The 70,225-nt window shown below is 52.2% G+C and overlaps 1 protein-coding gene and 1 long non-coding RNA gene across 3 annotated transcripts in view; one reads left to right on the top strand and one right to left on the bottom strand.

Moving 5' to 3' along the window:
- The window catches only part of LOC123480784 (uncharacterized), a 12,672-nt gene extending 250 nt beyond the window's left edge, over window positions 1-12,422 (top strand). The window contains exons 1-3 of the long non-coding RNA XR_006656899.2: window positions 1-59; window positions 7,305-7,396; window positions 8,256-12,422. The exon at window positions 1-59 is cut by the window's left edge and continues 250 nt beyond it. This is a non-coding gene — a long non-coding RNA (uncharacterized lncRNA). The remainder of the gene's footprint in view (window positions 60-7,304; window positions 7,397-8,255) is intronic.
- A 28,346-nt stretch (window positions 12,423-40,768) lies between these two features.
- ATP1A1 (ATPase Na+/K+ transporting subunit alpha 1) lies at window positions 40,769-68,090 on the bottom strand. Of its 2 annotated transcripts, none has more exons than XM_053914544.1 (23): window positions 67,810-68,090; window positions 58,114-58,218; window positions 57,457-57,516; window positions 55,574-55,777; window positions 54,722-54,835; window positions 54,155-54,289; window positions 53,927-54,044; window positions 53,234-53,502; window positions 52,541-52,739; window positions 52,180-52,289; window positions 50,505-50,639; window positions 49,855-50,047; window positions 48,418-48,593; window positions 47,382-47,518; window positions 46,450-46,600; window positions 45,766-45,934; window positions 45,486-45,640; window positions 45,059-45,182; window positions 43,678-43,823; window positions 43,437-43,567; window positions 43,187-43,288; window positions 41,481-41,572; window positions 40,769-41,123 (listed from the first exon to the last, which is right to left on the bottom strand). In XM_053914544.1, the coding sequence occupies exons 1-23, from the start codon at window positions 67,819-67,821 to the stop codon at window positions 41,095-41,097; spliced, it is 3,066 nt and encodes a 1,021-aa protein (XP_053770519.1). In that variant the 5' UTR covers window positions 67,822-68,090; the 3' UTR covers window positions 40,769-41,094. The 2 variants fall into 2 exon arrangements, with proteins under 2 accessions (XP_053770519.1, XP_024426171.1); XM_024570403.3 differs by lacking the exon at window positions 67,810-68,090 and adding an exon at window positions 67,082-67,457.
- Between the last annotated feature and the right edge of the window lie 2,135 nt (window positions 68,091-70,225).

Here is a 70,225-nt window from a genome sequence, read left to right as displayed (position 1 = left end):
GAAACCTCAATTAGTTGCCTCCTTCAAGTGCCCGACTGGCGATTGGACCTGCAACCCAGGTAGGTGTCCTGACTTGGAATCGAACCAGCAACATTTTGGTGTATAGGATGACGCTCCTACCCACTGAGCAACCCAGCCAACGCTGGCCTATCCATTCTCATGCCCAGCCTGGGCCTCAGAGACACAGGGCAGGGCCCAGACTCGGGCCCTGTGTGGCCAGGCAAAGCAGATGGGCGACATTTGGCTTGCTTTTGCTGCCTGACCACCCTTTCCCCCCTACCCCTTCTGAAGCCATCTCCCTCCCTATGTCTTCTCCCTCCTCCCCTTTCTGTCCCATCCCCAGCCTCAGTATCGCTACCTTGTTCGCCCACACCAGGGCCGAGCGGAGCGAGCAGCCGACCTAAGTGAGTGCAGTGGCCAGGCCGGGACAGGGCTCCGTCAGCGAGTGGTAAGGGGTGCCCTGAGCAGTCTGGCCTCAGAGGTAGAACGGGGGCCTCACAGCAAAGCCCCACGTGGAATCTCAGGAACCTGCTGCCAAGCGAGTTGAGTCTGTCTGACGGAAAAGATGCTTCTCTGGCCTGGAAGCAGGTTGTGGGGCCTTGATGTCTACCGGACTGCACTTCATTCCTCCCCAGTCCCGGGTGGGAGGACCACTCCTCTCCTGCTCCATCCCTCTCCCGCCCCCACCCCGTCACACCAGGGGCAGGGATCTGCATTCAGCTCCTCTCAAAGCAATTTGAAAAGACAAATGCAAGTCCCAAGCCCTGTGCAGGCTGTTTTGGTGAGCTTCCAGAAATAGCTCCTTCTGAGCTTATTAGCGTCAGTGCTGGGTGGGCCACACAGGCAGCACCTCACATAATTCATGGGCTCAAGCCTCAAGTGGAAACAGCAGAAACAAGAAGGGTCATGTCGCTTTGCAGGGTGAGACCTGGGGAGTGACACGTCTGTCCCCAGGGATCTTCTGCCCACTGGTACAGTGGGGGTGGGGTGAGCTTTACAGCGGGACGGACAGGGTGTCCGAGACCAGGGTTAAGTACTGAGCCCGCAACGCACGTGTGGCTGCCGCGGCAATAACCCCAACCATCGCCCGCTGCCTGGGTGGCACTGGGCTGTGGCACCGGTGAAGCTTTGGTTTTTTCCACTGCCCCTTTGGCAAAGGGCTCTAGGAAGATGGGGAGGGAGGGCGGGACTGCAGGACTCTGTCGCACGTGTCTTCGCAGGTCAGCCTCAGCCGCCCGCCCGCCTTGTTTTCAGAACCAGCACTCGCCCTGGGGAATACGAAGCCCTGGGTCCCAACCCTGCCTCTGCTCCTACGTGACGCTGGGCAAGTTGCTTCCCTCTCTGACTCTTTCCTCCTTTGTCTGTGAAATGCCTGCCTCATAGGAATGCCATGAGGCAACATGAGGTAATCTGCCGAGCAGTTAGCAGGCAGCCAGGCTGGCACAGTCCGTGCTCTATAAGTAGTTATTAGAATTCATTGTCATTTTAGGGAGCTAGAAGTCCTAAGAGATGAAAAATATTCAACTTTCAAAAAGAAAAGGAGCGAGAGCCCTCACCGGCGTGTCTCAGTCGGGCATAGTCCAGCAAAGTGGAAGGTTGCCGGTTCGATTCCTGGTCAGGGCACATGCCTGGGTTGCAGGCTCAGTGCCCCATGGGGGCGTGCGAGAGGCAACTGATTGATGTTCCGCTCACATCGATGTTTCTTCCCTCGCTTTCTCCCTCCCTTCCCTTCTCTCTAGAAATAAATAAAATCTTTTTATTTTTAAAGGAGAGAGAAGAGAAAAGCAGGGCTTTCCCTGTGTGCTAACCCTATTCTAGATGCGTGGTCTCTGGCCTATAAGTTCACAGTGTCTAGACCCTCCTCGCACTGACTGATGTTTTCTGGGAAAGAATTTCACTCAGGTTTAGGTCTGACCCACTTGTCGGAGCAGATACTGATTTCCAGGCATAACCATCCCCCATTTGAAAGTTCACAACTGAGACACCAGCTGGAGTGGTCTAAGGTGATGTGGATAGCCAGGCCCCCTGTGCAGGTCTTTACTGCAAACTGCAAACCCCAGTCCTCCCTCTGCCACCGACGGTGCCACATAGCTGCTCCACCCACTGTCCCCCGGGCCGCCCCTGGGCTCCCCCGACCCGGGCCGGTCCCCAGGCTCATGACATCACCCCTTCCAAGGCTCCACGGTGGTTCCATTTTGCCGTCTGATTCACACTTGGGAATCTCAAAAGTGACAAGTTGCAGACACTATGGTTATGAGAAAAATGAGAGGGATTTGAGTGTATTCAGTCACCAAGCCCTTCTGTTTGTACAACTGTGCAACCGGGAACTGCAGGGCGCCGCGGCGTCTCTTGCAAAATTCCTGATGTACTTAGTCTACTCCTTCACCTTTTGCCCTCTGCTCTCTCTATTTCATAGACAGAGCGAAAGAAACTCCCAAATCGACAAGATCTCCACCTAACATCTAATAAGTGGACAAGATTCCCCGCAACAGGCACAGAAGGGAACGATTTTCTCGCAGGCTGAGGCTCCTGCCTGAGGTCCACTGGGGGCTGTAGCTGAGCTTGTAAGGTGCTGACTTTGCACAGTGGTGTGATGTGTTGGCGATGCAGGAAAATCAATGCTTGGCCTGAGTTCAGTGGAGAGAGGCAGGCTGAGGATGCTGGAAGAGGCCCAGCCTGGCCGAGGGCCGAGCCTCAGGTGAGGGTCTGGGGTGGGCAGAGGACGTGCGGACGGGGAGCGGGTCAAGAGGAGGCCGCTTTGCAGACTGTGTCCGGCCCCGCATTTCATCTTTCGTCTATGCCCACCACTCCCTCGGGCTTTATGTGGCCACATCCGATAGAGTGTGTCCTGTACCGGGCAGCCATGGGGGTCCCCAAAGGCCTCATCTAGAACACCTGTTTCACTCCTCCTGGTGCGACAGTCAGCTTTCTCATAATTTCCCACTGGGTTTTAAGTTTCTTGAGGTCAGGGACTGTGCCTTAATCATCTGGCCTTTGAGCCTTGCAGGAATAAAGTGCCTAGTAGGCACTTGCTGAATAAATGAATTACTGAGTCAATGAACAAGTCAAGTGCTCAGTTAATATTTATGGACTGTGCTATAGCAGGGTTTCGGCAGGATAACCCCTCTTCTGGGCTGGAAGCTCCTTAGCAGAGTCCACCTGATAAAGAGACCGTCTTTCTTTGTTACCTGACTGTCCCCTAACATAGGTGAAACTTGTAAGCATAGTATGAAACGGGCTGATGAAAAGCAATGGAAATGTTGTAGGGGGAATGAGGTACCTATGCTGTTGTTAAAATATAAGAGCCTAATTTTCTTTGGCTACATGTTTTTGAAAGTCTGGGGAGTTGTTTGCACTGTCCCTGACTGACTGGCCATTCTCATTAAGAATCAAGGTGACGCCCAGCTGGCCCCACGAGAGACGGCCAATGTGACTGTTTCTTGGGACAGGCTGAAGCGTTAGACGCCTCCCTACCCACTGTGGCTGCCTAGGCTGGATTCATCTTTACAAGTTCTGTTCTTCCCACACTTGGAAGGACCTGGTTTTCTTGGAAGAGATTCATAGGCGATCATTTTCTCACCTTTTTCTCGAACCACACCTGATGGAGTGATAAGAAATCATATTCCTTCATTTACCTTTGGTCTGTGTATCCCCCCCCTCTTTTCTCATGGATTCTGGGAGGGCCAAGATGAAGTTGAACCGTGCCTGTGTTTTACCAATGTCTGGGTCTTCGTGTAAAGGGCCAGTTGCAAGAAAATTTGTTCTAAAGCAAGAGTTTCACAATGATTAGCATTTACTTGAGTTTCTCTCTGCCAGCCACCGGGAACACTTTGCTGCGCCATCTTCCTCCGATTCGCGAAGCGCCGCTATGAGGGAGGCATCTGAACTCCTGGGTCACAGAGGAGGAAGCTGAGTTGGCGGTGCCTGACTCGTTACTTTTCCTGGAGTCCCACAGAACCAGGGCTCTATCCCAAGCCTGTCAAACAGCAGGCCTCTCGTGGCAGCCACGGTGCCCCTGGCCACCCTGTCAGCGGCTGTGAATACCCGAAGACGGACATTTCTGCCTCCCCTGCTGCACAACGGAGAGACAGGGCAACTCCACTGGCACGCACCTCGGTCCTCATCACTGTCACTTATCCTTATTCGATTGCTCGACAAGTCTGCCTGGGATTCCCGGGGCACACCCTATCTGTACCCCGTAATGGTTAACCCAGAAGGAAGCTCAGCGCGTCCTGTACTGAGACTGCTTAGAAGGCAGTGCCAGGGTTGGTTGGTTGGTTTTCTCTTTGAGGAGATGAAGGCCCTTAGCTATGAATGGCCTCTGAAAACTCATTTTTTGCCATTCACACCCAAGGACAGGACATGCTGACAGGTGTAAGGGTTTTCCTGCCCATCCAGCTTTGCCTGAGCACCTGTCACGTAGATGTTCTCAGGGAATTGTACCAGTCTCCCCCAAGGGACAGCACTGATGACCACTAGATGAGACTGGAGCCGCAGCTAAGCTCTGGGGCCTGGCCCTTCCTACAGAGGGAAGGGGCCCTGCGACCTCAGAGAGGGGCATGTTGAAGCCAGTGAGATGGGAGGCTCGGACATGGAAATACAGCCCCCGAAGGCAGTGAGAGACTCTCCATGTCCCACTGGCTCCTCCTGTCCCGGAGCGCTCTTGCCAGAAAGCGCCTGGACGCACATCCCAGCCCCAGCCTGGTCAGTGATGTTTAAAATCCCTTCAATATTGAAGGTTTCAAATGCAACTGCTCCTTGACCAGGTGGCCTACCATCCACACTACGAGGAATACCGCTCACAGAGGTGCGGCACTCCACTGTGTAGGAGTCATCGGCTACCGCATCTCATTGTGCATGCTTGCGCCAATCCGTGGGGCTCGCCCTGTGCGTGCCTCGGTTTACAGAGAAGGAGACCGAGGACAAGAGAGTTGGAGTGCCTTGTTCCAGGACAGTAAATGCTGGAGATAGAACTGAGGCCCAGATTTTGTAGTTGTGAGTCCAGAGCTCTTTTTGCTGTACCCATACACAGGCACTGAGCTATAAGTAGCCACTGTTCCCGAAGCTCGTCTTGCTAGGAGAAGGAGAGGTTCATGGCCTTAGAAACTGGGTACCTGTGGGTGTCCTGGGGAAATGAAGGGGGTGAGGTGAAGGCAGAGAGGGTGCAGGAGGGGTGGGGGCATCCTAAGAGAAGTCTGCCAATTTGATGCCCCTGCCAAGGGGGTGAGTCTGCTTTTGCTTAGAAGTGGCCACTAGAATCCTTCCTAGTCCAAAAAGACTTAAAAATAATTGTCGTTGTTGTTTTATGACTTGCCTGGAGTAGCCAAGTGTTTTCTCCAGCTAAGCAGTAATGGAAGGCAGTGAGCAGATGCCAACGTGGCGACCCCACGGGAACCCCCTGGGCTGTGCCGTTCATACGGGATGAGAGCAGAAGGGCAGCCAGGGGCTTGGGTGCACCGAGCCTGCTGGGTGCACCGCACGGTCTGTGGAGACTGGAGCCCCGGTGTCCGGGACCCAGTCAGTCCTCAGACACGAGAGGCCTGGTCAGAGATTGGTGAGAGATCATTTCCATTTCCTGCCCTGGTTGGTTAAAGGCAGATTAGTAGCAGAGCATGATGTATTCTCAGCGGGAAGAGAGGTGGAGGGGGTGAGCGCCATTGCACTGAGCTCGTTTTATCACATGTTCATTCATTCAGTCCATAGACATTTGTGGAGCCCCAGGTAGGGCCTCTGGGAGGTGCTGGCGATTCTCAGATCGTGTCTTCAAGTTGTTCCCAGCGTAGGTGGGAGACAGCTATGCCAATAAAAGTATGATAATTCAGAGTGGTAAACACAAAAGAGCGGGTTGAACTAAGCAGAATGTCGACAGGAAAGGTGCAGGATTAACTCTAAGGGAGGGTATCCCCCGAGGCTTCCTGGAGGAAGTGTCATGTGGGCTGAGCTGGTGCAACATACAAACAGCTGCCCAAGTCCTTAGTGTGCAGTCTGGCGAGTTTTCACAAACTGGAATAATATCAGCACCCAGCTCAAGAAATGACCAGCACCCGGAAGCCCCACTCCTGTCCCCTGCCAGTTGCTAGATGCCCACCACCCCAGTCCCCAAGGGATAACCACTCTCCTGAAGCTTGGGTTAGTTTGACCTGCTCTGAAGGTCCTGTAAATGGAAGCGTTCTACATAAACTCCTTGGTGGTTGGGATGAAGCCGAAAAGGTAAGCAGGAACCATGGGGGTGGGAGCAGGTTGGGGAGAAAGGCATTGTGAGAAAGGGTTGTGTGCTTGAAGCAGAGACAGAACAATGTCATGCATGTAAAAACCATCAGCTTTCAACATTGCTAGAGCATACAACTCAAGAGGGCAAAGAGGCATAAAATGGTTGTGGAGAGGAGGGCGGGGCAGATAGATCGTGGAGAACCTCCTGTACCATGAGGAGAAGTTGGTGGGACTTTAGCCTGGAAACCCAAGATTCCCAAATCTGGCCAACCGTTGGGGTCACCTGGGCAGCTTTGAAGGCATTCAGTTCCCAGGACCCCCCTTTAGAGATTTCAGTGTTTTAAAGTTCCTCCCAGATGGTTCTAACATTAGGTAAGTTTGGAAAACACTTTCTAGATGTGCAAGGGAGTCACTGAGGCGTACCCTGAAGCAAGGGGGTGGCAGGGGCTGACTCGGCCCTGAAGGATGACGTCGGGAGTGTCATTAGGAGGCCATGGCAGTAGGCAAGGGGTGCTCCAGCCCCATCTGGGATACAGCAAAGGGTTTAGAGTGGAAAGGACACTCTTAAGAGAGCGTTAGACAACGATATCAGCCAGGGCATGACCAGTTGGAGAGGGAACGTGTCGGAGTGAAAGGACCCGGGAAAGACACCCAAGTTTCTGATTTGCGCAGGCTCCGTGGACATGAGCAAAGTTTGGGGACAAAAACAGAAACATTATATTTTGTTTGATTCACTCATCGATAATAACTTCATTCCAGTTTCCCTACAAATCTTTGTTCAACCATTTTTTCGCTCAGCAAATGCTTTTTAAGCGCCAGATACATCCGCCGCTGTTCCGAGCCCTGAGTCATATATGAGACAGAATTGAAAAGCTAGAAAATATTAAGAGTTCACTCTTAGTGTTTTGGAAAAATAGATTGGCTCTTTCTTTTTTTCCAATTTGCTAAATGTACACCAGGAAACCACATACATCAAGTTAGAGCCCACGGGAGTATGTATGAGCTAGTGACGTGGTGGGAAAAGGGGGAAAGAAGCAGCGAGTGATGGGTGACGATGACTATGGTAAGTCCGCAATATGCCCTACTCCTCACAGCAGCTCTGTATTTACTGCATGTACTATCCGCGTCGGGACCGATGAGGAAACGGATGCGCACAGACAACGAGGAACCCTTAGACACACAGCAGGTAAGTAACATGCTCAGCTTCACACTGGCTCAGGAGCCTGCCTGTCTGCCTGCAAACCGAACTTTAGGGAGACGGCTTCCCTCCTTTCCATACGGAGACACTCGGGCTGTGAGTGGTTTGTTTTCTGGGCCAGGGTTGCATAGCAAGTAAGTGGCAAATCCCAGCTGAGTAGAAACCGGCCTTTTTCTGCAGCCCTGGCCTGTGACCACATGCAGCCTCTGAAAGAAGCTCAGCTGGTCCTGAGCATGACTCAGGGTTTCGTAAACTGCCTCCGAGCATTTTCTTCTACTTGGACTTGGGCTGGAGGTCAGGTTTAGGCTCTGGCTGAGCTTGGGGTGTTGCTTGGCTGGAGAGTCCTTTACAGCCCCAGGACAGGCCTCCACGGGGCCAGAAAGTTCTGCTTATGCTTTCTAGAACTTTTGCCCAGATATACCCCAGGCTGCTTGGGGCCTCAGATGCTGGGTGACCCTCTCATACAGAGAGTTAGGCAGGGGCAAATCTGCAAATGGAGTTGGAAATCACCACAGATTGCTTTAGCTATGAGCAATCTGCAAAGGGAGAGCGATCTGCTTTGAGATGCGAGGAAGGGGAAATCGAAGGCAATCCTGAGACCCCCTCACACTCAGGAGTGTCTGGCCTGGCCCTCCCTCGCTCTGTCCTTTCCGGCAGCCCTCAGAGCCGCTCCGCTCAGAGAAGTGCTGACATCTAGGACACGGAGCATCCCGAAGGAACTGGCCGCAGGCGTTGTTGGAACGTGTACTGAAGGAGGGGATGAGAGACTAGATTATCTACAGCTGAGGGGTTGAGGTCAGGCAGGATGGCAATTTTTTCTTAGCTTTTCTTTTTTTTTCTTTTCAAGTAACCATCAATGCTGGCATCCTGCTTTCAAAATGCCCAGGACTTGTCTGAACTTCTAGGCTGGGGCCACTTCGCGGAGGAGCAGGAAGGCACGATGGCCCCACATGCCCCCTCCTGGGTGTCCTTCTCGCCTCTGCCCACTTCCGGGCAAGGTCTCCTGCTGGTCAGCGTCACAGCAGGCCACTGAGGACACTCACCCCCGCCTGCTCCCCACTCCCAACTGGCTCCTGGAAAAGTGGTTTCTCTCAGTGCCTTCTGAACAGTTAGGACACTTAAAGGGGACTTTGCCTGAAGAAAAGCCTGACAGTGACCAGAAGGCAAAAGGACAGCAGCACGAATGTCTGCAATGTCTGAACTGGACGAGTGGGCCAGCAAGCCATGGGGTGGGGCTGCCGGCATTTGCACCTCGGAACAGTCGTCGCTAGGAGTGAGTCAGGAGAGCAACGGAGAGGGAAGGGAGACGCAGAGAACTGACTGCGTCCTCAAGTTCACCTTTATTCATCCTCCCCTTCTTCTCTTTCTCTTCCACCTCCTCCTCTTTCTCCTTCCCCTTCATCACTATTATCATCACCATTAACAAAAGCATCTTTTTATATCTGTCTGGTCATTGGATAAAAAGGATATGTGAATGAAGCCCTGGTGGGGATGTATAGTCTGAGACGCATGGTAGTAAACAAGAAAGATACAAGGAAGAGAGAGAACAACACAGGCATCAAGTTCTACATGCACATCATAAAGAAAAAGAATTCACTGACGTCGTACACAGATTGGAACACGCCAGCTCAACTATCACCACGGAAGAGCCTCTTTGACCCCCTGAACTAGGGTAGGCATCCTTGTAACAGCGTCCCATAGCACTTTGAACTACTTCAGTAAGGTCTGTTATCCTTTAGGGTAATTCCCTAGTCGGTTGTGTTTCTCGTTTGCTAGGCTCTAAGTGAGCTCTTGGGGACCAGGGACAATGTTGACCTCACTCTCTGTTGTTGCCCAGGCACCTACAAAGTACCTGGCGCTCACTGGGAGCGCGACAAATACATGTTGAATGCATGGGTGAGCAGCAGATATTAACATGGGCTTCCCCCATAAAAGTGGATCAAGTTCAACCTGACTGGAGAACTCTGTGGGCTCATCAGGGGAGATGTGCCTTGAGAGCAGCAAGTTCGGTGGTGTGGTGCCACGGTGGGGGGGGAGGGTAACTGCTTCATTTAACCAACACGTGATGGGAATTCTGATGATCGTCTTCCTTACTGTTCTCTGGTCAGAAAATTGAATGGAAGTGCCTAGCACTCTGCAGACAGCTGGGATGAATTAATTAAACAATTCGCTCACTTAACATTTGTTTGGTGCAAGGGGGAAAACAGAGATGAGGAGGAGATGCCCAGACCACCTAGTTTGCAGCCTTGTTGGAACGAACCTGTCAAATGATAAGCGGAATGTGTAATGGAGGAAGCTGACAGGTCTGTGCGACATCATGCAGGACACTGCAGAATTCAGAAAGAAGAAAGAGAAAGGACGAGAGGACAAGTCAATGAAATAATGGCTGGGAATTTTTCAGTACCGATAAAAAAATAAATGAAATGATTGAGGCAATGCGTGTTTGGACTGGAGATAAAGAATGTAAGGCACGATCATGAGGGCTAGGTGGCCCCGGGGCCAGCTTGCCTGAAGGATGGGAATGGGGTCATGTGCCTGCTGTGGTAAGTGACCCTGAAGTGTGGTTGGTGACAAGACATCCAGTTCCAGGAGTCTCATGAACAAGACTTCAGTTGGAACAGAAGTGCAAAAGTAAAGCTCTTCAGGGACAGGAAAATTACGGATGTCATTGAACACAGTCAAGCCTGTGACACGGGTGGCATGGCCTGTGTCTTTGGGGGTCCAGTGGCAGTCTGGGGAGCCCCTGGGCTTGCCCCAGACCTAGCAGGAGATATTTAACTGAGGAGGAGGATGGAAACGCCACAGATCTCCCAGAAGCCAGGAGCAGATGGGGGTGGTGCCGAAGGGTCATTGGCATGTGTGGGAAATTCCTGGAGGCCCCTTCTCATTCCTCAGCTGTTCTCTCTCGGCACCTGTCTCCTAGCTTCGCCACACATCTGACCTGACCAAATTCACGTTGGACTTCATTTTCCTTCACCACCCATTAGGGCTGTAAATTGATCTGATATACAAACACCTGCAGGAGTTAACTGATCATTGTCATTGACATATTGCAGGAGATAAAATTAGATGAAACAGGTTCTAAATTGAGTTTCACTGCCTACATCTATGTGGTCTTCGGGAAAGTCTCAACTCTTTTGATGTTCGGATTCTCAGTCAATGTGTATTGAATCCTCTTAGCTGGAAAGCAGTTACATCTCCCCAGGTCATTTTTTTGTGAAGCCTGAGCAGCTTTATCAACAAAAGAAATGAATCAGTAATGAGATATTTCAGCCATGAGTAGGGAATAGTTTAAGTTATATACCATACCTCTTCACAAGATCAGCTTTATGGGCATGAATATTACTAATTTCATCAGCTTTTCCCTGTATGTATAATTAGGTCAAGGCCAGGCATTTAGCTCCAGGAAACAAACTACTAAACCTTTACAGAAGCAACGTAGGAGGTGGTGCAGCTCGCAGGTTCGGGTGGGTCTCTGGCAAACTTGATCACACTGTGTAAATTTACCGTTGGAGGGTAATTTGCAGACATTATGCTCTTTTATTCATAAGTATTTTCTTGTGTATTTCCTAAGAGCAAGGACTTCCTATTACGTGACATGTAATGTATTAATTTGTATGTAATAATAATGTACTACAATACGTTTATCAAAACCTCTAGCCCATTCAGTCTTTATCATTATTCTAATGATGTCCTTTTGAAACAATGTTTGGGGGTCTAGATGTCCACCCAGGACCCCACATTGTGCTTAGTTATTATGTCTCTTTCGTCTCCGTGACTTTTGGGCAGTTTCCCCGGCGTCTGTCTCAGTGCCTCACTTTTGAACACACACGGGAAGGCGGAGAGGACTAGACGTTTGAGTACATCTTAAAACATGAATGAAAAAGACTAAAAGAAATAAGAAAACAAGAGGGTCTTGGACGAAATGGATACAATATGGACACCAAAATAGAATGTTTAAAACAGTGAACTAAACGTCTAAGGGGAATCAGAGGTTTTACAACCAAGAGACAAGAGCAAGATAACAGGGCCGGGAACCCTTACAGATGAAACATATGACATTAAAAAAAAAACGTTTGAAAGGCTAGGAAAAAATCAAGGAATCTTACAGAAATTCAAATAGACAACAGGAGAAAGAAGTTAAAAATAGGCAGAAAATATAAGAAATTTAGAGAACCAGCCCCAAGGCCCAACCCCGGGGTCATGGGAGTCTCTGACGGGGAGAAGGATGAAAGCCAGGGGGTGGGGGTGAGACAACAGAGCCGGCACAGGAGCAGGGCTTGCGGATGTAGGCAGGGAGGTGACCAGCAAACAACGAGCAAGCTCACACACACGCATTTGACAAGTTAAACAGCAAAAACCAATTCATCAAAAAACACAAACTGTTTGGCTCACCCCATGTGAAATAGATCAGTTAAGTGGCCTGATAACTAATAAGTCAATTGAATTGGTAGTGAAAAAAAAATTAAAAAAAAGAAGTTTCCAGGCCCAGATGGTATCTTTGGAGAACTTCACCAATGTTTAAAGAAGAATTAACACCAATTCTATAAAATTTTTTCCAGAAAATAGAATAGGAGGAGATACTTTCCAATTTACCCTGTGAAGCTAGTATTATTCTGATACAAAAAGCCAGCCAAATGCAATGCCATAAAAGGAAATTATGGACTAATATCTCTTATGACTATGGATGCAAAAATTCCTAAGAAAATGTTAGGAAACAGAATTCAGTGATATAGAGAAAGAATTGTACGCCATGACCCCCTGGAGCTCATCCCAGGGGGAAGAGGTGCGTGGGAGACCCGCAGTGCAGTGCGGCGGGAAGGACACGACATTCGGAGCCAGACAGTTGGAACTGCAGCTGGTTCCACCACGCGCTGGGTGTGTGGTCTTGCTGATCCTCACCGTTTCCATCTGACAAAGGGGAATACTACCTATGTCACAGGATTACTCTGAGGCCTAATTTGAATAAAAGAACCTACAGTTACTGTAGGAGGCCTGTGAGTCCATAAGGATGCCAAGCAGTTTTTGTAGAAAATAAATCACATGCTTTGAACATAGTGGTACGACTATTTTCCGATGTATTTAAACACCATTTAAATGGTGTTTAACAAAATAAAAATATGCAATTTAAAATTAGCTTTCTGCTTTTCTGTGTTTTCAAGTATAAAGGACCCATATAGTTGAAAATATTAGAAGTCAGTGAGATAATCTCCAGCACATCAGCTAGCTGCGCAGTGCTTGGCAGCTGTAGTCGGTGGTAGTGGTAGTAATAGCAGCCATGGCGGTGACGGTGGAAGTAATAGTAGTCGTAGTAGTAGTAATGGTATTAGTGGTAACAATAGTCAAGTGGCAACAGTAAAATTGGCAGAAATAATAGCAGCAGCAGCAGCAGTGATATCGGGAGTAATAGCAGTCATAGTGGGGGCGGCAGTGATAGCAGCAGTAACAGCAGCAGTAACAGCAGCAGTATTAGCAGCAGTATTAGCAGCAGCAGCAGCAGCAGCAGTGATATCGGGAGTAATAGCAGTCATAGTGGGGGTGGCAGTGATAGCAGCAGTATTAGCAGCAGCAGCAGCAGCAGCAGCAGCAGCAGCGATAGCGGCAGTGGTCGTGTTAGAGCAGTCTTTCACACGTGTGGCGTTATTTGATCCTCGCTTGCAGTGGTCTGTGAGGGGCCAAGGGCAGAGAGCATAAGCCCATTTTATGGTGGGGACCTGAATGGTTCGATAGAGTGCCTCCTCCTCCACGACCTCGCAGTCTGAAGTTGCGGTGCCTGGGAGTAGAGCCCAGGTCTTCCAGCTCTGAAAGTGGGGCCCGCAGAAGCCAGGGAGGGCAGCCGTCTTAGTTACCATGAAATGACTAGACCGGGAGTCTCACACAGCACACTTTGATTCCTCTCGGTGTCTGCAGAGCTCTCTCCTGGCTTGCAGATGGCCACCGTCTCACTGTGTCCTCTGTGGCAGAGGGGCATCTCTGGTCTCCACCCCCTCGTATGAGGGCACTAATCCCATCATGGAGGCCCACCCTCATGTCCTCATCTGAATCGCATCCCCTCCCAACGGCCGCATCTCCATGTCATGTTGGGGGTTAGGGCTTCAACATATGAATGTGGGGTGTGGGGGGCCGGACACCCATATTCAGTTCATAGCAGCAGCCACGCTAGCATTTGAGGGTGTATTTTATACCCAGAGAGACTGGCTCTGCACAGGTGCCCGATCCCTCAGTGGTCCCACGGTGTGGCTCACAGAACAAGGGGCATCCTGGGGTGCCTCCTGTCTCCTGCAGTTGGCTTGGCCAAGTGAACTTCCTTGCTTTGGAAACCAGTCCGGCAAGACTGGACATCAACCTTGTGAGAGTTAAGTCTGTCTTCACGAAGAACCCCTCTCCTTCAGATGTTTATGGGAGGTGGTCCAGGCTCTGAAGTAGGGCTTCTGGAAGAGCCAGATACCTCGGGCAGCTCGGCTCTCATTAGAGAAGGGTCCCTGCTCTGGTGGCAGGGTCCCTAAGTCCAGGTGATGGCTCCATCGCTGACTGCGCCCCCCCCCCCCCCGCAGTAACTCATGGGGGCTGGACACTCTTGAACCCGTCCAGCTCCGTGTTCTGAGAGTCCCACACTGGTCGCCACGAGGCCTGCAGCTGCGTGGGGACCACCGTAAGCAGCCCAAGGGCAGCACTGGGGTCGGCCACCAGCTCTGTGCCCAAGCCAACAAAGGGCAGGCATAGCCAGGGCAAAGAAGGGGTAGCAGAGGGAATGCCATGTCATCTGATCCATAGCTAATTAATCCTTTGAAAATGCGCTCTGGGGACATGTCCGTGAAGGACGTCGCTGAGGTGGGGGAAGAATGCAGCCTGTTGTCTGGGCCCAGGACACAAAGGCCTATCTGTGTGCACGTGGGCACCCCCGGTCCAGGCCAGATCAGCTGCTCTTGTTTCCTCCTTCGCCATCACAATACCGCTACAGAGCTGCAGGCTGCCCTTCTCCCCCACCCCCGGGAGAGCTGGGCCTTGGGGTTGGTGCCCACTGGGTGCCCGCTGAGCACAGCCAGTAATGCCAGCCTCCCGGCCCACTTGGCTCCTGGAGAATCTCGAATTTCAACAGCCTGCTTCTCCCTGCCCTCATTTACTGCCCTCTCTCTCGTCTTCCCTTTCTCTCACCCTCCCCGGCACGCGTGTGAGTGGCAGATCCAGGGCGATCTGGACCCAGCAGATCACCAGGGTGCCAAGCCTGGACGCTTGAGAGATGACCAGCTGGGCGGTGTCCAGCCGTGGTGCAGGGTCACTCTAGAAAACACTTTCTTCAGGCGGTGCAGCAGCAGCTGCCCTGGCCCACCACCCCGATCCCTAGGAAACCGGGCAAGGGACATTCTCTCCCAGACGGAGCTCCTGCCAGAGCTCAGCAGGGAGCCAGCATGGCGTCAGGGTCAGGAAACCCGGGACAGGAACTTGGCCCCTGGCATTCTGGTGGCAGCAGCGTAGCCAAGGCTCTTATCCTCTGTGGTTCAGTGTCTTCATGTGCGTGAAGTGACAATCGTGGTTCTTACCACATGGGGCTGTGGAGGGCTTTCCATGGGCCCTGGTAGAATGTAGCTTGTCCCGGGGGAGACAGACAAGACACACTATAAGGAATACACGAGGAGAGTCTATCCTGTGTTAGAAGGTGCTAAGGCTACGGGGAAAGGGCCGAGCAGGGTAAGAGGAATCAGAAGGTGCAAGTCGGGGAGAAGGTTTGAATTTTTAACAAGGCTGTGAGCAAAGGGCCCATGGACAAGGGGACATTGACACGGGGACATTAGGTAAAGACATGAAGGCAATGAGGAAGGGAGACAGGCCAGCTTCTGGGGGAAGAACGTTCCAGGCTGAGGGAAGAGCTAAGCCAAGTTCTGAGGCAGAGGTGAGCCTGGTGGCCACGGGACAGGCTGCGCTGGGGGCAGGGGGAATGCGGAGAGGCACAGACGAGAGGAAAGGGGCCAGGCCCTGTGGGCCTCCTGTTGGTTTGCTAGGACAAGCTGAGTGGCTCCACCAGCAGAAGTATCGTGCGTTCTGGAGTCTAGAAGTCTGAGATCAAGGGGTCGGTAGGGCCAGGCTGCCTCTGAACATGTTGTTAGGGAAGGCTGTTCCAGGCCTCTCTCCTGGCTCCTGGTAGCTGTCCCTGCCCGAGTGTCTGTGTCCACATATTTCCGCCCCCCCCTTTGAGGGTCTACCCTCATGACCTCATTTTAACTTGCTCACCTCCATAAAGACTGTCCCCAAATACGGCCACATTGTGAAGTACTGTGGGAGCGGGTTAGGACTTCAATGTGTCCTTTCTGAGGGACACAATTTAACCCATGACTGCCTTGTTAGGCCCCTCCATTTTTTTTGTTGAATGACATGGGAGCCATTTGAGGAGGGTCTTGAGCTAAGAAGGCAGGACCTGCTGTGATTCCATTTAAAGGGTTGGCTAGTCCCTCCTTGGGTTGGGTGCCTCACGTCCTTCTGGAGATATCGGGACTCTAATCTCCCAGCAGGTGTCTTTTCCTGATTGCTCCGTGGGAAGGTGCACTTAGGGGACCCTTCCTTTTATCGCTCTTACACCCGCTGGCTGCCAGGCTCCCGAGCTGAGCTCCCGTGCAGCCCCCATGGGTCACTAGCACTAGCTACGCAGGCCTCGGGGATCTCTTGTCTTATCTGCAGCAATCCTGGCAAGTCAGCGTGCACCCTGGGCCCCACTCCTTCCAGCCTGAGCACCTGGGAACATTCATGCCTTTGTTGGTGCCCTTATCTCTGCCCTCCTGGTCCTGAGAGGCCCTTGTCTGCCTCTGGGTTCATTCCAGCTTGGCCCTGCCCTGTCCCCAGCTAAACCCAGCTCACTCATTCTCTGGGTGGATATTTGCAACAGGATCAACTCTAACAACCAATATAATCATTACAAGAACCAATAATCCCCGGTGCTAGTGATGGCACTGGAAATTGGCTCTCCTTGTGGCTGGTCACGGTGCGTATTGTTATAATTCTTTAGAAATGTAATTTGGCAATTTGTGTGAGGTATAAAGAGATCTCAGTGTGTTTACACCCTTTGATTCAGGAATCTCCCTTTTGGGAACATAGCTAAAGAAAATAAGCCTGAATAGGATAACACTTCCTATAAGTGAAAATGTCCATCACAGAAAGTTTTTATGTGGAAGAACTGGAAGTAACAGCAATGACTAATATTCACTAAATGCTTATTGTGTACAAGGCACCATTAAATTCTTTATATTTATTATTTTATCTGATCCTCCCCTCATCTCTCTGAGATAGAAGCAGCTAACTTCTGGTAAGGACAGTAATTACCTCCATATAACTCATATAATTACCTGCAGGCACCTAGTAAGTGGGAGGAATGTTGAACAGTAGTTTGGAGGGCTGGCCTGGGACTGCTCTCTAGGTTGGGATGAATCGTGCTAACGCTCATCCACTACCGCCTTCAAAAAGTATTTTTAACTACGTAGAAACTCCTCATATATGAAGCCACAAATTGAGGTTTTATCAGCCTTCTATTACCTCTAAAGCATGACATAAGCCCTGGGTTGGTTCTTCGGCAAACTGCCTCGGTTTCCACCCCTCGAATAAGAGTGATCATTCCAACTTCCCATCGGTGCTGGGAAGATAATGGAGACTTAGGTGGGAGTGCCTCCCACAGTGCTTGGCACAGAGATGGCCCTCAATACACATTCATTCATTCACTCATTCATTCACGTGTCCAAGCAGGCCAGCTCCTCCTCTCCATCACTCACTCACCGAGCGTTGTGGGAAATGAGGTGGCAGTCCTGAGCCCGCCCCACCCCAGGGGGCACTCCGGGTGACTGTGGGAAACCCAGCAGGCAAGCGGAGCCCAGGTGTGATTGAGCAGCTGTAGTCCCTGGCTTTTCTACCAGGAAGGGCTGGCTCCCTGACACCCCACCCTGCCACAGGGGACTGCCTTCTGCCAGAGGTGCCGTGAGGGAGGGTGGCTCTGGGTGGGAGATGGAAGCAGGAATGAAGATGGGAGTTTTGTCCTGGTGGAGAGAATGCCCGGGCCTGTTTGGGGCCACAGTGTGATTTTGGCTTTGACATAATCAAGTCTTTTGAACATTTAATTTAATTTTATTTTTAATTAATTTTTTCAATTACAGTTTACATTATTTATTTGTGTTGGTTTCAGGTGTACAGCGTAGTGGTTAGATGATCATATACTTTACAAAGTGTTCCCCCAATATCCCAAGTTATTACAGTATTACCGGGCACCATACATAGTTATTACAGTATTATTAACTATATCCCCCATGCTGTGTTTTCCATCCCCATACTATTCTGTAACTACCCATCTGTCCTTCTCAATCCCTTCACCTGTTTCACCCAGTTCCTGAGTTAGTCAAGTCTTTTAACTTTTCATTTGGGGGGAGGGGGCATTGGGCAGGGGTGGCAAAATGGTCTCTACTGAGTACGGGCACCTAGAAGGCAAAGAGCGTCATACAATCTAAATTTCCAGTCCCTGTCAGAAGTGATTACCATCCACAGGGACCCAGAACAAGCTAAGGGTCACGCAGTTCCATTTCTTTGAAAAAGGGAGTGGGTTGTTTCCTAAAGGAAGACGCTGCTGCGCTCACATAGGTAAATCCCCCTCCTCTCTGTCACTGACACCCCTGACTTGTCACGCTTGTTCCACCCAGGCTGCACCTAAAGTGCTCAGAGGGACAAAGCAGAATCCTGGGAGAGCGCCAGCATCGCCGATTCATGCCACGTGGACTTTCGGAGGCAGGCGCTCCTCTTCCTCTTGGGGACCCTGTTGGGGGGGAGCCAAGACTGGGTGCGTCCTGCGCTCATGGAGCTTACCTTCCAGGGGGGAGAGGTCAGCACCGAACTCATGGTACAGAGGACAGCGCCAGAGAGTCCTCGGTGCTGCAAGGAGGACGACGTGAGGCTTTGATGGATTCAATAGCATGGCCAAGGCCATGCATCGGTGGGGGACAAAGCCAGGACTCAATGCCATACTTATCTGGCACCAAAACCCACGTTCTCGAGTCTGCTGTACAGACGCCCCTGCATCAGCCGTGACCTGCGACAAGGCCTCACCTTTGCACAGCTCTTTATACTCTTCCCAGCTATTTCCAGCGCGTCACCTCCGTTCACCTCTGACGTTATTATCTCCAGCTTCTCCTCTGAGGCCTACCACGAATGTAACGGAAAACGGCAGGAGCAGGTCCTCCAGCAGCAGAGCCAATTAAGCTTCCCACGAATGTAGAGCAGTAAATCCCAAGGCATGAAGGACCAACAAAAGCCTTGCGTTGGCCATGTCCAGAGCAAACCAGTGGGACAGACTTTAAACAGGAGAAGATGTTTCCTCTCTCTTCCCGTTACCCACAGAAATGAGAGCTTAGGCTGTGTCCTCCATCCTGAAAGAGCGTGCTAATGAGGGGCTCCCGTGTTCTCAGACGCCGTGGGAACAGGAAGAAAGGGGGGCCACCCTCTCCTGTTCTGGCCTCTCCGGGGTAGTTTACCTTCCACTCAGTACAACGGTGCTCATTCAGTTGGGTGTCCAGTCCTAGCAGTAAGGCCAGCCCTTGACGGCCTACAAAGTAGGCTGACATGCTCGATCTTGCTAGACGCTCACATGAACCCCACCGGGTAGGTTCTCAGTTACACATGGGGGAGCTGAGGGCCAGAGAAGCCAACCAGCTCTATGTGTTTCTGCGGCGCTGGCAGGTGAGCGGGGCCCTGAGACATCGGACCCAGTCTCCCCCTCTCCTCCCCCCCCTCCCCCCGTGCCATGCTGCCACGGAAGGGCGCTTGCTCCTGAGATGGCTTCGGAAGGAAGTCTTTCTAACACGTACTAACATGTACTAACATGTACTGACACACTCCCTGCCTTCTGAAGCAGAGGACGCTAGGGTGGGGGCGGTGTGCTGCGGGCAGTGTGACGATTTCTCGATGAATAAAGTGCCTCAGTGGGCCCGCGTCTGCCTGCTCTGCGCAGCCGCGGGGCTGTTTTACCCGCTTTTCTGACTCCGCTTGTTGGTGTCGCTGGGCCAGGCCATTTGAACTCCTGTCTTCTCTTTGTACGTTGAAGCTTCCAGTCAGAAGTCAAGATTATCACAAGTTGTTGTAGGTAAATCAGTGGGGCAATAAGTTGCCATCATCATTCTGAGGGGCAAGGAGTCTAAGAAGCTTTAAATGTGTTTACAAGTTTTGAGCCTGCAATTCCGTTTCTAGAAATGCACCCTAAGCACATATTCAGGGATGCGCATGAATATTTCCATACAAGGGTATTTATCATGACATTATTTATAAATTAAAAAATGAAAAGCAGTCAGTATAAGGAACACTTGGGCATTGATTAAATAAAGTACACTGAGTCCCGGGGGTATTTGAATATTATACAGCCATTGAAATAGCAAAAATTATCCAGTGGCATCATAATATATTCAAAATATATCAAGTACGTTGTAGTACAGCATGTACATTATGATGACATTTTGAAAAAAGTAATAAACACGAAAAGAACAATAATGAGAATATACACCAACATTTTCCAGGAGTTATGTGGGTTATGAATGGTTTTGGTTTTTTTCTGTCTGATTTTGTTATTTTCTATATTGAACATGTGCTACTTTTAAGACAAAACACTTGGAACAGAACTTAAATAATACTGAAGCATACACTATTGGCTACGTGTTAAGTAACCCGTGGAGGCTCTGAGAAAAGGCCAGGCTTCTGGGAACGATATCAGTCAGAGAAAATGTTTCTGCTGACTCCTGAACTGGGGGCTGGGCCCTGTTCTGAAGGGTTCAGGGAGCTGTAACAGAAGAAGACACTTCTCCTCCTAATGTATTGGAGTCGCCCTGGGGAGGAAGGGCCCCTCCAGGTGGAAAGACAGAGTGCGCGTGGGAGTCCACAGTCACGAGGAGGCAGCAGGCTGCCTGGGGGCAGCTGGGCCTGAAGGGCAGTTAGAAAGCCAAGAGGAGGTGGACAGCGGTGGGCTGACCCCTGCCCGGGTGGGAAGAGGACTTTCCCTCCGCTCCTCCCTAGCTGTCCACCCAGCCGCCGTACCTTTGCTCTGACCAATGAACCCCATACAGCTCCCTCCTCGGTCAGAGCCCGCGTAGCCAGACCGTCTGTGAGGAGCCTGACCCGGGTGAGGGGCGTTCTATCGGGTGCCCCCCTGGAGGGCGTGGCCCTGCCCTGTTCTGGTGCTGCTGGCTGAGCTGCCCAGTGGTGCCCAGGGCAGGAGAGTGGGAGGTGGTGGACAAGGTGTATGCAGAGGCTGAGGCTCCATCATAGCACATGACATCAGCGTGAGAGCCCCAAGTCCCCGTGTGGCTCCTAATCACTGATCATGCCAGCGGGTTGTGGGCCGCACGTTCTTTGTACTAAGCGCACAGGGGGATCCCTGCGCCCCAGGCTGCTGCGGCCTACCCCAGAACAACCACTTAGGCCCTCGTACTGCTGAGCGTCTCTGGGACCAGCAGGTCAGTGTAGTGCAGCCGGGCTCCGAGGCGCAGTCGTGAAGCCCCATCTGTGCTGATGGGCGCCTGGCGGCTCCAGCTCTTGCAGTGAGTCAGCCAGACTGTGGGGCCATCGCTGCCCCAGAATCTGCCAAGTCAGGACCGGCCTCTGCTTCCTGGGGACTTGCAGAGGTGCACACCCCACCCCAGCTTCCACAGCTTCCCAAGAAGGGTGGTGGTGGGTGAGCTAAGCTGCCGTAGCCGAGGCTTACCTCAACCCGGGGGGGAGCCAAGAAAGGGGCCGTGACAAGGTTAACTGCCAGTAATAGCTGGTAATGTTGGTGTATTGTGTGTGTAGTAACCCCCAAACAATGTCTTCTAAGAAAATGGGTTGCATGCATGCATTCATTCATTCATTCAACAGATACTCGTGTTAGTTGCTAGGAGAAGTGGGAGGAATAAGGAAAGAGCCGGCGATCGCACTCCGCTGTGAACCGGAAACGTCTGTCCACACAAAAGCTTGTCCATGAGGGTCCGTCTCAGCATAATTTATCAATGTGGGCTGAATGATGGCATGGCGATTTTCTAACCAGGGAGCTAGGTTCAGGGAACTGATTTCACAGAGGGGACCCATTCCCAGAATTCTCAGCTCCCTCAGCCCATCTGTGCACTTAGGGCTACGTTCTACGGTCACTTCTGCAGCTCTGTGCGTCTCTGTACCTTCCCCCAGATTAGCTAGTACATTGCTCAGTGCCAGCAGCTTCTGCAGAACTCCCTGGGAACAGGGTTTGTGCACCACTGAGAGCTCTAAGGACTGGAGGGGGAGTTGCTAAGCTGAGAGATTTTCAGTTCATTATGTTCTGTTCAGCGAAGCCATCGGTGATATTTCTTCTTTAGACCTTTGTGCTTTTCTGCCAAACATGAAAATATCCCAACCATTTGCATTCGTATTGGTGAACTGCGGAGAGTAACACAATGAATCTTTTAACAGAAAACTGTTGTTTTTCTTCTGGGTGATTTTTAAAGATTTGTTGTCCCTTTGCACAGAATTTTATGATGTGTTGGTGCCAATTTGTTTTCCAGAGAAGCACCTCTCCAAATTTATAGTGAAAGGCAAGCAAAGCGGGACTTCTCGGCCTTGGCCGGGCACCAAGTGACAGCTGATTTCTTGCAGCAAAGAAGATGGAATAACAAGTCCCCGAGTTGCAATTTTGGTTTCCCCTCCTGTTTCAAAACAAATTGTTTAAACAATAAACTCCTGTCTTAATCGTAATTATTAATTAATGGAAGCGTGTCTGCATTTCAGGAGCGTATTTTCATTTTTTAGATCTTAAATGTCGTTCTGGGATTGGCAATTACTTTGGGGCTGTTACCTTTGATTAATGAATTAACGATTCATTTAGCCTAATGAACTGGAAGAGCAAACAGAAATCCAGTTGACTAATTGTAGTTCTTTATTGCAGACTTCAGCTGTCGTCTCATCTTCAGCCAGGACACAGAAATGAGAAGTACATCATTCTGTAGGATTAAGGAGTTATATTCACGCTTGAAACTCTGTATGTTATACTTGATTACTTGCAGAGTCTGAAATAAGAGATGTCATTGTAACACTCTATGAACCATTTTGGAGTCTCATTTGCTTCTAAGAACAAATGAGGACCTTAATTTATGTAATTTCTTGTCAAGATACAAACTTCACCTAGCCCTGGAGAGACCCTCTAGTGTTCCCAGCCCCTTGCTCTTGGACGCTCAGATCCCTCATATTGTGCAACCTCTACCTTGCACACATGCGCACGCCACACACACACACACACTCTCCTATGTATGGAGAGACCCTTTCCTGCTTGCCCTTCTCTTCACTAAGCTCCTCTCTGTGGTTTTCCTTCTTTGTAACTCCGGTCTCTGCTTCAAGGACGCTAATGGATTAATGTATTTCTCGTCCTCCCAAGACACACCACATTTCTACAAATCTAAGATGTCATTGATTGCAAGATGCTCCATTACTTTGTGTGCTGCTAAGAAAAATCATTTGTTGCAAAAATCCAGAGATTTAAAGTTACATCCTGCTTTTAAAGATGTTTAAAGGTGATACTATGTGGATTTTGAATTTGGAAGGCAGCCTTCTGGAGGCAGTGCCGATGGTGGAGCCTCAGGCATCAAGGCAGGTGGGTGGGGAAAGAGGTTGGCGTCAGGTGGTGCTTCTGTTGCCACAGAAATCACACCATGGTGGAAGGTGCTGGATCGTCTACAGAGTGGCTGTGGACAGGAAGACTCCATACGTAACAACATAAAACATAAACACAAATGCAAGCAAAGGAGTAGATCCGTGCGTAGAAACCCACACATGTTCCGTAACACCGCCTCCATCTCACCGGTCAGAGAAGGCCGAGGCAGCCTGTCCCCGCCGAGTGTTCTGAGAGGAGCCCACAGCCCATCTCTGCTTAGGCTTCTGGGTAGAGGCTGGAGATGCGTGTTCCAGCTTTTGCTCTGCGGATCTCCAGCCTAGGGGCCCCGTGAGCCAGGTCTGTGATTTTCAAACTTTGTCCTCAGTGCTAGAGCCTCTGCGGTGAGGGGAAAACCAAGGGGCCATGAGCTTCGGTAGGAACAGCACCACTTTAAATCTGTCTTGGAGATTGGCTCTCTGTGATTTCCTATTAAAAAAAAAAAAGTTTCTCGGAAAAAAAAAGTCTTGAAAATCGTCGATAGAAATGAACTCTATACTCCGTTCTATTGGTAAAATCCTCAGATTTATTATTTCACCCCAAAAACGTAGGGTATAGAGAGCATTTCTCCTTGGGTGGTAGCATGAAGACAGAAAGGCTGTCTCCATTTAGGCTGCTATAACAGCGCAGCGTGGACCGGGGGCTTATTTCCCACAGTTCTGGGGGCTGGGAGTCCTAGATCAGGGTGCTGGCAGGGCAGGGCTCTGTGAGAACCGTCCTCTGCGTCGCAGACTGCCATCTTCTCGTATCCTCACGTGGCAGGAGGGACACGAATCCCACGTGTGAGGGCACAGCCTTCGTGACATTACTTTCTCCCCAGTGGCCCCACCCCAATGCCATCACATTGGGGGTAGGGTGTGCGCATATGAATGGGGCGGGCACAAGCCCTCAGTCTAAACAAGGACCAAGTGTGAGAAGTTGTACCAACTGCGTCCTCTTCCCTGTCCCTGTCACGACCTCCCTCCCCTCCCCTGTAAGTGGCCGCTGGGAACCACTAGGGAGGGGGAGCTGCCTGGTGTATGTTTCCTCTATGCTGAATGAATTACTGCAAACATGGCAGCTGAAAACAAACCAACTTTACGACTTTGTAGCTTTGTGGGCTAGAAATCCGGCAAGGGTCTCTCTGGCCTAGAATCAGGTGTGGGCAGGTTTGCATCCCTTTCTGGAGGCTCTGAGGGAGAATCTCTTTCTTTCCTTTTGCAGTTTCTGGGGCCGCCTGTAGTCCTTGGTGCGTGGCCTCTTCCTCCACTTTCAAAGCCAGCAATGGTGAGTCAAGTCCTTTTCACATCACGTCTCTCTCAGCGTCTCCCACAGACGTTTCCACTCTCACTTCCTTCTTCTGCCTCCTTCTTCTACTTTTAAGGATCCTAGTGACTACATTGGGGCATTAGGATAATCTAGTATAATCTTCCTGTTTTTATATTATCTGATTATCAACCTTAATTCCATCTGCCTTCTTACTTCCCCTTTGCCATGCAATTAACATATTCACAGTTCTGAGTATTAGGACCCACGCATCACTGGGGGTCGTGATTCTATCACACCTAGAAATAGATGTCACAGCCTGACAGTTACTCTGAGGATCAGAAAGTGACACAAAAGAAGCCATAGAGCCATAAACTAGCCCATTTTGAGTTATGGCTTATCCCCATACGTCTGCTTGATAATGCTTATTGAACATGGGCCTAGAGAGTAGCAAGTGAGTATTTCCTGCGGGATTGGAGTCACAGGCTGCACTCCTCCAGGGGATGAAGAGCTCCCTTCGGGACATTTGTTAGGGAGGGGCCTTGTGCTCAGCACCATTGGAGGGAGGGAAGCAGGGAGAGAAACTGGGCCGCAGAGCGGTCTCAACAAAGCTGGGGTGAGGGGACTGTGCCTTCACGCCCACGTTGACCCGCCATTGGATGTGGACAGCCCAGAAAGGGGTAATGACCCTGGAGAGTACTGGCAGCCCCAGCAGCTGGGGGATAAGTCGTTGGTCCTGGAGAGAACCCTCGAAGTGCATCACAATGCCTCCTACCGTCGAACAAAGGGCTCTACTGTGGGGAGGTTGTGTACGAACTGGAGGGGACCCCAAAGCTGGATGGAGGAGAGGACCCAAAAGCAGGGAAAGTGTGTGTAAGAAGAGGCATAGGGATTTGCCCAGCCAGGCAAAGAGTTGATTCACAAGGGATATTTCTTATTGCCTCCCAGGACCCCAATCCCTGCAAGACTGTTGGGCCCCCTGCCCACTGGGGACAGCTTGCCTGCTGGTTACCTGCAACTCATCACTGGAAATGACAGGTAGAACAAGGGGTGATACCACTGGCCTGAAGACCCTAGACAGCAAGGAGGTTTATCCCGAGTGAGTAAGAAGCTGGCCTTGACGTGGGCTCAGTCCCTACCCCAGAAACCCGCGCACCTCCAGCGGTTAGTTCGGCCGACTTTAATGCGCCTGCCGGCTGGTGCGCATGGCAACTGCTGGGAGGACGTTGCCCCACGATCACACGTCGACTCTCCTTATTACCTTGTTACTGTAAGAGGAAGGATGTGACTGCTGATCGCTTGTGGACTGGTGCCTTATTTCACTGCCCCCAAACCGAACTCTCCCACCTGCACTGTGACCCCTGGCTTCTCTCCACTCCGGGCGGGGCTGGGAGGGAGCCCAGCTCAGTCCGAAGCAGCAGAGGAGGTCACCGCTCAGAGTCACCAGGAAACCCTCCTAACCCACAAGAACCTCCCTAATGTTCTTTCTGGTGCGGAAGGCCCACCATCAGGGCGCACATCCTTCAATGTCAAGCTCTGATCCTGATTTAAGTGTCGACACTCTCAGAAAGGGTTACTGCATCTCAGTGGACGGACATTGTAGAAGTTTTCCCGAAAGAAAATTCCGGGAGGTAATGGTCCAGGTATGAAAACCCTGCCTAAGGCTGCCGTTCGGCGATCGTACTGGAAGCCCTGACAAACGGTCACAGCCTTTGACCGTGTAATTCTACTCCTGTGCCTGTAACGGAAGAAAATTGGTGCAATTACGGAAAGGGCTCTGTACACAAGAATGTCTTCGTGGAATCATTTATAATGGTGTAACTTTGGAAACCACTTGAATGTGAAACATTTGGGAAATGCTCCAGTAAATAGGAGCACATCCGCCCCATGAAAGATAAATCCTGTCGTAACAAGTGTAGCTAGGAAGGGTCTGCAATAACCTGACAAAAATACCGGTGTTGTAAAGTGAGAACAGCCCCGGCTTCACACTGGTCTGTGTGTTATGTGCACTTCATCTCAGCTACGGAGAAAGCAAGCCACGTCCAGGAAGTGGATATGCAAATAGCAACCCTGATTTGCGGGGCGGGAGGGTTAGAGGAGCTCTGAAAATGATTCCATTCTCAGTATTTTCAAAATGCGTGATGGGCCTCTAACGCTTCTGCAGTGCAGTCTGGCGGTAAACGGGGCAGGGAGGTGGAGACAACTCTCTGGACCCGCCCGTTCCCACCGTGACTCCCGGGTGCGGGTCGGGGGTTCTTTGGGAGCTGCGACCACGGTCAAGTGGCAGCTGCGGGCGCAGGCTCCGGAGCCCCTGCCGGGGACAGCCCCCTGCCCCTCCGTCCCCCACCGGGCGCAGAGCCGGGACAGCGCCCTCGGCCGGAAAGCCGCTCTGCTCTCCCCGCTGGCCGAGGCGTGGACAGGTTTGGAGGCTTCGATCGATTTCTCGAGGCCACTGCTCAGAGAGGCGCGGGGTTCTGAGGCCCGACCCTCGGCGGCCGCCGTAGCGCGGAATCGAGTCTGCGCGTCCCCGAGCGCAGCGCAAGCTGCGCGTTCAAACCAACCTGAGCGACTGGAGCATCCTCGGAATCTGGGGGCCTTGGCTCCCTCGCCTGTAAAATGGGTTCCGATCTCACGGGCCCTGTGAGCTCTGGAGGAGGTAATGCATATGAGTAGTGAAGGGCTTCACAGTGCCCGACCCCAGGGAGGGCAGGCAGCCCGAAGAGGAACCTGTTAGTGAGCCCACGTCGGCGACGCTCGTGGCGCGGGGCAGGGGACCTTGTGGGCTTTGCAAATCCTTCAATGCAGAATAAGGACGGTGCTTCGGGGTTGCTGAAAGGATTCAATGAGATTATATGTAAAGGGATTAGTTTGGTGGCTGATGGAAAACAAGGCATTTTCTCTGCCGCCACAGCCCTTTACAAACTGGGCCTCTTCAGGAGCCTGGTGCGTTTCCTCCTTTGTAAACTAATGAGAATTGAGTGAGAAATACACGTAGAGAACATGCATTTTAATTGGGGCGTGGGAAATGGTAGCAATTCTATCTCCACAGGGTGGTCTACAAGCCGAACCTTTGGAAACCCCCAGCCTTAGCGCCTGAGCGCAGTGGGCTGTGAGAAGGCAGATGCTGCGTGAGCCAAGAGAGCCGCAGGGGAGCCAGCCAGGCCCAGGCAGCCAGTGCAGGCTTGAGAGGACCGCACCAGGCCCTCGTCAGTGCATCCGCCCTGCCTGCTGTTCGCACCTGCCGCCCCTCAGTTCTCACACCTCCTCTTGGAAGCGCAAGTACAGCTTGTCCTGACTGAGCAAACCTAGGGCAGCACAGCATCAGCAGTATCCCCGAAAGCCTGCAGGTGAACGTACTGGAACCTCAGGGGAATGAGGCACTCCAAGTTAGCTGCTTGGAGATAGCCAGCTCAAGGGCTCGCCCAGGTCAGTCCCTCCTCCTCTCTTTGTAAATCAGACTTCATGGAGCAGCAGAGAAAAGAAAACTGGCATGTCTTTATTCCAGTGTCCAAAGGAAAGGTGTTCACTTGCACTTAGGGCGAACTGCAGTACCAGCTACTTTGATGGAACACTTTCTCTTTACAGTCGTTGTACTAAGGGCTCTCTCATCTCTTTCAGTCTTCACAGCCACCCTCACAAACTATGTCCACTTTACATACTGGAAAACGAAGACTCAGAGATCAAGGGACTTGTTGGAGTTTACAGCTAGAAATCAGCGGAGCTAGAACGTGCATCTCGGCCGGTCTTGACTACACAGTACGCTCTTAACAACTGCACTACTCTAAGTACATACCTCTGTTTTCTGCTTTAAATAAAATGCTCTCTGTATCTTAGCTTTCCGGGTCTCCAATAAGACATTTTCTGGGTTCTCCTCTACCCCAAACCCAGGCTTCCGTCACTAACCTTGTATTCACTGCAAGTACGTAATAAATGCATGCCGAACCTGTGAGCTCAGCACCACACCTAGCAGGCTTTGGTTAGGGGCATCGGCTGCAAGCTGCCTGCTGCCCAGCCAAACCCTCAGCATGAACTTTAGGGGCTGTACTGTGTGAGGGCCTCATATACTATGATATGGCCTTTTGGGGCCCTGCCTTGGAGTCTTTTCCCTCCGCCTGCTGAATGCACTTCCCCTTCCCCACACGGTACTGGGACAAAATGTCCTATGCTTTCATCGTTATGAGGCTGCTGATGTTGGGTTTAATTTTTTAAACAATCCCGCAGCAGAAATGTGGTTATGAGTCAGGGATGTGTACGTGTGTGCTCGTCTGTGTGTGTGAAGTCAGTCTCTCAGCACCAGCTATAAATGTGAAGCAGCCAGCCTGCCAGGAATTGAGGACACCGTATGCTCGCATTTCTAGGCCTTCCTAAGAGTTACATAACCGCCCCCAAAGCCAGGGGGCAGGAGCAGGGCCAGCCGTGGGAGATGTTTCCAAAGAGAGATGCTGAGGAAGGACTGACCTTGGGAAGACGGGGAGTTCGCCAGGCCATGGAATGTTCCCGGTCTCGGGGCTTAAACAAAAACTGTATTCAGAGGGTGAGTGCTCTGCTGAGAACAAACCCTGTCTGTCTCCCTGCTTTGTCGTGGGGGCTTATCAAGGTGAGCCCTTCCCCTGCAGGGCATTGGATATTGAATTCAGAGCCAGGCACAGCTGCCAGACCAGAGCCCTGGTAATCCTCCCAGCCATCTCTAATTAGCAGGCTTCAGGGCCCACAGCGTCGTGAGAGCCAGGCAGAGGTGAGATAAGAGCTCCAGACTTCTCTGTTCACCGAAAACGGCTGCAGAAAGGCACTGCTGGGGAAGGAGAGCTGTGGGCTGGGGCACAGCCCAGGGCAAGGCTTATCAAGGGCTCACTCTGTGGTCATCCTTGGAGGAGGGAGGAATCTGATTGGTCCCTGCCTGCTGAGGGCCTGGTAGAAAAAACTCTCCCTGCCCCCTATCTTTCTGGATGACAACTCATTTTTTCTTTCAGGCCTCTCGGGTCAGAGGTCTCAGACCTAGAATAGTGTTTTTAAATGGTGGGCCGTGACCCATTAGTAGCTTGTGTAATCCATTTAGTCGGTCACACCCAACATTAAAAAAAATAAAGATGCAATAGAATAGACTATCCACGTACCTTAGACATAACAGAGGTCCGTGTTGCTCCAGCTCTGTACATGACATTTATCCTGACTGGTGATTGTAGCAGAAGGAAAACAAAGTCACTGGCTCAGGGACTGTATCTGCCCACAGCCTTCTCCCTCCAGGCATCAGAAACCGGGGCCCAATCTAGTTTGGACAAGGAGGACTTTTATCACCTCACTTAGAAGGAAGTCAGAGGTGGGCCAGGCCCCAGGGGCGGAGATACAGCCTCCATCCTGCCACCAAGGATGCCGAGCCCTCACGGTGGGCTTTATCCTCGGGCTGGCAGCAGGGTGGCTGCAGCAGCCCCTTGTCACCTCCAAAGGACATCGTGGAGAGCAGAGACCGGCTCTTGTGTCTCTGAAGAGTGAGAGCCTTCCTGGGAGCCCTCCGGCTGACTTCTCCATTCCAGGGTAGATTTGGTCACAACTCTAGTCCTAAACCCAGCCCTGGCGAGGATAGGTGAGAATGAGCAGGGTGTACCCGCAGCGCTGGAGACGAGAGGGAAGGGGTGCGCGACTGAATGGAGGGGAGAGGACGGAAGCACACAGGGGGAAGGTGCTTGCCGTGTCTGAAGCTGACAAGGCGGTGGTATCTGGACTCATCACCTTCGACAAATCGGGAAAAAAGAGAGTGACCCCAATGGGAAAATGGGCAAAAGATGCAATTTTCAGAACAGTTCACCCTAACAGCTAACAAACATGACCAAGTACTCAAAATCAATGTTAGTCACCCAAGAGATAGGAATTTAAATGTGACTTTGCACCCACTAGGTGAACAATTAGACAGCGGAGCAAGGCCAGCTGCTGGCTGGAGGCACTGCAGGTGGGGCGTGGGCTGGCGCAGACGTCCTGGAGGGCTGTCTGGTCTTGGTCAAATTAGGTGAACGCGTCATCCGCGTGGCCCGCAGTTTGATCCCAGGGGAGTCCTCACGGAGGCCATGAGATGAGTGTGTGAGGAGGTCCCCTGCAGCTGTGTCGGTGGCGGGGCCGGGGGGAGCTGTCACAAGCCCAGTGTCTATCACCGAGAGAAGGGAGAGGGCAGGTGTGGTGGGTGCTCCACGCAGCGGTTAGCAGGGACGGGCCAGAAGCACCCGTGACGACACAGGTGGGCCTTAAAAACAATGTTTTGTTTGAAAAAAATCGACTTGGTGGTTATTATTTTTTTTAATGCCATTTTCTGTTGAAGATACATGCTGAAGTATTTCTGGGCTAAATGCTATGATGTCTTGAATTTGTCTTAAAATACTCCTGAAAGGAAAACGGGAGCACGGAGCGGAGAGAATGGATGGAACGAAATCGGCAAAACGGTAGTTGTTCGAACTTGTGATGGCTACGTGGAGTTTTTGTTATATTACCTCTGCTTTGGTGTACCTCAGAGGTTTTTCAGAATACAAGTTTTAAATAGCACACACCAAGAAACATAGCATCCACGTTGCAAGAACAAAGGAATAAAAATACATATTAAAATAATACTGATAAAGCAGAACCTTAGGAATGGGAATTGGACATAGTGAATAAAAGGGAAAAGAAAACGGGGAAAATACTTGATGTTCTATCAGGAAGGCCCAGAAGGCTCTGGTGGCCCCCCGCCCTGTGGAGTTGGGAAGGGTGAGGACCGGGGCAGTGGGTGTGGGTGTGAATGTATGTTTGCAGGTGACCAGCGGGGTCTGCACAGTGCCTACTTTTATTTTCTCAAGGAGCCTTCTTCTAGCTGCCAAGGCTTTGTTAGGGCTCCTCCTGTGGGTTTCTACAGCACCGGGGGTGGTCCTATTCTGGCACCTGCTTCACGACATCTTAAACCTGCTCACTGGGTGCACTCTCTAAAATCTGTTTAATGAAAAACAATAACCAAGACTTGTGGAGCATTACCCCACTGTATTCACACAACAACTCTGTGAGGTAGGAAACAGTACTTTTCCCATGTGATCAACAAGGAAATGGAGGCTCAGAGAGGTTAAGGAACCTGCCCAAAGTCACACAGCCAAAGCCTGGCAGAGCCGGGATCTAGCCAGACCATCCGCCATTGGGCCCGATATTGTCAATCACTCTACCACACTGTCCTGAGGGACAGGTCAAGGCCACTGGAGTTGAGGGGAGAAGCTAGCACACCTGACGCACTGAGAGCACCAGTGGACCCTCCCGAGCTAGAGGGGGTGGTACATGTGTGGCTGGGAAGGAAATGGAGAGGCCAGGGGGAGGTGAAACAAGAGAAAGGAACTTGACATGAGCAGCTGGGGGAGAGCAGCATGTGACTGTGATGGGATCTAAGAACATCTTCTCTCAGTGGTGGGGCTGAGACGGTAGGCTGAGGCCCAGCCCTCCCCGACCTGCGACCTGCGTCTCTTTTCTTCTGGGGAGTTCTTAACCAGATCTCACCTGGCAGGGGTTTGGCCTCCCAGGGGACATTTGGCGATGCCTGGGAAGAGAGGAGGTGACTTAATGGCGTCTGGTAGATGGAGGCTGGGGATGCTGCTAAGCATGCTGCAAAGTAGCACAGTGCCCAGGACAGTCCCCTACTACAAAGAATTATCCCAAACGGCTCGGTGCCAAGGTTGAGAAACCCTGATCTAGACCCATCAGTCACTCCTGACTTGTAAGACAGTTCTGACCATTCGCCATCCCTGTCTCCCGCTTCCTACAGTCCTCCTCTCTCAGCTTCCAGAAGCTCTAAATACAAGCACCTGGCAAAGACAGGGCACCGTGGAGAGAAGCCTGAACACTGGCTGGGTCCGGGAGCCGCATGTGCTGGTGGCACTTCCTCAGGTGGCTCCTTCCGGTCCAAAGCTGTGGTGCCACGCTCCCTTCCCACTCTCTGACACCTGGTCCCAATGGTGTGCCGGTTAGTATTTAACAACCGGCTCTCTGGGAAAGCAAACCCTGGTTTGCAGTATTTGACAATTTCCATGGTGTAAATACTCCAGCCCCAGCCAATTTCAAGCTACTCGTGTGAAGGCAGCTGGCTTGCAAAACTCCTAAAAATTTAACAATTAAAATAACTAGTAGGAGCCAGCTCTCGCACACTGGTGCATAGTCCCACCTTCTCATCTTCCATAGATTCTCTTATGCCACATGAACGCTTACCTACTGAACACAATAAAAGTTTATTTCTCACTCATACTTCAATGTGGGTATTGCGGATACCGCAGCTCCGGACCAGGCTCCTATGTCTGGTGCTTACCCTTCTCTAGGGCAGGGGCTCTCAAACTTTGTTGTGTATCAGAACCGGGCGTAGAGCGGAAGACAGGATTCCCCAGATTTCAGATGCAGCAGGTCCAGGAGGGGGCGGAGGATGTGCATTTTCTTACAAGTTCCCAGCTGCTGCTGCTGCTGCTGGACAGGCGATACCTGCTGAGGACCGCTGCTCTAGGGCCCTGGGGCTGAACCTTGGCTGCACAGTGGAATCACCTGGGGAGCCCTGAGGACTCCCGATGGCTGGGCTCCCCTCCCAGAGAGCCTCATGTTGTTGGTCTGCGGGGACGGCCAGGGCAGGGAGACACATGAAGCTTCCGGGGGATTTGTTGTGCAGCCAGGGAGGAGCAGCACACTTAGGCCTGTACTCTCTCTTCCTCCATCCAGCTGGTGGATGTAGCGAGGGGCTGAGAACTGTGTGGAAGGGTCGATGGGCCAGGCCTGGGAGCTATCTGTAGATCAGGTCAGCTCCCACCCCGGGGCGCGGCCTCATAGGATACGGGAGGCTGGAAGTGTGGTCTCACCTGGTGTTCAGGAGGGAAGTTGTTGGTGGAACAGCTAGTGAGGGGCTGCTGTACCTACCTACTGGCTGCTACTTTGGGACAATCACGCCAGACGGATGCCTGCGTGTGGGGACCCACGAGTTTGGGGACACTAGGTGAGAGTGTGGTGGGGGGATGTTCCTGGCTTTCAGGTGAATACACTGAGGTAGAAACTGCCAATGGCAACATGGGGTGTTTTACGTCCGTAGACAGAGGCAGCTTGGTGTGGGGAGAGATCCGGGGCTCACAGACCTGTGCTTCCTTCCTCCGCCTCCGTTTGCAAGTTCCTAATCCCTGAGCCTCCGCTTCCCCTGTCCATAAAGTTCCTAATCCCTGAGCCTCCGCTTCCCCTGTCCATAAAGTTCCTAATCCCTGAGCCTCCGCTTCCCCTGTCCATAAACGGCGCCTCGTGCCTGTTCATAGGGTTAAATGAAAGAGGCGTAAGCCCCCAAGACAGCACTGTGGGCTGTAGCACGTGCTCAGTGAAGGTGAGTTTCCCTCCCCTTGGACAACGTGCCCCGTTGACGCCGGAGACCCGGTAACCGGTGAGGGGACCTGCGGAGACCCTGGCTTCTCTCCTGGCTCACGCGTGTGGCGGGAAGAGCTGGCTGTGGGAGTTTGCTCTCTCGTTTGGGAGCGAACCCCACGCAGGCTCTCTCGCTGTAGTAAAGGGTGAAGCTACGTTTCTGGGATAAAATTTAGTTGGCCATAATGTCCTTATATGTCTGTCATTCTAGGGAAAATTTAGAACTTTGCCACCAGTTTTACATGGAGCAACTGTTGACAGTACAGAAAGATTCTTCGTGCTGGTGAACAATGTCTTTAAACAGCTCTGCTCTCCTAGGTCAGGTGAGCTGCGCGGAGGCCGTCCTGAGGCGGGGACGGGGCGCTGGCCTTCTACAGGGGGCAGCGCCAGGCAGGACAGGGTCAGTGCTCCTGAAGAGCCGCCATTAAAGCAGAGCCTGCAGGAGGTCAGGGACCCGCCACCCTTCTGCCCACAGCCTGGGACCAGACTGGCCAGCCAGGCAGGCGGCGAGGATCTGGCCCGGGATCGGCCCCAGCTCGCTTTCTGGTTCCGCAACTGCAGCTCCTGGGGCAAATCCATTTGAGTAACTGTTCAGCAGCATGTGCTTAATTTCCAAGAAAGTTTCCATGATCTTATGTTTTAGCACCAACTCTAACCTGCTCTGTTTTCTGTTTTTTATGAAAACACTGCCGTTCCCCAGTTCCTGGCCCCGGCACCCACTTCCGACCACATGCTGACACCGCCGGAGGGCCAGCGTAGAGTGCCAGGCACAAGGGTTTAGGAGACTGGACTGTGAGCTCAGCTGTCTGGTTTGAGGCAGGCTCGCCTCCTTCTGCCGCTTATTAGGGTGTGACTTCGGGCAAGTCCCTGCACTCCTCCGAGCCTCGGTTTTCTCTCTGGTACAGCGGCTGCCATGCAGGGCACGGCCGGGCACAAGTAGCTATTCCCTGTTCTGTGGGGACACCGCGGGTGCTCTCCTGGGCTTGTCTTCGGGGACACTTGGAGCACAGTTATTGGGGAGGTCCACGTGGACGGCGTAGGAAATGTTACCCTTTATCGACCCCTCAGGAAGAGCCAGGCGCCGAGCCCAGCCCACAGTTGATTGGGTTGGCCAAAAAGTTGGCTTAGTTTTTTCCGTACCCTGGCTCAGTAGCGCTTAGTTGTCTTTAACTTCATTCTAAACAATTTCGTTAGATTGTGTTGTGACAGCTGTCATATCAGTGTGCATTAAAAACAAACATCAAAACTGGTGAATTTTTGTGCAGCCATTTTAAGGTTTGAAGGTAGAAGAATATACACAACATTTTTTGGTATATTATGCTTTATTATTTCAAGAAAGGTAAAAATGCAACTAAAACACTAAAAAAGACTTGTGCAGTGTATGGAGAAGGTGCTGTAACTGATCGAACGTGTCAAAAGTTATTTGCAAAGTTTCTTGCTACTATTGACATTTTGGCCAAATAACTCTTTGCTGTGGGGCCGTCTTATGTGTTGGGAGATGTTTAGCAGCCCCCTGGCCTCTAGTCACTAGTGGCAGACAGCTGGTATACTCAGAATATCCAAATCAATAAAATTACTGGTGAGAATGAAAAAAATGGGCCTTTTATTTTATGGGGAAAAATCCAGTGAATGTTTTGGCCCACCCAGTGAGTTCCTTGTCCCGAGAGCTCCCCTACAAAGCTGAGGAAGCTGGAGTACCAAACCACTGCTGAGACCCCTTCTCTTGAGGCACAAAAGGTGAGGGGATGAGGAGTGAGAAAGAAACTCAGTACGTGACACTCTCTGGGCCTGAATGCCGGGCAGTCCCCACCCTCCTGAGCCCCCACCAGCCAGGAGGTGCCCTGTCCCCAAAGCTGCTGAAGCTCTCTCAGCAGTATGGGGCCACCTCCAGGAGGGCTGGGGACAGACCTGCCAGCTAGAGCCTTTTCTTCCAAACTACACAAGGTCATGGACAAGACCTCTTTGCTTCTCTGCACTTCTGTTTGTTTATTGTTGATACAGTACATGATTTTATATTTTGAGGTCTAACTGACACACAACATTGTCTTAGTTTTAGGATACACATGATTAGCACAGTAAGTAGTTAACGTCCGTCAACATCGCTGTTACAGTTTTTTCTTGCGATGAGAACTTTTAAGGTCTGTTCTCTTAGCCACTTTCAAATATGCAATACAGTATTAACTATACGAGGGTTGGCCCCCCAAAGCAAAATTTATTTATAAAAATTATGTTTATTCTTACATGTTTAAATTTTAATCACCTTCAAAGTACTCCAAGTACTTCAAAGTACGTTTGATGTAATACACCTATTTCCACTGCTCAGAACAGTTTTTGAACTCGCCAATTTTGATGCTTTTTAGTGCTTCTGATTTTTTTTTTTTTTTGCCTCTTCCACATCGGCAAAATGTTTCCCCTTGAAAACTTTTCTCATCAGGGAAACGATAAATTGCTCAGGGCGAGATCAGGTGAATAGGGAGGGTGGGGCACAGGGGTCGGCCGTTTTTGGTCACAAACTGCTGAGCACTCAGCGCCTTGTGGGCAGGTGCGCTTGTAAATCTCCCATCATGAAATGGGCAAGTGCGTTGAAAGAGTCTTCAAAAAAAATTCACCGAAGCCAAACACAGCCTCTCACAACAACGCCAGCTGGTACACTGATGCAGATGGGTTCCTAGAACATTCACTTAGCGGGGGAAGCCTGCACTACAAGGGGCCCACACTGCGGAAGATAATTCCAGTTCTTTTTGGGTCCCCCCTTATAGTCATCATGCTGTATATCACCCACTGTGACTTGCTTTATAACTGGAAGTTTGTACTTTTTTGACCCCTTCACCCATTTGCTCACCCCAACCCCCACTGTTGCCTCTGGCAACTGCTAATCTGTTCTCCAGCCAATGGTGGGTCGCTACGCCAGGGGTGGGTTTATAGCAAGACTGCATCTCAGCTTCGATGTGAGTTTTTTTTTTTTTTTTTTTTTTTTAATTTGCCTGATGTGTAGGAGTTGCTCAGCTAGTTTTTAGGTTTTTTCCTAGAGGAAATTGTTCCAGATGTGGCTGTAGATTCGGTGTCTGTGGGAGGTGGGGAGTTCAGATCTTCCTGCAGCACCATCTTCGCCAGAGCCCATGCGCTCTGTACCTAGGGAGGACCGGCCGCTGGACTAACTGCCCGTCCTCTTTTTAAGGTGGTGAGCTGGGCACCCAGGGTGAAAGGGGGAAGAACAGACAGGCTGCTGGACTTCATGGGGCTTACAGGTTAGCAGGGAAAAATGGATATTAAATTAATTACATAGCTGGGTGATAAATATTATGATTGTGAGTTCTGTGAAGAAGTGGAATACTAATCAACATTCTAACAGATCCCGGTGTAGTTTCCCGGGGGGTGGGGAAGGGTTTTCTGTGAGACCGTTTAGGGCCTGGCGCAGGAATTCAGAAGCGCTGGCACCCAGGCAGGTCCAAGGACCGGTGTCCCTCTCAGTGTCTGTCTTTCTGTAGATCTCATCTTCTTCACCCTCTGCCATCACTTGCCGTCCTAGTTCCATGAGTGACCCGTTCTTACTACACTCTAATCTCCAACTGCCAAGTCCTGAGAGAGAGGGAGAGGCCCTAACGTACAGACTGCCAGCAGCCTGGGCGTAGGTTTCCCTGGGGTGACGTGTTGGCCCTGATTCAAAAAACAGACACAAGGTGAGGGCAAGTTGTTGAATATGGCTGCTGGGGCAACCGACGTCTGGTGACAAGCGTTTATTCATTCAAAGAGCACCGACTGTCCAGGTGTTGGGGAGGGGCTGGCCTGGTCTGTGTGCTCAGGAATTCTGGGGAACACACCCATCCACAGAGGCCACAAAGTGTGCAAAAGCAAGGGCCCCCAGAGCCTTTTTCAGGGAAGACCCAGATGGTACCCAGAAGGGCATGTCGATGGGCCAGGGAGTGCCGCTTGGGGCAGCTGTGGGGTTGGAAGCGGGACGCCGAGGGGTCTTGCAGAGTAGCGGGAAAGCAGTGCATAGCCCTGTGGGGCTGCCCAGCTGTTCAAATGGCTGAGTGGAGATAGATTTGTGTGCTGGGGTCCAGGGTGAAGTCACCGGTGGTGCAGAAGCAGCCAGGCGGAGCTTGGAAGATGGAGAGAGCAGGGGGCCTCAGAGTGTGACATGTGTCAATCACAGGGAAGCTTTATCAAAACGGATTGCTGGGTCCCGCCCCGTTTCTGACTCAGTAGGTCTGAATCAGAATGTGCGTTGCGCAGGAGTTCCCAGGGGATGCTGGTCTTGAAAATGCTTTGAGAACCACTGGGTCAGAGGAAGGCGGAAGGGAAGGTCGCTCTGGAGGCTGTTGCAGGGGTCCAGGTGGGAAGGGCGGTGGTGGCAGAAACCAGGATTTATTGAGCGCCAGCCACTGCTTTCATCACATCACATATAATCTCAATCCCTTTAGCAACTCTGCAACATCATCCTCATTCCAGAGGAAATGAAGCACCAAGAGGCCGATTCTGTGCCCACCGTCAGTTGGTGCCAGGGCCACTGTCTGTGTCTAGGCTGCTAGGACTCAAAGCCTGTGCTCTCAGTGACCACGCTGGAATCAGCAGTGATCCACCCAGGGTGGCTGGGGCCACAGCAAGGTAGGGGCCAGAAAAGTCTCACGGGACCTCCAGGATTCTGACAGGGTGACAGATGTCACTGCCTGCGGCATGTTCATTGTCAAGGACCTCAAACTTGGGTCATTGGGGTTATGGCTCCAGCGTGCTGTGCTCTTTCTGAACAAATACAGGGCCCAGGAGACGACCGGATGTTTGGGTCTGGAGCTCAGGAGTTGGTGACCAGGCTGAGAGTTGGGAACGAGCTGGAAACTCCAGGAAGAATGTGAAGCCAGCAGAGGCAGGGGTGCAGGGACCTCCCTGAGGGAACTGACAGCCAAGGAGCAGGTGAGGAGGAGGTGAACGCTAAGGAGTGGGCAGACGTGGTGACAGTGATGGTGACAGAGACAAGGCATCTGGTTCCAGGAAGTATGATGGAGGCACAGAGGCCAAGGAAGGGAGGGAAGTGCCCACGGGATTTAATGATGAGGTTGGTGGTCGCCTCCACCAGGACAGTTCTGGGGGACTGGTGCTAACGGAAGAGGTGGAGGGATGACTGGGAGGTGAGTGAGTAGAGGGAGAGGTCATGGAGAGTCTCTTCAGGTTTGTCTGTGACAGGAAGGAGGGCTAGGCAGAGGTCAGGACCTTGGAAACAACCTTCGCGAGCTCAGCTATCGAGGTGGCCAAAGGGGCACCTGGTCGTGTCCAGAGGGCGCCAGAGGGTCGTCAGGAGGACTTACTAGGAGGGTGGTCGGGGTGCTTGGGGTCGGCTGCAGACTTGCAGGAATAGACAGTAGCAGGGGACACACTCAGCAGCCGTTTAGGTGTCGGGCCTGGAGCGGTCTTGGGGCCAAAGGGGGAGTTTGTGTGCGAAGGTGCAGAAACGAGAGCGAGGCACTCTGGCTGCTTCCAGAAAGCTTGGAAAGATCGGCCCGGGAGGAGGCCTGGTTTTGGTACCGGCTGTACCCAATGCTTATCTGGTTTCTGAGATCCAACGTTTGGCTACAGAGCATTTTATTCAAAGCATTGTCAAACAGAAAAAAGGCAGAAATGTCCCGCCCTCCCTCGGGGTGTTCCCGGAAATCTGGGGCTATTTCGAGGTGCCTGGGAAGCCTGGCTGGGACGCTATCTGGGGCCACCTCCAGAGCCTGCAGTCTCAGGCTGCTTTAAGTGAGGAAAGCCCATTACCTTCATAGCAGCAGTGTGGTCACCGGTCAGCTCGCCAGGGGTGCCACAAAACAGGCATGGGGAGGGAGGGGCGCACAGCAAACCCCTGACCAGGCTCCACCAGTCCAAGCACATGGGGCAGCCTTGTTCCCGTCACACAACCGAGCCAGTGCAGTGCGAGGCGTCCCCGGGGAGGACCCCATTACTACGCATCTCCTTGCCCTCCGACCCTGAGGTCTTAGCTGGTTCTTTAGCTTCATCCTAGCTCCTCCCATCGGGCTGAACTGGCTCTTTAAAGAGGACTTGTCTGCACATCTAGAGACCATCCTGGAAGAAAGGGCTCAAGAAAAGAGAACTAGTGGGCTAGACTAAGAAGTCATGGCCCAGTTGGATAGGACAGTGGCCGGCCAGCACGTGGGAACTGGCTGTCCCTCTCTAGTCTGCCTGGAAGTGACCAGTGCTCAAGAGCCGCCAATGGTCACTCAGAGGAATTGAGCAAGGAGTTCAGCTTTTTAGAGGAAAGAAAAAAAAAAACAAAACCCCGACCCCAGTCTCGGATGAACTGGTAGATCAGGATCACAGTTTGGGGTCGAGGTCTGGCCAGGGGCCAGGGCAGCCCAGAGGTGGGGGTGGCTCACAGCTCTCAGGGTGCAGAGCAGTGGGATGGGCTGCTCTCACTCACTCTTTGAAAGCTGGAGGTGTTCTCGGACCTGACCCTGAAGTAAACACGTCTCTCTCACCTGAGTGCCTTCTGGCGCCTGCCTTCTGAAACGGAGCTGTGTGATGCTAAATTAGGAACCAGTTCCGTGGAAGGGAGGAGCTCTGGGATGTGCACACGGGCAGGCCAAGTACACACACAGGTTTCTGCTGCTCAGCCTGACTTTGGCGGAGACACACTGGAGGCTGGCGTGGTGACCAGAGCGAGACAGCGGGCAGGGCGGGGCCGGGCAGGGAGAGAAGGGCCTCCTCTGCTGTTCATTACACTGAGCACCTGAAAAGTCCTTCTCGGGACATGTATCTCCATGAAGCAGCAGGTGTTAAGGCAGCAGGGGGAAGTAGAGCCCTCCACAGAGGGAACCCACAGCAAAGTGGGGCAGGGGGCTCAGGCACTCAAACCAGAAGAGCGTGGGCAACAAGTTTCCTAGTGACTCAATCGCCTGGAGAGCTTATTAAAACCGACTGCTGGTAGCTTCTGGTCCAGTGGCATCGGGTTTGCCATGCTAACGAGCTCCTAGGTGATGCTGACCGGGCTGCTGGCCCAGGAACCCCGGGCTGGGACCCCAGCACCGGATGGAACCCACACGGCCCTCTGGGCCACAGAAGTGAGGCGGGCACAAGACAAATTCCGTTATAATAGCCATCTTTATTTGTAAAAATCCAGATATAAAATGTATTCTTTCAGTCTTTCCATGATTTCCTTTTTACAAAAACAAAAAGGCACATAAAAACCTTCCCCGCTGTCATTCCCACAGACGGATGTTTGTCAGGCAGCCCTCCCCCCTCCCCCCACATAGCTACATGCTTCATTCCGGGACGTCTCGCTTCCCCCACATGCTTCGGTGCTTTCCTACCAGGGTGGAGCTCCAAACTCCAAGACTGAAGTGCACAAAGGGGGGCGGGTGAGGGGTGCAGAGTGTGGCATGTTGCTCCACGGCGTGCAGGACGGGCTCTAGTAGTAGGTCTCCTTCTCCACCCAGCCTGTGGGCAGCAAAGGGGGACGGGACGGGCTGCGGTTGAGTCTTCCTCGCTCTAGTCCCCCAACGCAACAAGGGACCTCAACTATATTTACTAAGACGTTTTTAGGAGTATTGTGTTAATTGGAAAGGCGGTTTAGATTTCTGACAAAGTTTCCATTGCAGCAGATTTTGGCTTGTATTTGATCAGTTTTAAAACTCTGAGACTGAATTCTAGGGATGGGACTGTGACTGTAGTCCATCAGTCCGATGGCCTTTGCCCATTGGGAGGAGCTCGGAGGGTGCATCACAGGAAACATAACGACAGCCCACTGACTTACAGCCCACCCATTCCCCCGCACTGACAAGGCCTCTCCTTTACCTCCAGGGCTTCGCCTGATGATGAGCTTCCTGACTTCGTCATACACGAAGATGAGCAGAGAGTAGGGGAAGGCACAGAACCACCAGGTAGGTCTGGAAGAGAGCCAGGTGCCAGTTTAATGGAATGCACGCAGCCGCCCTGGACGCAGACTCCTGCTGTGCGTGCCGAGGGGGTGTCCCAGGACGGTGGGATAACTCAAGACTAAGACTTCACACAGGACTCCCCTCCCCACCCTCAGTTTGGTTTGCAAAAGCAGCAGTTTATAAGGCAAGTTTAGACTTTTGGGGCGACAATCCTTGGATTTTGGTGACTGGACATTTTCTTCCTGTTGCAAAGTACTTAAGAAGCCCAAGTCCTCTGTGCGATGCACTTTGAAGACAGAAGAGCTGCCAGCTGGGTCAAAACCAGCTTATTCACCCCTGAAGTGAGCCTGACAGCAACACTCGGGGACACGGAGCTGTGTTGTTCCGAGTGCCAGATCCCAACAGATCAGAGGCCCGCAGAAGCCCGGGCGCAGCAGCCACAGTCCCCAGCTGGAGGCAGGCCCCCCCCCCCCCCCCAGCAGGCCCCCGCTGCGCGCTCTCCTCTGCCGGCTTCCTGCGGTGAGAGGGCGAGGAAGGCTGTGCCCGAGCAGAGCTCAGGCAGGCCCCCTCCTGTGCTGTGTGTTCTCCACAGCGGCCCACAGTGTCCTCGCCTGACTCAGGCACCAGAGTAACTAAACCACCTTCCAAACTGGGCAGAGTCCGCCAAGAACAAATCCCCAGAGCCAGATGTCCTGAGGCCTGCCCCCGTTTTAGTGACATTTCTTGTCAGCCTTTTAGAGAGCTTGCATTCTCCTAGCCTCCTCTCGGTAAACAGTGGCCCCAGATACTGGAACTCACTGGGGCATCCTTACTCCTATCCTGCAATGGACAGCAGGAATGACAAGTAAGTAACACCACGGAAGAGGTGCAGCGGCACACACCCAGGAGGGCCAGATCATGTGGGGATGAACACTGTGGAAACTAGCCTTACCAGACACACAGGTGGGGGAGAGGGTGGGACTCACCAACCCTAAGCATGGACGGGATGGACCCTCGCTGCCCCTGCACCCTCCCGACAGGATGTCAGTGGGTGCGGTGACGGCACCAGGCCAGTGAGAGACAGCCCAGACAGCTCTGAGCGGGATGGGCAGACTGTTGTGTTCAATCACATGTTGGTGTCATGCGGTCCTACACTCGGTGGCTTCGCTTATTTTAATCAAACTGCAGCTGCTTAAGCTCAGCCAGTCAGCAGACACCACCAAACACACTCGGTGTTTCAAAAAGCTACTGGAGTTTGTGGTGCCCATATGTGGAAATTCAAGTTTATCAGAAGTTCAAAGCCCCTGTTTAAGGCAAATCAAGATGTAATCTGGGTCCCCCAGCTCCAGGATACCCTAGCTGGCCTCTAAAGACGGCTGGCCTGTGGCAGGGGAGGGGGCGGGCCTCAGTGCTAGAAGCAGCCAGCAAGCGAGCAATCCCCAAGCCACCAGAGCCCGCCTCCCTGTCTGAGGCCCAATCCCGAGCACGGCAGGCTCACCGCCTCTGCGTTTGCTAGTCTGACTGACTGACGAGCCGGCCTTTCCTAACTTTCTGCCCAGAGGAATTCCCACACACAGCACCCTCACGTTCTGAAAATAAGAGCTGCTCACGCACATCTCAAGGAGCGGGAAGAGGGTAACTTACTTGAGGGGGTACATCCTCAGGGCGACACCCATTCCAGGGCAGTAGGAAAGGAAAGCAGCAAGGGCCGTCTCTTCGAAGAGGCCAAATATTAAGATCTTGTTCCTAAGATCAAGGGGGCGAGAAGACTCAAAACCTAGGAAACCACATTTTGCCCCCCAAACTACATTCCCAGAACTTTGCCAAAAGCCCAGCAGCCAGCACACGGCAAAGGGTTTAGGAAGGAACCAGGACCTGGACTGCCCCCACTCACTTCATCCCCTGCTGGAAGACGGAGTTCCTCCTAGTCTTGCAGATGACCAGGTCGGCCCACTGCACCACCACGATGCTGACGAAGAAGGCTGTGTGGCAGGTGAACTCCACGATCTTCCTCTGCTCATAGGTCTGAAACGCGAAGGCAGACAGCTGAGCCTGGCGCTCTGCCCCTACAGCCGAAGGCTGGTGGCTGGTGGCCACTGGCTGGGCCTGGAGGAGCTGGTCAGACCCTCACTCACCCACTGCTGCCCGTAGCTGTCCTCCACGTCGTTGACCCAGCGGTCGTCCCAGTCCACTCGGATGCCCAGCAGGTGGATCGGGAGGAAGCCATTCTCAGCCAGGATCACAAAGTAAGTGAAGAACCCCCCGAGGGCCTGGATCATACCTGAGAGATTAGAATGATGACAACTTCAGTGCGAGAGCCTGGCGTGAGGCACCCCACACTTCACCTGCCCACTGCAGCGGGCTGGGGGGGCCCCGGATTGAGGTCTTTGTGAAGGCTCGGGTGTTGCCTGCTCGTTCACCTGCTGTGACCAGTGGGATGGAGGACCCCGGGGCACACTCCTTGCCCAGTGCCTCCACTCTGAGTCACTTTTTTAGAGCTTGAAAGGGTAAGACACCTGGGCCCCGCTCGTCAAAACCCTCCGCTATTATCTGATCCTCTGCTACATACCAGGCATGACCCTTGAGGAGGAAATTGCTTCCCTACTTTTTAATCTCAAAGACTGATGTTTCCCATCTCTCAAGAACCGCAGCCTCTGCCAGCCACTGTGGCGGTAGCGAAGGTGGCGCGCCCAGGGCCCTCCTCCCTGGCACCTAGGCCGGCCTCACCCCCAAGTCCCTCAGGACAGAACTTCACTCCACACTCTGGACCTAGACGTCAAAATTAGGTCTTCCTCGAAGAGCCAGGATGAGCTACCAGCCAACGCTGCTGTCAGCAACTGTCACATTCATCTGTGCCACAGCTCCATACCCTACTAATCTGTCCCGTTTCCCCTCTCAGTCACAGCGAGGCAGCCCGTGAATCCACAACAAGGGGCTTGTGGTGGCTTCGCCAGGTGCCCCCACAGGGCCTAGGCAGAGGATCCAGACCAAAGGCCTTTTCACTGCCCACCGCCTAGAGCTCCCATTAGCTGGTCATGCTCCACCATTAGCATGGGGAGGGGGTGGGCAGAGATCAAGCACCAGGGGTGGAGCACAGGGTCACAATTGGGTGCTGACCTACCAGCGAAACCTTTAAACCCACGTAATTTCTTCAAGCCTCTCTCTTTATTCACATTACTGATGGATACCGTGTATCCCCAGGAAACGGCGCCTATGAGGTCACGCAGCTCCCCAGTACTGGGCCCAGCGTTCCAAAAGGCTCAGAGGCGAGGGGCGGCCTCGCTCTCAGGCACGGCTCAGCCCTGTGCGGGGAGCTCGGTCTGGACTGCAGTTCCCACACCAGTGGCTAGGCAGCCAGCTCAGATTCTTCTCACGTGGAGGAAAACTGCAACACGCCCCTAGGCTTGCCCCATGTCACGGCTGACCCCAGAGCTGAAGTCCCAGATGTCTGAGGTGGCGCCCCCACCAGACACCGCCAACCCGCCGGCTCCCTGCTCAGGGCCGTGAGCTGCTCACCGATCTGCCCGTAGGCCATGCTGATCAGCCGCTCGTTCACCAGTTTGTCCGTTTTGGGGTTTCTGGGCTGTCTCTTCATGATGTCACTCTCAGCCTGCTCATAAGCCAGGGAGATGGCAGGGACCTGGGGAGGAAGGGATTTAAAATGACCAGAAGCCAGGATGCTGACACTGGGATCTTCTGTTACAAAATCCTTGCCCTCTTTCAAACACCTGCTCTTCACACCTTCAGCTCTTACAGCCCCACCCGCCCGGTCGACACAACACAGTGCCAGCCCTGTCTGGGCGGTGGGGACTGACAGCCACCCTGAGGATGACACTGGCTCTCTGACACTGGGTGCTGCTCCCAAGAACTCCTTGTTCTAACGACGGTCACGTGGACCCTGGGCGTGCCGTGCACTGGGCTGTCTGGACACTGTGACACTTACCATGTCCGTGCCCAAGTCAATGCAGAGGATGGTGACGGTCCCCAGTGGTAGTGGAATGTTTGCAATAATAAATATCAGGAAGGGGGTAATCTCTGGAATGTTACTGGTTAGGGTGTAGGCAATGGATTTCTTCAAGTTATCGAAGATCAGACGACCTAAGAAAGCAAGATGTTCCAGTCTAGCTTCAAGAGGGAGACTGACCCCCGCACCCCACACTGTGCAGGAATGGACACGTGTGGGTGGCAGCGCTGGGGCGGGTTTCTGCTGAACGTGCCCTCACCTTCTTCTACTCCAGTCACAATTGAGGCAAAGTTGTCGTCTAAGAGAATCATGTCAGCAGCTTGCTTTGACACGTCCGAGCCAGCAATCCCCATGGCAACCCCAATGTCTGCCTTCTTCAAAGCCGGAGAGTCATTTACACCGTCGCCAGTCACAGCTACGATAGCACCCTGCCAGAGAGAGAAGGGGTGCGGTCAGCGACCACGGAGTCCCGAGACGAGGTAAGCGAGGTGCGCGCCCCCACCTGCCTTTCCTCCTCAGACACTGTTCCTTTCCCAGAGCCGCCTGGGCCGAGGAGCTGCTCTCAAACCACAGACGGAGGCAGGACAGCCTGTGGTATAGCCTTCTTCTAACAAGGGCAACTCGGTCATGATTTGGGTGAACGGCATTCTGGAAATCCCATTCTTTCGTGGCCCCGCCCGCACCCAGGGCTCTCCCAGGGCATTTCTCCTGGCCATTCCGTGGCCAGGGGAGACTCAGACTCAGGGTCACAGCGAGGTGCGTGTCTCTACTAAACCATCATCAAGGCCCCTCTCCTGTGCCCGGTGCCCCTCACTGGCACCCACGTGCGAGTCTGGGAAAAGCCCAGCCGTGTTTTCCACCACTGGTGCTTTGCCTTTGTTTGACGGGAGCTGCAATCACCGAGGCCAGCAGCCCGGAGAGCCCGGCCCAGCCGCGCACTGACCTGCCTCTGGCAGCCTTCTACGATGATGAGCTTCTGCTGAGGAGAGGTCCTGGCAAACACAATCTCGGTGTGGTACTTCAGAATGTCGTCCAGCTGCTCCGAGGTCATGTCCTTCAGGTCACTGCCATGGATCACGCAGGCCTTGGCGTCTCTAGGATCAGGACCAGGAGAAAAAAGGTCACCCACCACACTTCACCAGTGCGACGCTTATCCCCAACCGGGTATGTTGTTACGTGACGCAGAACATTCTGTAAACAACGCAGAGCCGGGGGATTTCCCCCGTCAGTTGAACGCTGTGTCGGTACAGTATTTTGTGGGTTACAAAGCACTTTCATGTATATTGTTCTCATTCAGAACTCCCAACAACCTGTGGGGCAGCCCCACCTGTCTTCCTTTCTCCCTTCTTATGAAAGACAGGATGGCCCAGCTTTAGACAGGAGCAGAGCTGATGGAAGACCAAGCCCTCCCCTACCCCGGAACCTTAATGAAAGACGAAAAACAAATTTGTCTCCACTTCTGTTTTACTTTATCGCCAGAATTTTCCTTCCTTGTCCTAAAAAGTACCTGGGCAATTGTGCCTTCCCATTTTATTTCGTTCAGTGGGGACCTGGAGACGACGAGGTGCTCGGTAGGATACAGGTGGTTAACAGGGCGGAACCGGAAGCCAGACTGCTGTGAGCACGGCCTGACGAAGCCTCAGATGCTCCGCCCTGCCAAGTGGGACTAACACCTACCTTACAGCTCACAGTATCAACTGCTTAGAACAGTAAGCACCACCTAAGAGTTGGTTACTGTGACTCACTAAGGTTGCCTTTTGGAACTGGAGTAGTATTCCCTACTCAGAGCAGACACTACAGAACCGGGCTGACGATTTTCAATCCCCATCATTTGCACATCCTAGGCCAACTACGGCTTTGAGCTTCCTGCCTTACCTGGGGTTCACCTGGTTTACTGGGATGTTGAGGCGGGCAGCAATGTCCTCCACGGTCTCGTTGCCCTCTGAGATGATGCCCACACCTTTGGCAATGGCTTTGGCTGTGATTGGATGGTCTCCGGTAACCATGATAACCTGAAACAAGGAACAAGACAATTTACTGAACGAGGCTGCAAAGCAGGTATCTTTAAAGGATCCGTAGTAGGGAAACACTACTGTTAAAGGCAATTCAGCTTGGAACATCAAAAGAAAAGGAAAGCAGATATAAGTACGTGTGCACAGAAAGAAAATTCAGAGCCAAAGCCCAGATTTTTATCTTGGTACACGACTACATAGGACGCACAATGTTTTTCCTTTCACAGGGTCATATAAAATTATTCAAATGCACCCAAACCAGTGGGAAATGATGCAGATCGGATGCTGGTGGGACTGCGGGGGACGGAGCCAGGCGTGCCTGGTCGGCACCCTCAAAGGGGCCCAAGTGAGGGGGAGAGCAGTATGTAGTAAGAATTTCAAGTTTTTCCTACTCTTTCTCACCCAGTGATTACATTTAGAAGAATGTAATCAGTGGTGGGAGAATAATTTTTAGAGTTTTTCAGGGCGGTTATTCATAAGAATGGAAAAGAAGTCCAACACCCAGCATCAGGAAGGCTAAATGAGCCACCCGGTATTGGATGCCGGAACAGTGCTCCACGGCTTAAAAGAAAAAAAAAAAAACACCTCAGTTAATTAAAACCACAGAAGACGCGCCATTTTCTGCATGAAGCATACTTAGAGTGTAAGCATTTCACAGTTTCCTGCTCTATTTGCTCATGTCTTTCCCCAGAAAGAATTCTAAAAAACCCCTCATCTGTTTACACCAATTTTAATACCACTTTTTTTTTTTTTCTGGAGGAAATGAAAGTTTTGGAGATCGAATACTCCAGGTGAGAAAACCAGCTGGCCAGGTGGCTCCCAAGGGGCAGCCTCTCTAAACAGGGTGCCCCTAGGCATGAAGGGGTGACGGTGACGCCAGGGAGGCAGGCCGGGCCTACCTTGATCCCAGCGCTGCGGCATTTGCCCACCGCATCGGGGACAGCAGCCCGCGGAGGGTCAATCATGGAGATGAGCCCGACGAAGCAGAGGTTCTCCACGGGGAAGTTCACGTCGTCCGTGTCAAACTGGAACCCTTCAGGGAACTGGTCGTCCGGCAGGTAGAGGTGGCAGAAGCCTGTGGCCGGGGGTGGGGGGTGGGGAGAGGAGGCGGCCCGTGAGGCCTCGGGACAGCGGCCTGCTGCCCACGCTGTCTACTTTTTGCTGAATGTTTGGTTTTATTTTTAATAGTTTAGTGTTCTAAGAGAACTAAGGCTTCATTAACACACACAAAGGATACAGAGTCGTTGAAAGAAAACAACTTGCCAAAGGCACCCCGGCACCAAGCCTCCAAGGAAGAGGAATCAGTGTGGAGAGGATGACTATGTGTGAGTTCAGAGTGCCAGGACCTGGGGGTTTTAGACCTGCCCACTCTGCTCTTAGATTTGGCAAATTGCGTAATTAATTGTCTCAGCTTCCTTCTCTGGAAAAACTGAGGCCACGTCTCTGCTCACTATTCATTTAAAGAGACATGCTACTGAGCTCCAGTGCAAGCCACAGTGCCAGCTACTCAGGGGATGAACGCGGATCAGACACGTTCTGCCCAAGGGGTTTGGTGGTGACACTGAAGACATTCCTTTCCTTGCAATGTTGTCTGAAGGTCACAACGGGCTTCAACGTGCTCTATGGTGCCGTGTGGGTTCGTGGGAGACAGGCTGTGTCTACCTCGGGGTGGTGGATGGAGGTGGAGAAACACAAAGTACTTAAAAGTACAGAGTGACCTTCTGGCTGGACAGACACACACACACCTCCCGTGGAGAGGGAGCAGGTGTGAGCCAGAGTGCGGGACCAGGCAGGCAGGCTGAACTTGTCTAAGCTAAGCTACCTGTCCACCTACAGCGCCTTGCAAACGCCACCTGCCCACTCACACCGCCCAGCAGGTAAAAGCACTTGTACTCCGCAGCAGCTGACAAAGTGTCCCAGGCCAACAGCTGACTGTTCGTCTGATTTATGAGCTGCCGGCCCGGGATCCCGTGTAAATGCACGACCGTTCTGTGGCCGTCAGGAAATGGCTTATTCTAAATGCCCTAGGAATTAATTTTAATTTCACTAAGTTGACAGATCACAGACAGAACAAAAAGATTAGATGGATAATAAAACTCTCCTCCCACCCCTCACCCTCCTGGGGTTTTTTTGGCAAAAAACACTGACCAGCATGAGACCAAAAGGTCTGGGTATGAGTCAGAGGCAGACCAGCAGGAGTCTGTTGCCCGCGGTCCAATACACCAGACATTTCTCAGGCACTTGCCGTTCTCACGACAGAGGCAAGTGGAGAAGTGGGAGGGCTGCTCCGGGAAGGCTCCCGTGGCGACTCGCTTTGTTCCCAGGGCTCCACGTACCAAGCACGCGCTCTCCCAGGCCGCCCAGCTCCAGGTAGGCGTTCTGGAAGGCGTCCTTCATCTCCTCGTCCAGGGGCTGCTCCTTGCCGTGCAGCAGGATGGAGCTGCAGCGGTCCAGGATCCTCTCCGGGGCACCTTTCATGACCAGCAGGTGTCGGGGCTCCGACGTGTTGGGGTTCTTGTGGATGGACAACTGGAAAGGACCGTTCGGATGTAAGTAGGTGCGGTGGTCCGTGGAGGAACACACAGCTCCCGTACCAGTTAGCGTTTGTTACGGAAAAGACCAAGACGCCTCATGTCTGAACTTGGCAGTGCCTCAGACCTTGTAACATACTGTGAATTCTATGGAAAGGCCAAGCACGATGACACACTACACTCATAAATGCCTGATGCGTGCTCGCACCCAGAACTTTCTTAAAGAAAACGTTTCAAAGGAGACTTCATTTATCCTGCTGATACTCAAATAAATTAGGGTTTTCTACATGTTGTCTAGGGTAAAACTCAAAGTTAAAGCTTTCATGAAAACTCTGAACAGCTCCTTCCTAGGAGGCATTTATGCCTGTGAAACTCCCGAAGGGAGACGGGTCCTTCCGCTGGTGCCCTTCCTTCCTTTCCCCCGGCCCCCGGCCCCGGGCCCCTGCTCTTCGGACCTGGTACTTGTTGGTGGAGTTGAAGGGGATCTCGACGATCTTGGCGTACCGCTCCCTCATCTCCTTCACCGAGCCGCAGCACAGCTCGATGCACTTCAAGAGCGCCGACTCGGAGGCGTCGCCCGCCACGGCCCGCTGTGGACGGAGGGGACAAGTTAGTTTCCCCCACGGCGCTGCACCGAGCCGTCGCTGCCAGCTGGGAAAAACGACCAGGAACGCACTCCACTCTCCTCAGGTCAGGACAAGAGAAGCAGCGCTGCCAAGACTGACAGGATCCCCACCCCCTTCGGCTGCCCCCCCCCCCCCATCAGCCTCAGGTCAAAGAAGGGCGTCTGAAGATGTCACCTGCCCTTGGGAGAAGCAAAACACACCCTTCCAACCTGCTTTGGCCTATTTTTTTTGTCTTCCCCTCGTAAAAAGTCTCAAAACCAACACTATTCCCAGACACATCTCTCTGGTTACGAATCTGAAAATACCTAGTGAGAAAGTAAACATTTACAGCGCTCTTCGCCACCCCACAGTTTACAAGAAAACGCCTTAGGTTCTCAGCCTTGCGAACAATGTGTCTGGGCAAGGGCAGAGCTGAGGACTTTACATTCTAAACAGGATCGTGGAAAAACACCTGGGCCTGGAGGATGCGAATGGGAAGGCATTACCAGCTGTAACAGACTTATCGTCAGCCAGCGTTGCAGTTAAAATCCACACTTCAGGTCACACACACTCATGATGCCATTAACATGGCCCTGACCCCTGAAATGCCCAGAACACACCTCAAGATACCCTTCTGGGGCTCTGACATCAGGAAAGATTTGACGCTCGTGAGGCCCTGTGCTCACAGCCTAGAGAACTTCTTCACTGAGGCAGGGAAAACACAAGGCAGGCACTACAGGTTTGACCCCAGATACCAGCCTCCTGGGACCCACAACAACACAGCCTCCTTGAGAATAAAGGAGTCAGCCCTATGGCACGACAGAAGCCCCTCAGTGCCGGCTCGGCCACGCCCTCTCTCTGACAGCCTGGTCTCTACCCAGAGCTACCACAGGCCGCCTGGCCCAGCACAAGCCGGCCCCAGAGGCGCCCTCGGCCCCTTCTTGTCTCCAAGGACCCGGTGCAGCTCATGGCCCTTCTGACACCGTCCCCACTGGGCAGCCCAGTGAAGCCTCAGGAGGCTGAGCTTATTTTTGCACCATGAGTAAGCAAGCTAAGAACAAAGAAGATAAGAGAAACATCCAGAGCTATTTTAAGAAAATAAATGGCTTAAGGGATTTACTGGAATCTACTGTATCCTAACATGCAAAGGCACTTATGGAGTCACACAAGTAGCCCTCGCGCCTGCCGGCATAGGAAACAAGTAGTAAAGCTGGGTTTTGTTAAGTAGGTTTTCTCCGAAGATTGCCTTCCACCCCCCCCCCCCATCCTTCTTTGGTCAGTCTTTTTTACTGTAGATCCGCTTTTCCCCTAACTGTGTGGACTACAGGCACCGTGAGTACTCCAGGGTCTCCAGGCAACCCGAGTTACACGCAGCAGTGTCACACGGACCACCCCAGTGTCCTACGAGGACTGGGTTTACAGACCACGAAGGTCACGTGCTGTTTAAAAAGAACCGTGGCACGGTGGCCCTTGCGTGGCACCCCCCCCCCCACAAGCCGGGGGCGCAGAGGAGCTCCTGGCGCACCTTAAGGATGGGCAGGTTGTCCTGGTTCGCCTGGAACACGGCCCTGTTGCAGAGACCCGCGATTCTGGACAGGGCGAGCCAGGTGGCCGAAGACTTGTCGAACGAGACACCTGAAGGGGTCAGGACAGGAAAGAATGCATTAACTTAGTACCCAAGTCCCATTAAAATGGAAACGCACATCTCACTGTCCAATTAATGAAACAAGCCAGATTTGGGAATTTTTCAACCACACCTGTATGGCAAATGCAGTTTTTCTACAGACATTATAAAAAAAAAAAAAGACTCCTTCCCAAATGATTAAAAAAGAAGAAAGATAACGTGAGTGGGTGAGGTTCCGATGTGGGGCGGTCTCGGGTCTCACCGCTCTGATTCTCTGTCGTGTCGGCTTCGTGGATTTGATTGTCGAACCACATGTGGGCCACCGTCATCCGGTTCTGAGTCAGCGTTCCAGTTTTGTCCGAGCAGATGGTGGAGGTGGACCCCAGGGTCTCCACGGCTTCCAAGTTCTTCACTAAGCAGTTTTTCCTCGCCATGCGTTTGGCAGTAAGGGTCAGACACACCTAGAAAGCGTTAACACCAGATCACTCCCAACTCAGCCAGGCTAGAGTGCTGGGCCAACTCCAGCTACACCCTAAGGCAGAAGTTTGTCTAAAATTAACTCTCCCACCTCCCGCTGAGGTCTGAAGAAACAGTGACGGTCACATGCACAGGGGCCTTCCCCTCGCTCCCGAATAAGCACTACACTAAGGAAAGTGAAAACCCAGGATCTGGCACATTCGATGTCCCCCGCCCAGCCCAAGTTCTCCTTTCTCTGCTACGCTATTCCGGACTGTGTGGTAATACAGGAACACAGTTCATGCTCGTGGACGACTACCTTCCACGTGAAAGCACTCTCAGGCCTGACCCTACCACGTGGCTCTGAAAACAATCTCCACACAAACGCAGTAAAACGCGAGCTGGTGGCCCCCCAGGAGAGGGGAGTGGCTGAATCTTACATGCATGCAAGGCGATCCGAGTCAGCCCTGAGCGAGCACCGCTTCCCCCGGCCTCTTACCGTCACCGTGGCCAGCAAACCTTCGGGTACGTTGGCTACAATGATGCCAATGAGGAAGATGACGGCCTCCAGCCAGGTGTATTCGAGGATCAGCGAAAGGATGAAGAAGGACACCCCCAGAAACACAGCCACACCCGTGATGATGTGGATGAAATGTTCGATCTCTGCAGCGATGGGAGTCTGGCCGCCTTCCAGCCCCGAAGCCAGCGTGGCGATCCTCCCCATCACGGTGCGATCCCCAGTGTACACGACAATGCCGCGGGCGGTGCCTTAAAGGGGGAGAGGGGATTGTATCGAACTTTAACAAGGAAGCCTCAGAGTCTGCAGCTACCTGGCGTGGTTAAAAAAGAAGACGCAAACACACAGTAAGGGCCAGCTCTTTGGTGTTTGTTTTAAACCACAGAGCCTTTGGCAAAGGGATTTCCTCCATTGGCAGGAAGTGGCTCCCAATGCCAGGCCGGAGGAACGCAGCCACAGAAGGGGCTGGAGGGGAGTAAGAGGAAGCTGGCCACAAGCCTTCCCGGGTTCCCTGCCAGCAGGTGAGCCGCTTCTGCTCCCTGCTTGACCAAAGTGGTCAGAAGCAGAGTCGATAAAACGAGAAGAGAGATTGTGTCTGACTCTTTCGGGTTTTGTTATTAATGACTACTAAGACAAATGCCATGCCGTGCCAAAGGATGCCTTCAAATGGTCTACCTTCAACGCAGTTGGTTGAAAAGAAGGCAATGTTCCTTGTCTCCAAGGGGTTTTCATTTGTGAAATCCGGAGACCTGGTCTGGGGTTCTGATTCACCGGTGAGTGAGGAGTTATCCACCTGTCGGGGAGAAAAGGAGTAAGTGTCGCGTGAGTGCAATGGCCTCAGCACCGGGGGGCCAGGCTGCTCGGCTCCTGCGGCCCGAACGGCGGCCTTCTGCACTGACCCACCTTGCAGCCGTTCGCAGATATGATTCTGAGGTCAGCAGGGATCCGGTCCCCGCCTTTCACTTCCACCAAATCCCCGACGACGACGTCCTCCGCATTTATGCTCATTTTCTCACCGTTTCGAATCACCAGGGCTTGCTTTGGAAGGGGGAAAGTTCATGCCATTAAGTCAGATGAAAATAGATACCAACGAGGCAGTGTCCAGACAAACGCACAAACACACAAGGCCAAGCAAAAATGCTCTGCACTCCTCATTAACTGAATGCATCCCAAAGTATGAATAATTTGCGTGGGCACTAACAAAAATATCATTTGTCTTTTTATTTGTGCAACTGCAGAAGCTTGCTCGACTGTGAGCTGAGAGACCGTCCTCTCCTTCCTGTCTCGTGTGCCCGTTCAGGGAGGACGGTCACGTTCTGGACTGTGAAGAAAGGTTGGCTTTGGGGTGGGAGGTGAAGGCGCCCCCTCGCTGAGGGAGTCATGCCTTCTTGGGAAAACCTGAACTTCACACTAGTTCGCATTCCTGAGGCTGTCGAGTTGTCCCAGGGGGTAGGACAAACAAGCAGATACCTGTGGAACCATGTTCTTGAAGGATTCCATGATCTTTGAACTTTTGGCTTCTTGGTAGTAGGAGAAGCAACCAGTGATGATGACGACGGCCGACAGCACCACACCGAGGTACAGCTGGGAGGGGACAGATGGGTTAGGGCCGCACGGCTCCGGGTATGGCACTGGGAACACTCAGTTAATTTTTGACGGAACCGAAACAGACTTTTAACAGAGACCACGCTTCAGAAATGTAGAACTCGTGCCTTCACGTCTTTCTGAAGACCAGGTCCAGGAGAGTCCAAAACGGAATCACACAGATACTTGGCTAATAAGTCATTGGAAATGTTCTAGATAAATCATTTTCTCCTGCTTTATTAAAACAAAGACATTTTTGGAACAGCTTGCGACTTCTGAAAAATGGCTACCGAACATTTCTGGACCGGTGTACAGTGCCAATATTAGAAGCCGTGGTCTGTCTCTAACGACTGGCAGCCAGACTGAGGCCAGGACCTGAGCAGAGCTGCCTGTTCAGAGCAGCCACATGCGGGGGGACGTCCGGCTGGGAAGAGCGCCCCAGGATGGGCGATGGGAAGAGAAACCTCGATCCAAGAAGGATGGACAGGTCCTGAAGGCAACAGCTGCTGACACCACTTTCCCCGTGTTAAAAACCATCAAGAAACAAGAAACCACCAAGAGGCTCAGTGCCTGCCAGGTGTCATCAGTCTTGGGGAGCTAGGAAAGCCCTCCCTTGCCTTCTCTGATGACCAGGCAGATTCTAGACAGATGGCGTCTGTAACTGAAAATCTGTGGGCAGTGAAGACCAAGGGGATGCCTACACGTACCCAATAATCCAAAAGAAGAATAGAGACTCACATTATCATTCTGAGGTTCCTCTTCCGTGGCAGCTTGGATGCCGTACGCCAAGAAACAAAGAATCGCTCCAATCCACAGTAACATTGAGAATCCCCCAAATAGCTGCCGACAGAACTTGACCCACTCGGGGGTGGTGGGAGGGGGGGTGAGGGCGTTGGGGCCGTCGCGGGCCAGGATCTCAGCAGCACGAGCACTGGTCAAGCCCTGAGACGCAGAGGGACATACGTGAGGCAGACCGCTCCGGCACTTCACAGGGTAACGCACTCACCCGGAAGCTGGGAAGCCGCAGTAAGGACTTAGGAGGGAGCGTTTCCCAAGCCAGGATAAAACCGGGCCAATTCTGACGAGGAGCCCCGACGGCAGCCCGTGTTTCCTTAGGAACCCTCGACACCCAGTCAGAAATTGTTTCTAAAACTGATCCGTGGCCAAATTTGAATCCAGTCTGGTCTCTTTAAGTTGTAGATATGGGATTCATGCTAAACTACATCTTTACCGAAAAGCTACCTATTTTAATTAATTGATCCAACTTTGCAAACTAAGTTAAGCTTTGAACTTTCTGTATATTGAATTTGTCAGGGAGGAAAAAAGCCCGGCACAAACATCAAAGGAGGAAAACAAAATCTCTGCAGGAACCCAACCTATGACTGGGTCAGCAGCACAGGGTTAAGCACAAAACTCTGTTCTCTGGATGATGTTAGAACAACGGCTGGCCAGGGGAGGGCTCCCATGTGGGCATATTTTCACTGCCCCCCCTCCCCAGGCCCCCCGTGATTTCTGCAGTATTCACTGGACGGGTCCACCCCATTTCCTACATGGGCCTTGACACCGATGCTCACTGAGAGAGGACAGGAGACACGGGCCCCTAGTGCAAGGGGAAAACGTGGACACTCTCGCACTGTTGAAATACCGAGTCAGGAAAAACGACATCGCACTGCCCAAGGCGTCTGTTAATACTGACACAGTTTGGGTTCATGTCATTTTTAATATTTGAGTTAACTAGGAAGCACGGGGAAAGAAAAACCAAGGAGTAAGGGAAAACGACAAGTTTCCCTTTTTATTTAGGGCCCTCCCCTCTCTGCCCCAAGCACACAATGTGATCGGGGCAGAACAGAAACCATCGTGCGACACCTGAGCACATCCATGCACCGGGCCCCGAGTCCAGTGCTTCCAGTCAATTAACGCTGAATCCTCACGACAACCCTTTTCGGGCAGTCATCTCAGTTTACAAGTAGGGAAACAGATCCCCAGCATCTGAGCACGTTAACTCGGGGTCGTAGAGAACACGGTTCACAGGAACACCTAATGAAAACTTAGGCTTTGTGGCTCTGGGGATACACCCCGAGCCGGCCTGACAGTGCCTGGGGGCTGGGCCTCGGAGCGCAGCACGCCTGCTCGAACTCCATCATTTACTGGGAGAGCACCTGCTTTATGGAAAGGTTTCTCTGAATTGTGTTAAAAAAAAAGGCTTCGAATGAATGACCAAGGTTCTGCCCTACTTCAGGGAGCTAGCTGGGCAAGCGCCTGAGTCTGAACGGTTGGAGGCGTCAGCTCAGTTCACCGTGTGTAGGAGTCAAGGGCAGATCCGTCCTGGCAAGGCTGGGGTGACCCTGACTGTGGGGCTCATCAGCCTCAAACCCTGGCGCTCCCTTACCGGATCTCACCGAGTGTAAAATGGGGGAAATAACGAGCACTTTCGAAGTTTCAGGGGTAACAATCTTTTTAAAAGGCACATAACAGACCAAGCTCTGTGCATGTCACCTGGTAGATACTCAGATGGTGGCTGTCATCAACTCCTCCTAGAGTCCCCAAGGCTAGGCCTGTGATGGGGGAGCAATGTGACAGGGGAAATGGATTCTATACAAAAATGTTTCAAATAAACATACTCGATTCAAGTCTGTTCCATATTTGCGATGAAGTTCATCAAGGCTAAGTTTATGGTCATCCTAAGGAAAAGCAGAAACAAACAAACCATTAAACACTGTTCTATTAAAAAAGGTTTTTTAAAAGGCATTATCGCTACCATTAGGCGCAGTAAACACGTGTTTCTTCAGTGCAGGTGCTGGCATACTTCCCACCGCTGCCTCATGGCCCAGCAGCCACGGGGCTCCTCACTGAGGGGCTCCCGAGGCGCAGGCCTGCTGTCCCGCATCAGCAGTCGTGGGGTGAGAGCGAGGAAACCCTCCCCTGCCTCCTCTGATAACCAGGCAGATTCTCGACAGATGGTGTGTCATCTGGAAGCTTCGACAGCCCGGAGAGGCTGCAAGTTCCCAAAGCCGAAGGCCCACGACATGGACCACAGCTCCTCTGGTTATGCCAGGGTGGCTGAGTAACTTTTCCAGCCCTCAGCAACTTTAACACGAAAATTCTCCTGATCAACAACTACGATCTGGTAAGATCCGTACAAGTGCAATGATCGCTTTATCTGAAAGTAAAGCAAGTCTCCGACTGGGGTGGAGGGTGGGGGGCAGGTGTACCCTCAAAGGTCAGACACGATTACTCTTTAGGAGGAAAACGGAAGCGATCCTCCTCCTCGCACTCACCATAGAAACTTCTTTCTTCAGTTCATCCATATCCCTCTCTTTCTTGACCTTTTTCTTGTCGCCATGCTCTGAAACGGCTGCAGGTTCATATTTGTCACGTCCAACCTACGGGAGAATGAGGCGAGGATGCGCTTAGTTATGGAAAGCATCTCGAAACCTAAGACTGGGAGCAGGGGATTCCAGCCATTTTTAGGATAGTCGTCATTCTGAATAGTCATTGGGATAACCCTCATGGAAATGTATGTGTTTATGCCACGCGCAGAGCAAAGTGATCTAGTATTAATGCTGATGTCATAAGCTCAAGACACACCATCGCTGGCACCCGGGGGCAAGAAGACTGGCAGGAAAGTCACAGCCCAGGCCTCGGAAGGGCCCTGCACTCCCTTCCATGGGGTGAATGTGGAGAGGGCTGCGCTCTCAAAATCTGTAGGATGAAACCATCTTTACACTATTGACCTAGAACTTCTGCCTTTGCATCCAGCATCAGACAGACCTGACTTTAAAAACCTGGGCTCCACCACTTCCCAGCTGTGTACCACCCGGTCCCTTAGTCTTCAGTTTCAACCTTTTTCTTCTACGGTATGCAGATGACAGTAAGCTTACTTACTGAATGTCATGGAGAGGACGCAATGACACCACGTCTAAATACTAGTGACTTTTACTTAAATTCTTAGCTTTGCAAAGAAGTCATTAGGTATCAAATGTAAGTATTTTTAGGGCTTATGTAAGAAATTCTTGTTAAAAAGTCAGCCTGAGAGTCCTTAAAACTCTTTAAATGAAAGAGCAGAAAAAGGGGTCCCCACCCCAACTCCCAGCCTGGAAAAACAACCCCAAATGAAAGTTGCTGGAAATGTTTTGACATAAGCAGGATGCAGGAAAAGCATGTGCATTATCACAGAATTCACAGGATCCACCTACGCCTCCTGGAAACTGGAACAATTTTTAGAGAAAATGTTGATTCTATAGTTTAAAGTTAGATTGTTCCACTCTCCCACCCCATTTAAAATGCTTCAGCTCATCTACACGGAGCTGGACCTCGGTGCTGGGAAGCTCGGTCTGTGGAGCAAAGGCCCACACTCTGGCCGCCCCCTCCACCCCCACCAGAACCACCACCTAAGAAGGGCAAAGAAAGGAGGTGTCATAATGTTCTTAAATGGACGATCTCTGCTGCTATTGTTATTCTGTGGCTCTCTCTTAGCCATTGCGAACTTTCACAAGTAACTGACCAGCTACTGTGCTGACAATGTACTTCACTACACAGCCAGAGCAGGTTCCAGCCGTAGCTGATCCTGTCACAAGTCAATACAATATTCACGAGGACTTTAAGGTGCCCTCTGAAGACTCTACAGTGAAATCCCACCCCAAACGAGCGGGCGGGCGCTGCCCACCCACAGAGGCATCTGTCACTCGCACTGTGGGTTCAGCCCCTGCCGTCAGGGCCGCAGTGCCCCTCAGCTCGAGCGCCTCGGGAGGGAGAGGGCAGTTCTTTAGTTTCCGCCTTATCTGTTAAGAACTGAGCAGGTCTAAAGATAGCCAACATTCTTGACATTCCCTCCACGATGGAGCAACGACCCGAGTTAGTCCTCTGTGCACACAGCCCCGGTGCCAGCTGAGAGCAGGCAGACAGACAGACGAAGGACAAGGCTTCCACCAGAGAGGAGCCCCTGTCTAAAATGGTGTCTTCTTCATATACGTAACGGGAAAGCACACGCTGACAAATCACTTTAAAGCCGTTGACTAGGGAGTTCTAAGACTGTGTGGTCAAGTTTGTACTGATTTTTAAAATACAGCTCACAAATTCTCTTTAAGCAAGCGGAGTGTCATTAAAATGTACTTAATTCAAAATGTATGAAAATCGGAGTTACAACCCCTCTGCCTCACCATCTGTATGCTTGATCGCTCGCAGACCTTCCATATTTCCCGCTCCAAATGGAGGGGGAGTGAACGACAGGGGTGGAGGCCCTGGACACTCGCCGAAGTTTCATCCCCGTTTACGAAGTAAACACAGTACCTTGCCTGCAGCTTCACAGTTCGCAGTGGTTAGGGTAGCTGAGAACGAGACTCCCTAATACTCCACCCCTTCATCAATTCGTGCTGCACGAGGCATCGTCTTAAATAAGGGCATTTGTGAAAGAGATATGGGAGGTATTGACCTGAGGTTTCTCTTCTTCCCTTCAAGATGTTAATTTTTTCACTAAGAAACATTTGTGCAGAAGACCAGGTAGCTTATACAGTTCCGTCCTTCCCTACAAGTAAAATAATAGTTTGAAAGTAGCTTATCTTTATGGGAAACAAACAGTACTGAAGTCCCTATCAACCTCAATCATTCATTACAGCTTCAAAGCAGAACAATTTCTGTGTATGTGTGGATGGGGGCGGGGCAGGCGCAGTGTTAAGAATGGGTGAGATAACAGTTCAATAATTCTTTCTCCCCAATGACCACATGGCCTCCTCACTCCTCTAGACACAGAATTCCTACTTTTTCAAGGAGCAAACTCGGTTCACCTCTCCCACTCCCTCCCACCGATCCCCACTCCCACCCTGCTCCAGGGGAGGGCACCCGTGGACTGGTGTCCCTACGGAAGGCACAATGGAAGTTCAATGCTACACCCGTCTCAAAAGGGCCACTTGTGGAAATGAAGAAGCTGGCTCTGGGTTTTTTTTCCTTCTTCCCATTCTAATTTAGGAAGCAGGAGGTCACAACAAGGGCAGGGGCTTGCCCAGTGTGACCCAGCCCAAAATGGGTCATTACTTAGTCCTGTGATTCCCAGGGATTCCATCTTGTCAAGGATTCACTCTCCTGACTTTGCTGCCACTTGATCTGGGCTGTGGGAAAGGGCGCCCAGGAGAGGGGAAGCGAAAATTCCTGTCAGGAGGAGCCAAGGGCAAGTCATGTAAGAAGGTTCACTCATTAAAACCCATAAATGGAAACCTTAGGATGATGAGTGAGGCATCCCTACCCCTTCCTCCTCTTCAGCAATTAACAGCGGAGAGGGGGTGGAGTGGGGGGCAGATGTGACAGGCACAGAAGACTAGCTCCAAATCGTAGAGACACAGAAAGTGCACTGAGGGTAGGAGAGAAGGCTCCCTCCAGAGGTAGTCACAGCTGCCGAAGCTGAACCGGCTACCCAAGCCTTCACACCCAGCTCAGCTACCTGCCTCCAACAGGGCTTGGGCTTCCTCAACCGCGTGCACGATGGAAGGTCTGGCCGCTGTCCCCATCTATCAGCACGATGCCCTGGGTCAGCAGGGAGCTCGGAGTTCTTCAGACTTCTGAAATTCCAGCTGAGAAAGTATCAAGGCTTCTTGGAAGCTGGGCCGTCCACCCCTTTGGATAGTGCTTTAAGTTCTTCCCCGAGTCGTTCCGACTCTAGCCTTGTCAGCTACGGGACCTTGAACAGCTAGTCTCGGTTTCCTCATCCCGAAAATGGGAGTGACCTTGGTGTAACTATGTAAGAATCCAGCAAAAGCATTCTGATAGGACGATCTCATTAACCAAGGGGCTGCCGTCAAATCTAAGAACAAAACACCTAGAAACTGCACTGTTTCTAAAACCCACAAACCAAAATTCTGGACGAGCAAGGAGGGCCTCAGGCAGGTCAAAGTAACTGCCCCCAATGCAGCCCACTGCCAAGCTGGCCAAGAGGGACCCAGAGGTGGCACCTCTGAACCCGACTGGGACAGTTCTATGATCTCGCTGTCCCCTCGAGGCAGTCGTCTGGGCTACATCTTTCCTTTCTGGAAAAGGTGGTGAGGTTCCAATCTTCCTGGGACCATGTACCATAAATCATCAGCAAACACAACTGTTTATGTAAAGGTACTCTGCAAAGTGCTACAAAAAGGTTAAAACTTGGTTTTAATTCACAAATTACTGTCACTCCTCACTTACTATAAAAATTCCTTTTAAATCTTACCAAAAAAAAAAAAAAATCACATTGAGTATTTTTTTATTTCATCTCAATTAAAACTTACAAAATATAAGAAATTATCCACCCAGTTCATTAAACCTCCAGTTGTTCCTAAATGAGTAAGTAGTTAATTTACGTACACGGAATTTTCTAGCCAAGTGTCTCAGGACGAGATGGCCAGGTCGGGTGAGGACATGCACTGCCACCTACCACAGTGAAGGACAGCTGTTTTCTGCACAGATGACCCATGGGACCACCATGCCTTAAGAGTCCCCTCACTGCCGGAGTGGCTTGCATAGGCCAAAGCAGTGGGTCCTCTGTGAGCCCGGCTCAGCACCTCCAAAGCCGGGCCAAGCCCATCAGCCAGCAGTAGGCATGTTCCGCACTAGCCCATGGCTTCCCTCAGCCCCAAGTCAGAGAAGCTTGGCCTTCCTCCCCATCTGCCGGCGTGTACATTTTTAACCAGCCTGCCAGGCCACCCTCCCTGCAACAGTTAGTATACATCATCCATGATTTAAAAGAATTCTACAATTTCTAAAGAATCAATAAACTTTGGATTTACTCCCTTTTCAAACATGTGCTTTGTCTTTCCAATGAAAACAAACTTGCTTTTCAATGGGGCACTCTACCTCCAATCAGGCAGCTGGGTCATTAGGAGTTAAAACCTCCTGCCCACTCCCTGCACCCACCTGCCGCCCTCCTCACCCCTTTTCCGAGGGGCCAGTCTGAGAGGCAGAGACAACTGGCAGGAGTATTGCCAGTGGCCTGAATCAATTCCCAGGAAGTCCTGATCACTCCCGGCAGGTAGGGGGGAGCGCTCAGCTGTCAGGCTGAAGAGCGTAAAGACAGCGCCAGGCCCTGGGGAAAGGTCATGTGAGCTGAAACAGTAAAACAAATATGGCACCATGGAAGCATCAAGAGGAGGGCAGAAGAACAACATGAGCTAATCCCCGAAGTGCCCCCGGGCACTGGGCACGCCCCACACAGTGACAACAGACCCACAGACCCCAAACCTCACACTCCGGTTCCCAGGCTCCCAAACTCAAGTCCCAAAGACAAAGCACAGCCACCAAGGACCAAGTTTTCCAATCACCAGATCGCCCACAGAAGATATCTAACAGCCACTACTAAGTGGGGTTTGAATAAGCCAGGTACAGAGATAATTAATGTTCAGACAGCATTTGTTGTAAAGTGAACTAAGGAACTGAGGAATGAGGTCTAGTGGCCAAATCTCCTTGGCTCAGGACCCAAATGGAACCGAGAGAAAAACTGCAGGGGAGGGGGGTGCTCCCCACTCACTGACAGGATTTGCTTTTCCAAACATCAGTCAAATAAATGTGAAGAACTTCTTGTGGATTCCCGACAGCAGATTGCAGCACCACTAATGAGGTGAGTCATATGCAGAGAACAGCCTCTGGCTCCAGCCAAAGAACACCCTTCCTCTCATATGCTCAATTCACGGCGACGTGAGAAAATTCAAGCCCGACTCGGTTCCTCTCCTCTTCCAAAAATGCAGAAAGGAAGGAGAGTTTTAAAAAAACAGCGAGTGGATTCTAACATTCTGTTGACTTCACATCACTGCCCACTGGACACGCATCTTCAGCATCGCCCAGAACTGGACAGCTCTGGCAGGGACGAGGGCACATTCTGCCCAGTGTTTTGCTGTCCAGACACAGCCACTCTGATTACTGTGAGCCCATCTGATCTGACACTCGTGTTTCTTCTTGGGGCCCGTTGCCTGGCACAGAGCCCTGGGCCGCTAGATGAAGGCACCGCGGCAGTGTTCACGCTCCTTCCCACTGCGGGGGGGCTGGAGGGCCCCTTCTACTCTGAAGGGCTTTCACAAAGACTTTGCGAATGTCAAGGCCTATACTTGAAGTGAGAGTAGATGCTATTCAATAGGTGGAGGTCAATGTTAAATGACACTTCCACTTGGCTTTCCTTTGGAGAGTAAGAGTATTTCTCATGATTTTCAATCCTTAATGTGTTGTTCAGGGGGAAGAGCTTAAGACTAACATGAAAACCCACAGTTGGTGGAGAGCTGACCTCTCGGTACCCACTATGAGCCCCGAGGACAGCCACAGCCCACACCTGCCCTGTGCTCGCTCTGCTCAGAGCCGGGTGGCCGTCCTCAGTCCTCAGGAGAGAATTCTGCCTAAGGAGTTCTTTTCTTAAACCTGTTTTTGTTTTTAAATGAATAAAGCTGATCTTACTTACTTTTCCACACAAATATCCTTCATAAATTTCACTAAAGCCTATTTCTTTTTTCTTCAGTTTGGATGTATTTAAAACCTAGCCTGATTTGCACAGAAACTCACTCCTCTGTTAATTTGGTGCTAAAATAATCAGCAAGTGATTTAGAACAGTTCTGGGACAAAACGTGGCTGTGTACCAAGTCTATTGTGCATTCCTGTTTTATTTTTAAATGCCCAGTTGAGGAATAACACTTCCAGAGGTCTGTTAAACTATATTTAAGTTTTAGCCTTCACCTGGATAAACATTTTACTGGATTTTTTTTTAAAACTCCATTTATTTTATTTTTTGGTTGTCAGGTTTAGCCTATTCTCCATCAGATTCTCAGAATTATGATGCCCACCTCCCCCCTTCTCTACCCTCCCTACCAAAGGTGAGTCACTGACGTGCTACAAGCTTAGTGGCAGAGAACACTACAAATGAGCAAACACTAAGTTACCAAAAGAGGATACACCCTCAGAACCCGGTACAGAAAGAACAGAGGGGGAGCTGTCTCACGCGCACCAAACACTTCCCAGGCAGAGGGTGTGACACAACCCCACCCCTTCTCCGCCCCCAGTGCTAGTCCCCAGGTCCTCCAGCTCCAGGGCTGCCCTGGCTGGGGCCAGGCCTGGGCACCTTTCCACGCTGAGGACTCTGCCTTACAGTGTTTTCCGTCTAAAGTACTGGCTTTATAGCGGCCAGAGAAGATTTGGTCACACCTTCCAGTTGAGCTCCAAAAGGGCAGCTGATAATGTTACCACACAACCAGGGTTTCTGCTGACACGTGTGTCCCTTGTGTAACCTTCACCTGGACCTTTCCTCCCTCCCCTTTAAATCACTACTCACAGGCTCTGATTTCTTTTCTAGGTAAGTAGCTAAGTTAATATTCAAACAATGGAGAACTGCAGTGAAAGAGTATTCAAACAATGGAGAACTGCAGTGAAAGACCCGGTGACATCCTCGCCCCCACCACCTGTTTTGTCCCCCCCCCACCAACCTTTTGTAAACTTGGGAAGAGTGTTTCCGTGTATCTATGACTAGTCGTGGGTGGTAAGGCCCAGCTGCAGATTTAAGCCAAGGCACTGGCAAAAACACCCAATACGAAAAAACCAGGACAAAATCCTATTTCATCCAGGAATGATTCAGCTGTTCTTTCATTTTCCTACCAAAAGCTTAGTAACTTGATTTTTAAGGAGAAATAAAATCACCTGAAATACCATCAAAACCTAGGCCCCCAATGGTAGTGGGAAGAGGAGGGGAAGAAATTAACAATGACCTTAAAAATTAGCTGCCAGCACAGGCTTCCTGGTTAACCAATTATCAGCAGGGCTTTAGTCACCACTCCACCCACATTTTAATCCTCATGTGGAAAAATCCCAACATTTCAGCATAAAATATCCTTCTGAACATTTGGACCATCACGGTAAGTCCCTGGGGACGAAAGGGGTAATTTTATCCGAGGAGAATCATCACACACACACACACACACACACACACCTGCTTAAGGTTCATTTTATCAGAGTATCCAAAATACTAAATACAGCCCAGAAAACCAGGGGCACATCATCTTGTGTTAATCAGCTGTAACGCAATTTTGTGTCTGCCAGCATTTGTGTCTAATGCCAGCCACTAGACATTTTATTAGGGTCCATACAGCGTCCTGGCTGAGCCCCTACAATGGAGATGTATCCCCATCTTCACCACCACTGCTGTACTTGCGTGTGGTCATGAAAGAGGCACACAGATACACGGACGTAACTTAGTTACTCAGGCACCTCTCTGGTCCATTCAGTACCACAAACACCCCAGTTTCCCGTGCAGACTGACTTTAAGAGTTCTGCATGAAAGGCAGAGTTAAGAAGTGAGTGTATGTTCAGGCTGGGGAGGCTGCAGGCTGTTCAGGAATTAGGGACATCTGGTGTGTCACTCATGAACCATTTGACCTTGAGGAAGTCACTTCACCTTCCTAGGCCTCAGGTCCTGTCTATGATCTCCACGCCCTCCCAAATCAGTAATGTCTGGCTCAGGAAATAATCTTTTTTATTTGAGGGGGTTAGAGAAGGAGGAATGAGCTTTAAGGAGCTTGTTTAGAGGAATGACCTGGGGTTTCCTGCTATGGTACAAACACAGGCCACTAACCCAGTTTCCACCGTGGGGAGTAACAGGCTGGCTCTCAGCTCTTGGCTTTCAGCTACTTGACCTGGGCCAGCTCTCCACCACTGGTCCTTTTAAAAGATACAAGTTAGGCATTTCCACATCTCCTTACCAGGTCTTCCGAGCTTTTCATTTACCTCCCTCAAAACCCACTGAGAGCCAGGATGCACCCTTCCTCTTCCCCCATGCACATGGAGGAGCCCTAAGAATCTGCGAAGGCCTACTAAGTGCAGGCCCTGGAGATAAGAGAGCGGTTTCTCTCCTACCAGTATTCTCACGACCTAGTCATTTTATCCCATGAATTGATACCTTGGAGGTTACTTTGTATAAACTTTTCTCAACTAGACTTTGGCCCCGTTGGGGTCGGGGACCCGGTCCTCTGCCGGGGCTCCGAGTTATCACAGCTCCGGGTTACAGAAAGGTAGGAACAAGACGAGCCCCCTCCTTCCATCGGGAACCGCTCTAGCGCGGCTCCGCACTGCTACCAACACCTACTGGCTGCCACCTCCAGTCCTTTTTCGGGTTTATTGTCGCCAGAGGCCCTGGTGGGTCAGCCTGTCCTCTTTCCAGGTTCAATACTCCAAAAACTACACACCCCTCCCCGAGATAGTGGCTCCGGGGCGCATCCTGTGTTTACGGAAAGTCTCCCAGTCAAGCTCTCAAAAGTATACCTTAAAGGCCATCTTAGGGCGGTGAAGACACACCCTTGCTGGCACCAGCCCGCACGACCGGCTCCGCAGTAAGGGGAAGCCAGTTTTCCTCCTTTGGGGGAGGACGGCCGCCTCCGCGGGGAGCTGGCTAAGCCCAGCGCCTCCGGGAGAAGGAGCCTCGGACCCCCAGGCCGCCCCCGTGTCGGAAGCCCCAGTCGGCGCCGGGGGCCGCGGCGGGAACGGCAGCAGCCCGCGAGGGGCCGGGCAGAACGCCTCAGGGGAAGGGGAGGAGCGCGCCCGGCCTCCGGGCACGGAGGGCGGAGGGAAAGAGGAAGGCGAAAGACGGGAGGTGAGGGCCGAAGGAGGGCGGAGGGACGCGGGCTCGGGGATGCCGCCGGCCGCCGACTCCATCCCCGAGCGCCCTCCTCCTGGCCCCGCGGCTCCGAGAGCGGCCTCCGGGAGCCCGGCGCCGCTGCGCGCTCGGACCGCGGGCCCCGCAGCCCCTCTCCCGGGGCCGCGCTCCCTGCCCCCTCCCGCCGCCCCCCGTGGCTGCGCTCCCCGCATTTCCCAAGTGCGTCGTCTTTTAAGCCTCGCCGCTCAGCCGGCCCGTGCCGCGCCGCTTCCTCCTCCGCCGCCGCCGCCGCCGCCCCCCGCTGGCTGCCTGCGTCTTCCTGCAGACTTCCTACCCTCCCGCCTCCTCCCCGGCCTCGAGGCTCCCGCGCCCGGGCCTCGTTTCTCCCGACACTCACCCCTTTCCCCATGGTGGCGGCGGTCGGTGCCCGGCGCCGGGTCCTGCCGCTGGAAGATCAGAGAAAAGGAGAGAGCAGCTCCCGGCCGAGCAAGCGCGGCCGGGGGAGAGGCGAGGACGGAGCGAGGGCCGCCGCGGGGCGGGAGGGAGGGAGGACGGCCGGCGGTCGGGCCGACACCGCCGCCGCCGGGGCTGCTACCGCTGCTGCTGCCACGTGTCTACCTCCTCCCGCCACTGCTCCGCGCCCCGGACCCGCCGCTGCTCCGGCCCGCGCCTCCTCCTCACTTCCTAAAATATGCAACCTGCGTGCTGGCCCCGCCCACGCCTCGGGACGTCACCGTTACCGGAGCAACCCGACACCCGCCGCCAGCCAGACCCCGCCCCCTGCCCAGACCCCACCCCCGGGCCCTGGCCGCGCCCGCTGGGCCTGTCGGGCTCCAGGCAGGAGGGCGCCGCGCCCGGAGCGCGCGTGCCCACTTCCCGGGAGGCCGTGGCCGCGCCGCTGCGGGGCGCGCAGGCTGGCTGGCCAGCAGGGTCTCAGCGGCCGTGGAGCTCCCGCGCCTCTCCTTCCGCCGCCCTGCGTGACCGCCCTGCTTTGCAGGTCACGGAAGGTCCGCGGTGGGTGCGGGTACGTTTTCGGAACTGGGCTCCCCGAATTCCAGGGAACCGGGACAGAAACCTCGCGTGAAGGGGCCTTTTCAGTGCGTCGGGGAGCTCCTTTGGGACTCAGGGACGCGCCGAGGTGGGGTTGGGGGTCGGGTATTACTGCAGCCAGAGCCCGAAGGAAGGACTCCTCCTCCCTGCGAAGTTCTGGCCCCGAGCCCACCTGCGGGTTGCCTCCTTACTCTCTTGGTGTCCTCCCCAATGCCTCCTCTGGTCTGGGATCCCCGTTATCCACTTTCTGCTCGGGCCCAGGAGGAATGGGTCTGAGCTGGCCTTGCCGGAGGTCCCAAGCGCCACCCCCAAGTGACAAACCAAAGGGCATCCCGTGAATTCATTCAGGCTACTACAGTGAAGGAAACCTTCTGTCCAGTCTGGTGACTGGCCTTATAGAGGAGCAACACTTGAAACTTTAAGCATGCATATGGGGCTGGCTCTAGGTTTGAAGACCTGTCTCGCCGCTCAGCCTCACCGCTCATGGCTGGTGCCTCTCCATGGCTCCCACCTGGCACAGCAGCGCCTCTTCCAGGGCAGCCTTGGGTGCCCTGAGGCCTGGAATGCAATGAGCCCCAGGAACCCCGCAGAGAGTCCTGGCAGACTGAGTGGTGGGACTTCCCTCCATTATAGTTTCTGCTTCTTAGCAGAGACTGCAGTGGCTGAAGGTCTCCAACATTTAGAGAGCAAAGTATTATTATCATCATCATCATCATCATCATCATCATCATCAATGCTTTCAAGAAGTCAACTATACTCTGGGAAAGTACAAAATTCCCAGGAGAAAGTTACTCCACCTCTCTGGGAAATACTACAAGATACAAAGAAAATATTAACTTCCTAAGCAAGTAAAGTCTGGCCTTATCAACTCTTAAGTATTCATTCAGCATGAACAAATAAAGAATGAAGCTTGAAGGACATGAAGGAGGAGGAAAGGGAGGAAGTGAGAAAGGAAGGAAAAACTTGCAACTGTTATCAGAACATTAGGGTAATTCTTATTCCTCCTTAGAAGAAACTTTCTTCCTCTTGCCCAAGTATGCATTGTTAAGGGCTGGTGCCTTCTCCAGCAATCCTCAAGCTTGGTTAAATCAGTCTACACCCGAAAGAGCAAAGGAACCTGAACTCAAATTCACGACAGCTGGGGAAAGAGCCCCCAAATCCAGAACAGAGTTCCTAACACTGAATTCAACGGAAGGCGTTTACAGAGTGTTACCAGGGCTCTGTCTTCCAGGGTCTAGAAAATCTTTCTTTACAGCCCCCATAACTGCTAACCCATAGGAAGCTTTTGCTTGCTAAAGATTTCTTAGCCCCTTTAAGATCAATCATCCCTTGGGCCCTGGTCTGAATGGGTCAAGTGCAGTGAGAACTACCACCCAATGTCGGAAGGAAAACTGAACAATGTAGATTTCTCCTGCCAGCTGGTCTCCTTTTTCTCCATCAGTAAAATGATCACTTTTCATTCAACAGTATAACCCTGATAGATCAAGGCATTGATTGCCCTTTGTCTCTAGAGCTATTTATGTGGCAGCTGAAGACCTTTGAAGGAATACAAAGTTCCAGCTGTATTCCACAGTAGGGAAAATGAAGGCGTGCTCACTGAAATCTGTATTTTTGCCTTTGCCTTCACTTAGCACTTTTACATATAAAATCCCCTTGGAGTCTCCTAAGTCTGGAAGGTAAAGGGCTTTAGCTACATTTTTCAGATTGGGGACTTTCTTCTCACAAGACCACGCAGATAGTGATGGGGCAGCCCCACCTCCACA

The sequence above is a fragment of the Desmodus rotundus genome, chromosome 12, assembly GCF_022682495.2.
Source record: "Desmodus rotundus isolate HL8 chromosome 12, HLdesRot8A.1, whole genome shotgun sequence".
In the NCBI taxonomy this organism is placed as follows: Eukaryota; Metazoa; Chordata; class Mammalia; order Chiroptera; family Phyllostomidae; genus Desmodus; species Desmodus rotundus.
The sequence above is the reverse complement of the archived record's forward strand: the minus strand, read 5'-3'. Positions and strand labels throughout refer to the sequence as shown.

Coding starts and splice junctions, on each gene's coding strand:
- ATP1A1 (XM_053914544.1), bottom strand. Junction 45,641..45,765: donor TGTGACTGGAGTAGAAGAAG/GTGAGGGCACGT, acceptor TTGCTTTCTTAG/GTCGTCTGATCTTCGATAAC. Junction 41,573..43,186: donor CTGAGGATGTACCCCCTCAA/GTAAGTTACCCT, acceptor GCTCTCTTCCAG/ACCTACCTGGTGGTTCTGTG.